The sequence below is a fragment of the Vigna umbellata genome, chromosome 8 (genome assembly GCF_029865625.1).
Source record: "Vigna umbellata cultivar VRB3 chromosome 8, Vumbellata_1.0, whole genome shotgun sequence".
Taxonomy (NCBI): Eukaryota; Viridiplantae; Streptophyta; class Magnoliopsida; order Fabales; family Fabaceae; genus Vigna; species Vigna umbellata.
The window spans coordinates 4,085,328-4,157,416 of NC_142172.1; the positions used below are offsets into that span (position 1 = coordinate 4,085,328).

The 72,089-nt window shown below is 34.6% G+C and overlaps 2 protein-coding genes and 1 pseudogene across 3 annotated transcripts; all 3 read right to left on the reverse strand.

The window, feature by feature from the left end:
* Positions 1-10,647: 10,647 nt before the first annotated feature.
* Positions 10,648-12,183, reverse strand: LOC148193880 (pre-mRNA-splicing factor SLU7-like; annotated as a pseudogene). Its single transcript, XR_015781571.1, has 4 exons — positions 12,004-12,183; positions 11,789-11,901; positions 11,036-11,296; positions 10,648-10,915 (listed from the first exon to the last, which is right to left on the reverse strand). The product of XR_015781571.1 is annotated as a pre-mRNA-splicing factor SLU7-like (transcript).
* A 19,713-nt stretch (positions 12,184-31,896) lies between these two features.
* Positions 31,897-33,552, reverse strand: LOC148193881 (uncharacterized). Its single transcript, XM_088096395.1, has 2 exons — positions 33,257-33,552; positions 31,897-33,166 (listed from the first exon to the last, which is right to left on the reverse strand). Exons 1-2 carry the CDS (start codon positions 33,550-33,552, stop codon positions 31,897-31,899), a joined length of 1,566 nt encoding a protein of 521 aa, XP_087952521.1.
* A 33,458-nt stretch (positions 33,553-67,010) lies between these two features.
* Positions 67,011-68,938, reverse strand: LOC124821609 (putative serine/threonine-protein kinase). The gene is made up of 6 exons (XM_088095960.1): positions 68,866-68,938; positions 68,655-68,782; positions 68,296-68,512; positions 67,955-68,192; positions 67,713-67,860; positions 67,011-67,534 (listed from the first exon to the last, which is right to left on the reverse strand). The coding sequence occupies exons 1-6, from the start codon at positions 68,921-68,923 to the stop codon at positions 67,208-67,210; spliced, it is 1,116 nt and encodes a 371-aa protein (XP_087952086.1). The 5' UTR covers positions 68,924-68,938; the 3' UTR covers positions 67,011-67,207.
* Between the last annotated feature and the right edge of the window lie 3,151 nt (positions 68,939-72,089).

A 72,089-nucleotide genomic window follows, 5' to 3' on the forward strand; every position in this document is an offset into this window, starting at 1 on the left:
AGCTATCAAATTAATACTACTTTTCAAGGCAACTTCAGTATTGCCAAGTAGTATTCAAGAAGGTAGATAGGGCTAAAGTAACCCTGAGTCGTCTCCCAACGAACACAGAATTGCTTTTGAATATCTGGATCTTACGAATGCTATGCAATGCTTATGGATAAAAGTAATGTTTTGGAGAATGTTTAAAGAACAAATAAGAAACTTAAAAACAGTTACGATGAAATAGGCTAATTCCACTGCTTTTCCAAGATAGATTCATCATCGGTTATTCACGGATAATTGTTCAATTGATTATTGTTTAAGTTTCAAATTAATTAAAGTACATTCTTAATTAATTCGAGGGCGACCATGCATTTAACCAAAGTAAATTCTCAATCAAATGCAAAACCTTCCTAGATTATTCACAATAAATTCAACCAAAGTACATTCTCAATCAAATTCTATTATGTTTAATCATGTCTATTCTTAAATCTCCTAACCAAATTAAAAGCTAATCAATCAAAGTAAATTCTCAATTGATTATAGTTGAAATTATTACTAATCACTCAAAGTACATTCTCAATTAATAGTAAAAACCATTTAATCATATGAAAGTTCCTAAATTAAATCAAAGTAGATTCTCAATTTAAACCTAGAAACCCTAAAACTCATATAATCAATATGCATGTAGATTCAAACACATTATGATGCAAAAATATTTGCTTTTAACAAGATAGAGAGATGAAAGACATAGAGAGAACAACTTAAATCAATAATCAAAGTAAACAATTGCATTAACTGAACGTAACCTCAGAATCCGTCATGGAATTACAGCAGAATAGCCCTAGATGCTTATCTCTCCATGAATGGAGTTGAATACAAGAAGAAAGAAAAGTAAGAGGAGTATCAGAGAATGAATGTGATGGAATCCTGCCTGATGTGTTTCTCAGTGTCCTCTTTTTGTAGTTTTTCACATTTTATTGTGCATGTATTTTAGCTTGTAAAGAGCATGAGTTACTATAAATACTCAATTATTTGGAGTAATAATCAATTATTTGGAGTAATAATCAATTATTCCAGAACAAAAAGGTTTTTCAAGAAGGCTCGTGATAATTGATTATTCTACCATATAATCGATTATATACATAACTAACTTAAAGATACGAGATTTCTAAGTTTTTACAATTTGAAATCTTTCCTAATACATTTGCAAACTACGAAAGTGCTTTTAAAACAATTATAACTTGATTCTTCGAGTTTTATCACTTGCAGCATCATCAAAATCTTTTATCTTCAAAGTACCAATGCTCCTCATTGGTAACAATAATCACAGTAGTATGCAGAAACAACAATATGTTCAACATATGCATTAATCAGCAATAAGCATTTATATATCCACATATGCATTAAATACAGAAAACACATTTTTGTTGTGTCATGACAATATATGTGTTGTTACAGTCAATGTGTTATCATAAAAAATAAACACAAGATTTAGGTTCAGCACTCACATGGCTTCCCCTATCAACACAAGGGATTGAAGTTTAATAGGGAAAACTTGGGCTCTTTCACCTAAGGGATTAGGGCTAGAGTGTTTTTGTGGATTGACTTTAGTAAATTAATGGAGAGGAGATGAAATTGGGTAAGCACAAGAGTGAAATAGGTGAAAACTAACCTTAACAATGTCATTTCTTATCATTTATAGTCTATGCCATATCTATGTGCCTTCAATACCAAAGTCCAACCATGTATATTTGTAATTGTATCTTGTTCCACATGTTTGTAAATGAATGTTGTTCTGTTGAGTTTAGATGGGTTGTTAATCGCACAATTCTCTAGTATTACGAGTCTCTTGGAAAAACGATTCCTGGTCTTACCATGGTTTATTACTTAAAACGATTTGGTGCACTTGCCGAACCACCCAATAATGACAAGAACGTTTATCAATGGTTAACTTCGTAAGTAACTGTAGTGTTTTCAAATAAGATGCTTTTTAAAGCTAAAACAATAAACATACAATTATTTTATATTGGTTCACTCAACTAAGCTACGTTCAGTTCTCCTTTAAGACCTCTTAGAGGGTTCCACTATAATCTCAACAAGATTACAACTGAGTATTAGCATCACCTCTAGTTACATTAGTCAATTTTGGTAACACCTGTTACGCTGACTAGAATTGAGTATTAAAACCACTCCTGGTTACACTAGTCAATTTTGGTAACACTTGTTACGCTGACTAGAAGTGAGTATTAACATCACTTTTAGTTCTCCTAGTCAATCTTGGTAACACTTGTTACACTGACTAGTTGAGTTTACCCATTCCTAGTTTCCCCTAAACAATTGTCTAATAAGTGTTTAACTCAACTAAGCTAACCACTAAGTGTTTGAATTCTCTTCAGAATGCACAATCAATCAAATTTTAGATGATAACTCTCATAGAGAGGATGTGTTTACAATACAACTCAATCTAATATATACCTTGTAGGATTTTTTGTCTTCTTACAAATGTAAGCTTATGACTCTGTGAAGCTTGGGAGTGTATTCTCAGAGTTTTTGTTCTTCCACAAGTATGAGTTTTGACCTTTTCATTATTCGTGTACTTATCCTTCTTGATCTTCTTTCCAAGGGATTTTCTATTTATAGGCTTCATGGTGTTTACTCATCGGCAAGCGTATCAAATCGCTCGAGTAATATAAAATGGTAAGACCGAGTATCGTTTCTCACGAGACTCGTGCAAGAGACTCGTGTAATACTAGATAATTGTATGATTAATAACTCATCTAGACTAAAGAATGGAAATTTATAAGCAAGTAAATAGATACATAAAGAATAAGGGGTAGATTTCACCGGGTTCACTCTCTTGCACACACAAAATCATCTCCTCTCCATCAAACACTAATGTCAACTCACTAAAACACTCTAGTCCTAATTCCTTAGGTGAAAGAGCCTAGGTTTCCTAAACAAGCGTCAATTCCTTGAACACTTAACAAGAAAACTAGCCTTAAGAACTAAGGTTTAAGACAACTAATGGGTCATGTTCCATTCCTAGACACAAGCCCCACTAGATTTCTTGTTTCAAGCCTAGGATTCACTAGATTCTTCCTAAAACCTAACGAAACCACCTATCAAGCTATCCATGTCCCTATTTCAAGCAAGCATTAAAAGTAGAAATAAGAAATTGGCATTTAATGAAAGAGACATATATATAATCAAAGCATTCATAAGATACAAGAGAGTTCAATAACTACATTTATCCCCAACAAGATGGGTTTGGATAATGGTACTTGTGGATGGGCTAGTAACTTCTGGCGCAACTCTATATTTTTCTCCAATTTCCTACAAAATTAACCAAAAATAGATAATTATGTCTATCTCTAAAAATTATACACAAATCTTACATCTTTTCATAGAATTCAACACAAAACATATGATATAAAGACAAATAAAGGGTTATAATAAGTGTGAATAATAGGTAATTATCACACTTATCACATGGGAAAAGATCCATTAGACGATGCTTGTCTTCAATCTTCAGATCTTCGTAGCCTTTTTGTAGGTAACAACCATATGTTGAAGTCAATGTGTCAGAGTAGACATGCTTTTGGCAATACTTTAACCAAAGTTGGTTATGTGAAATCTTCAGCACGACTTTTTATGGAGAGAGAATTTCATGAATGTCTTCTCTGTTTGTAACATTCACTTTTGTCTTGTTCATGATGGAGCAAGTGTATACTTCTAATAGGCATCTGCACAAAGTATACTAGAAATGTATGTTGACAAATATTGTCCTTTTTCGTATTACTTTTGTGGTTTGAAAAGTTGTGCATTTAATGTTTTGCATTGCGTGCTCAAAACAACTTTGTCAATTTTTCTATGCATGTAAATTGTTTAAGCACTTTTGAAAGATAAGTATTGATTCATAAGGGTTTCATCGTTGGATGAAAACGTCATTTAGTATAAAGGTATCGTTTAGCCTTTAAAACCCATTTAGCACATCATTTAGTGATCCTTGTTTAGTACGAGAGTGTGTTATAGGAAGGTGTTGTTCAACATATTGTTTTTAGAGTGTTGTTTATAGTTTTAGCATGTTTACAAAAAACATCATGTAGCACATTGTTCCATTGTTTAGTAAGATACATAATGAGCGCGTTTAGAAAAAATATCATGTAGCACATTGATTCGTTTACTAAAATATTGTTTAGTCTAGTTGTCCTTTCATTAAGCATCGTTTAGTAATAGTGCGTCTACTGACAATAGGATTGTTTGGTCCTAGAACCTTTACAGAAACTTTTCTTTGTACATTCATATGTCATAACGCTTGTTTCATAAGATGTCTTTCTTCCAACAATGTTACTTTCGCACAGATAATACTTTGTCAAATAATCATTTTGTTTATCGTTGTTTTTTAAACTTCAAACATGAAGGTATTAGATAATCCTATCATATAGACGATCTTGTCTTAACAAAACTTTTTCACAAATCTGCACAGAGACCATATCTCCCTTTATACAAGGAGAATGTAATTGGGACAAAGAAATATCACACGCATTATTAAGGACTTGTGCAAATTTATGTTTTTGTGCCCACACATTTAAAGATTTAGAGGATTTAGAGAAAGATTATTTTTTGTAATATTGATCTTGTAAACAACCCCAAAGAATTTAAAACTCTAAAGAAGAAATTCATACCTATGCCCACCAAATGGTATACCCAACTACCTCCAACATATAATCATGAATGAGGACTTCAAATGATGAACTCCTTATTTTTCAATAGTTAAAGTATATATGAAAAAATTTTATCTAAACTATGCTTTCACATGTTTCACTTTGTTAAGACAAGATCGTTTAATAAGATAAGAATGTCTAATAAGACAAGACTATCTAGCAACTCATGTTTTGAAGTTTACAAATAGTGTTTAACGAAATAACAATTGATAAAAGTGAATTGTTTAGGATATACATGCTAAACGCTAAAATCATAATAATTTTATCCTAAACACTCAACGTTACTTTGAAAACAAAAACCGTTTAAACACTAAGAATCAAAAACAGATTTTGAAAGATTTTATTAAAAAGTTATAATTTTATAAATAATTTAAAATCAAATTTCACCCTTCAAAACAACTTGTTTTTTTATTAGAGATTAAGCCGTTCATCTACCAATGAAAGATACCCTAATTTTTCTCTTGAAATTTAAGTAATTTTAATTTTAAAAAATATATATTTTATTGATAACAATAATTATACACATTGTAAATAGTATAGAGAGAATACTTAACTTTTTTATGCAATGAAATCCTAGGATTATGAGTTTCTTTTTTATGCCCTTCTATACAGTATCATTATTTAAAGTTAATATAATATCTTTTCAGTCCATTCTTATTCGATGTTCTTAATTTTAAGTATTAGAATAAAAAAATTCAAATAATTTCACATAAAAAAAATGGTTCAAATTACTTTCAACTAAAAATGCAAATTAATTTGATATGTGTACAAAATTATCACAGAAATATTAATGATTCATTAATATCATTTTAACCAAAATATGCTCTTATAAATCAATCATAATTCATTCATTAAATTTAAAGTCTATGACAATTTCTAATTTTCTCTTTTAAAATAAGAAATATACTTAATTAAAGATGAAAATACATAAAAAAAATTACTAAAAACATTAACATGGACTCCATATCAATGTCATCAATGTCGTTTGAGCAACATGATTGATGCACAAGCCAAGTTTCAAATATTAAATATATTTTTATTCCTTAATGTTTAGATAAATTGAAGTTAATTTCTTTTTCAAATTTTGAATTAGTTTAGTTTTTCATTTTTAGAAGTCATTTGAACTTGTCTTGTTAATCTGTCTAGACAAATCAAATTATATTCTAAAATGAATTTGAAACGTTAAATAAACTTAACAAAATTTAATTAAAATAATTAAATTTATATATTTCTAAAATTAAGAGGTTAAATTAGATCAAAACTTTAAAAATAAACTAATTTCAATTTTTTCAACTGAAAATTAAGACAAGCATTCAAAAATATCATTCAAAGATAACTCATTCATTTCTTCCATCCATTTAAAACAAATAGCTTCATCAAAGAGGACAATCTCTTAGGTGACTCTGACAACACTTGAAGGACAATGCTGGATGCAAACAATGATGGTACACAATTTAAGTGTCAGCTTAGCACTTAAGCAGAAATTATCAAAAACTAGCAAAATAAAAATATTCCTACAAGTTAAAATTGCTCATCAAAATTTTGCAAGTTCTAATGAGTTTAAAACATTAAAATACTACTAATATAAGCCAAAACTTAATTAAAGAATATTTCCAATTGAATTTGACTACTCCAGATAAACCCAAATATGGTACACAATTAAAATCATATCTCCATCCAATTTCAATTCAAAATAAACTCAACATCAATCCAAAATAGCACTACATTCCAATATATCTAATTCAAAACTCTAGTAAATAGATGCACGAAAATCATCTAGAGTTACTAAAGCTTTCCGAGAGGTTGATTAAACTTCCAAAATATCAACTTTAATCAGAATTTTAATTGATATATCTTAATTAAGGAAAATAAAACTCGGTCAAGTGATTGTGTACTGCACCCTATCATTTCCTTTCTGCACCCTATCACTTCCAGAATTTATTTTCCAGAATACTATAAATAATTTAGAATTTTTTTTCCAGAAATCAATCATCCTTCGTTTTCTGGAAAACATTTTTGGGAAGCTTTCTGATGGGTGCAGGAAGCAATTGCATTACTATCCACCATGTTACTTCAACTTTACATGTCTTAACTACGAATGAACGTGCTAATCCAAAAGGATATTGGGCTAGACTGAAAAAGGCCGTGAATATTTGAGGCTGAATATTTTTTATCGATTGAATCTAAAATAAAAGTTTTCTTATCGCACCCCATTATTACTATCTACATATCATAGTAACAAAAAAAAGTATAAAATATATTTCCCCGTGCCTCTGTCATTTGTTGTCATTGTCGTCTTATGCCGCCATAAACATCATTCCGTTTGCACCTTTATTCTCCATTTCACCGACAGAAAAAAAAATCATTTTATAAATTATCGTATATGTTTTAAAAAGTTTGTTCCAGAAATTTTACTCTAAGAAATTCATCTAGAAATATATTTTATATGTTCAGTAAAATATGTTCTGAAAATTTTATTTCGAATTTCTATTATAAAAATTCTGTTGTTAAAATCATGTTTTAAATAGTTTAACAAATTTGTTGCGAAGAATTTTGGAAGGGAATAATCTGAAAGTCACTTTTAGGAAGGATAAAATAATTATTTTAAAACTTATGGGTTTAGAGAGAAAAAAACCTAATAAAATTACACTACATGTAAAGGCTGAACCAACACGTAAACTATTTTACTTACTTTCTTTTATAATTAATACAGTCAATAAATGATAAATTTAACGTTATGTGTTGTTACTTGATTTTAAGGTCAATAATGTATACATATTGAGTTTTTTTTTTGTTTTTTTTAACTCTATCACTTGTTTATCGTAACATTTTATTTTATTTATATTAGCATGAATTATAATCTTAGTTTATAGTAAAATTCATAAGTTATATTTTAGTTTACCTTGATGAATGTCCTTGAAATTCAAAAAAAAAAAATTTATTTTTTGGAATTTCAAATTTACTTTTGGAAGCTTTATTTGAAATTAGTCTCCTTCGCGGAGAAAGTGGTTTTGTTGTTGTGGAAGTTAGAGAGTGTAGAAGTTATATTGAGATATGAAATGTTTTTTCACTGGAAAATGGAATTTGGACATACACCTCCAGAAAATTGCATTTTTGGAAAAGAAGATCATTCTGAAAGTAGTTACTCATGACAACAAAACCTCAATAACACACATACCAACAAATTTTGTACTCATTGACCTCACTGTTGATATCGCTTACAAAAATCATCCATTCTTTAATACCAAACAATCTTAAATTCACAATATTTCTACTCAAGAAGAAAATAAAATAAAAGAGATAAGAAGCCCATTCATCCAACAGAAATTTGCCTCACTCCATGATAATTTCAACATGTGTTTCTCTAAATCAATTTTCATCTTATAACAATATCAAACCTTTCTTAATATTCTGGTACTATGCATTTTGATCATAGATTTTGTCTTACTAATTTTCTATATATTTCACAATTTTCAGAAGATTGGTTTATTTAAACAAAAAGATGGTATTTATGTCTTTGACTATGCTAAATTGGTGACCAACACTGCTTCTATTCTTTCAAATAGTATCGTAAAAGATACTAGTTTATGACACTTAAGATTAGGTCACCTTTCTGATAATCGGTTGAATATTCTAAAAACCAAATACATCTTTCCAATTATATTGTTTTTATTTTGGTGATACTAGTCGAGTGGGCTGTTTTTTTTTTAATAATTGTTTTCATTCTATGTATAAAAATAATAAAGTAATGAAATTATTATGTAATGAGATAGGATAAAAATTAAGTTGTATTGTTGTAATTATTATTATTAAAATAATTATATTATATATTCGTTAGTTGAATTTTTCTAGCTACTACAGAGTTTTCTAGACCGAGTTCTTACAAGTCGAGGCCCACCAGCCTAACCTCTTTTAAGTTGAGTTCTCGTGCCAGATTCTTTTAAGCGAAACTCTTTGTTCACTTGTATGGATTTGGGGGAGAGTGATTAAATGAATTTGAGAGGATTTGAAAATATATTTTTTTTATTTATTTGAATGGATTTGGAGGTAGCTGAGAATGAATTTGGAAGTAAATTTTTTTAATTTGTCACATCAATCAAATCCTACACTAATTCTCACAAACGTTTTCAACAAAAAAAATTATCTTCAAATCCTCTCAAATCCACTCAATTATTCTCCCCCAAATCCCATTCAAGTGAACAAAGGATTAGAGACCGACCTCCTCCAAGCCGAGATCTTTAAGGCTTTGTTCACTTGAATGGATCTGGAAGAGAGTGATTGAGGGAATTTGAAGGTAAATTTTTTAGTGTCACATCAATCAAATCCTACTCACTTACCTCCAAATCCACTCAAATAAACAACAAAAAAATTTACCTTCAAATTCTCTCAAATCCCCTCAATCACAAGCCTAAGTCTCTAAATCAAGTTCTTACAGGATGACGAGTTAAATGAGTAGGTATTCACGAAATTGAAGTATCGTATTTTTAAAAGCAGTGAACTGTCAAATCAATATAGATGCAAATGACCAAAAAAGCCATGGGATAGGTGTTAATACTCAAGTGTAACGTTATTGAAAATATAGTGAAATCCTCTAAAAGATTTTTGGAAGAGAAATGAACATAACTTAGTTGAGTGATATATAAAAGTCTAGCTCTCCATCCAAGTTGAACTCTCCGTCGAGGTTGAGCTCTTCCTTCAAGTTGAGCTTCCATTCAAGGCCAAGCTCTCCTCTAGGGCGAACTCTCCCTCAAGGTAGAGCTCGCTCGAGCTCTCCATTTTGGACTAAGCACTCTCTTTTGGACTAAGCTCTCTCGAGACCAAGTTTTTCCTTAAAATTGAATTCCCTCTCTTGATTAATTCGTTCTTCCATGTTGAGTTCTCCTTTCAGATTAACTCTTACCCAATTAGTGGTCAAATATATTTAGTTCTTTTATAATATATTTAATTGGTGATCAAATTATAAAACTAAATCATTGTTTATTCTAAACTCAAATTGCTAACCAAACTTATAAGCTAAATCATTTAAAAGATTGATATTTTTCATCATCAATATTCGTGAAAAACTCTCAAAATTTATATAAAATATTACTTTTTCCATCGATTTTATACAACTGAAACTTTGTGGATAAAAAAGTGAATTGTATTCCAGAACATTTTTATGCAGTCAGAAACTGTTCATAAATTTATTTAGTGGGAATTTACTCACATTAAATTTGGTAACATCCCTCGAATATTTCGTAATGCATTTCACTTAATAAATTGCTATAATTGTTTCCAAAAAAATTTGAGAAAAACACAGGAATATTTATCGACAAAAAAAGTATTGACATAAGGAACTTTCATAATAATGTTTTTAGATTATGAAATTAAAAATGTATATTTTTTTAATTTAAATTATAAATTTTAAAATAAATTAAAGATTATGCAATATATAATATTTTTAATCCATGAACAACTTCAACTTTTCATAGCTATATACAAAAAATTGAAGACATTATAAAGATACTAAAATTAATTCTGAAGAAGTTGGGGCCATCACAATTGGACTGAAACATGGAATTACAGTGGGCCATTTTGAAATTTCCTCAAGGGTTTGCCGCGTTCGAAAGCATTGGTCAAAGCAGTGCTGTTGCATTGACCCAAAAACCCCTGTTTTGAAACAGGTGTCAATCAGTGGTTACTTTCGGAATTTCATGAGGGTTTGTTTTCTTATTGATTTGTCACCGTACCAAACAAGGGAAACTTTTATTTAAGCAACACCACTAAATTTTTCTAGGTTTAAATGCTTACTTCGTTCTTATGTTAAGAAGTGAATTTTTGTTTAGTACACAATTTTAAAAGTGAGGATGAATTCCAAAATTGCAAAAGTTATATCAATAAAGTCTTATCCGTTAAATTGATAATAATAACGTTAATTTTACTGTACTTTTTTTTTCTCTCTTATGTTCTTCCTGTCACCTTTTTCTCTCTCTATTATATTTCTCTCATCATTGACCCTACAGTACAAAAGCATGTTCAGTCTAAGTAGAAACAAGTTAAAGTGTTACAAATTTTCATTCAAGAGACAAGTTACCCCATAAAACATTTCATTTGGATCAGCATGTAGAAGTGGATCCTCTCCCATGGATCTGGTCTTGGGATCATAATGTGTTGAATTAACATCAAGATTAAGAAGATATTTTACAGTATCCTCTCGAATACGTAAATTCCTGTGGGAAAAAATATTTCAGCTCCAATTCATCTAAAATAAATAATGAAATAGATAACCTTAAATATAAGACAAATTAAACTGACCAGATGTATTAAAATGACGGTAACATAAAAATTACCTCACAGTTCCTGTGCTCCCACCACCTGTTGTACGCACACGCTTCTCAACCTTTGCAAAGTCCATTTGCTTGCTCTCATCAACCTTTGCTTCATCTACCCTTAAATCATCTTCATCTTCATCCTCATCACTTGCAGCATCCTCACCATTTTGGTTGCTCTTCTCCTCATCAGGGGCAATGTGAGTGTTTGTCCATTTTGCTCCCACTTTTCGTGGTCTTTCCATACATCATGACTTCACATCACGTGTCATAGCTCCACAACTGTAACAAGAAGATTGGAGTGGTCCATAAATAAATTCAGAGACAAGCCTGGTTGTCAAATAGTTTACGGGATTTGAAAGATAATATTTAAAAAACATGTCTTAATAACAAAACATATCAAATAACATATTCACTTACTCATAAGTAATGAAATTATAAGGTAAAAACATAAATAATTAAGTCATTTGTTATGCTATATATAGTCCAACTTGCAGCCATTATCATGTAGTTTAAAGAACACTACAAAAACTAAATAAAGGATTCAGACTTCGAAAACCTAAAATACACATTGACTGATTATGTGAGTGTCTACCTAAACACATTACTTTCAGGAAAAAAATTGACAAGCAAGTAAACATCATATTTATTTATTGTCTTATAACCAATAACTAGTAAATGTTTAATCAAGAGTTTACAAGTTGTTTCTCATACAAGAAGTATACATTAAACACAAACAAATGCTCAGATATTTGACAGATAAAGATCACTTACTTTTCGCATGGGCCTTTTCTATACTTGTTTGCCTGATGAATTTTAGCACCTCTATCGTACCATGATTTGGTGTAATTGGGATCAGATTTCCATTTTCTTTGATGTTTCAAATTCTACAAGCATAACAATAAGACGAAAGAAAATGTTAATTTTTATACATTAAACACCCCAAATTCCTACCGATCTCAATAACTCTAAAAGGTGGAAACACTTACAGGTCTCTCGGCATTAAGATACCAAGGCGCAAATGACATATACTAGGGAATATGAAGCTTGATTTCCTTCCCATCCTCATCAAGTTCAGCTGGCACAAGCCCTGCTTTTTGTGTCTCCTCCAACTCAATCTATTTCCAATGGTCCTCCCTGGATTTAAATGCCACTGAAATCCATGCCAAAAAAGTTTAAAAAAACATTGATGGTGAGAGAAATAGAAGAGAGAGAAAAAGGTGACAGGAAGAGTAGAGGAGAGAGAAAAAAAGTGCAGCCAAGTTAACCACCTTCCTACCAACTTAACATATAAAACTTTATTCATACAATTTTGGGACTCAATATCTTCACTTTTAAAACTGGTACTAAAAGAAATTCACCTCTTAACATGGAGACGAAGTAAGCATTTAAACCATTCTTTTATCTCATATATATATATATATATATATATATATATATATGGGGTTTGCTAACGCGCGTACGCCTATTTTTCAGTTGGTACATTTTAGCAATGTGTACCGGGTTTTAGTAGACAAAAATATCCTTATATATCATGGATTCTAAGTTTTAAGGTTAAGGGTATTTTAATAATTTTCATTCTCAAAACTAAAAAAAAAAAAAAAAAAACCCCAAACCCTTACTCACCTCTCTCATTCCTCTCAATCCTTTCTCTTTCCTCTTTCTCACTCCAATCTTTTCTCTGTCATTCCTACTGTAGCCTCAATTGAAAAAATCAGAAACACTTGCTGTTAAACAATCTTACAAAAAAATGATTTTATAATGAGTTTTCATCTTATAATTTTTGTCTTATCTAATTTTATCCAATTTTCACAAGCATAAAGGAATTGGTAATTGACCTGGAAAAAATTTAGAAACACTCGCTGTTAGACAATTTCTTACAAAAAATGATTTTATAATGAGTTTTTATTTTATTATTTTTGTCTTATCTAATTTTATTTAATTTTCACAAGCATAATGACATCAAAGGAATTGGTAATTGGCCTGGAAAAAAATCAGAAACACTCAGTTGTTAAACAATTTCTTACAAAAAAATGACTTTATAATGAGTTTTCATTTTATAATTTTTGTCGTATATAATTTTATCTAATTTTCACAAGCATAATGACATCAGAAAGAATTGGTAATTGGCCTGGAGGGTTTTTTTAGAGATGATGATTCAACAAATACAGATGATGAAATTAGAGAGGTTAGTGAAGATGGTGAAATTGAAGAGATCTTGAATGAACCTTTGCCTTGAAGGTGAATATGTCAATGACTCAATTCTTTACAAAGGAAAATTTTTTAAAGGCATGTGTTTCTGATTTTTTTCAATTGGGGCTACAGTAGGGATGACAGAGAAAAGGTTGGAGTGAGAGAGATGAAAGAGAAAGGATTGAGAGGAATGAGAGAGGTGAGTAAGGGTTTGGGGGGTTTCTTTTTTTTTTTTTAAGTTTTGAAAATGAAAATTATTAAAATACCCTTAACCTTAAAACTTGGAATCCATAATATATAAGGATATTTTTGTCTACTAAAATCCGGTACACATTGCTAAAATGTACCAACTGAAAAACAGGCGTACGCGCGTTAGCAAACCCCTATATATATATATATATATATATATATATATATATAATATACTTTCACGTACATAAATTTTTTATATTCATTTATACTATTTTTTTTATTTTTTACTTTCTTTTCTTAAAAATTACAAAAATTTACTTCTTTATAATCAATTTATTGTTGTATTATATTTTAAATAAATGTAAAAATTTGTTATGATATTATTACTTTATATATATATATATATATATATATATATATATATATATATATATATATATCAACATATATATTCGTATAGTATTTTATCCATGTGATATCTTTGTTTTATGTGTTTTCTTTCTGTCTATTCTATTATAATACTATCATATAAAAAAAACTTGATGCTAAGGTTGTTATTGGTATTTTTATGTTTCTTAATCTTTAGAATAAAAGTTTATTTCCATATCATGTTTTATGAAAATCATTTTTCATATAATTCTTCTACTACTAATAATGTAAATCGTAGCAATTTATCTATTCTAATTCCTCATAATTATAATTATAGTACACATTATGATGATATTATATTTTTCAATAATTCTTTTATTTTACATCTTAATACAGATATAAAATATACAACTGACACTCATTTTGCGAATACTAATTATTTTAATATTGTTTCTGCTAATACAAATCATTCTCCTGTCTGTTAATAAGAATACCGAAGCTTTGGATGAAAATATTAATCAACCTCGCGTCATTACATCTATCTTAGAAAAACTCCTACTTATCTTGCTGATTTTCATACTCACATTCTTGTTGGATTCCCTATGACTAATTTCATCTCATATAAGTTGTTTGCTACTTTTAAACACAATTTTTCTATATCTTCTATTACTAAGCCTCGTAGCTATAAAGACACCTTTAAGTCTTCACAATGGGTTCAAGTCATGAAGGACAAACTCAAAGCCTTAGAGGATAACCAAACAAAGATTCTTACACATCTCCTCCCAGGAAAAACTTTTATTGGATATGTAGATGGATATACTAAGATCAAACATAAATAAGATGGATCCATTGATAGATTCAAAGCATGCCAAAGATACACCCAACTTGAAGGATTGGATTACCTTGAAACTTTTACACCTGTTGACAAGCTCCCAACTTTGTGTCTCCTTTGCTGTTACTGCTCAAATAAATGACTCTTGAAACAACTGGACATCAACAGTGCATTTATTCATGGATATCTCTAAGAAGAAGTATATATAAAGGTTCTTCCTGGACTTACTACCCACAAAACAATTGAAGTCTACAAGTTTTAACGATCTATCTATGTGCCGAAGCAAGCTAGACGAAAATAGGATGCAAAGATTTCCTTTTTCTTTTATCAAACAAATTAACACGTTTATCTATTGTTCATCCCCTTTTTTCTGAAACATGATACACACATCCTACTACCACTATTTTGATTTATGTAGACGATATTATTCTCACAGGAAATGTTGCTAACGAGATACAAAAAATCATACCTCTTCTTGGTCCCAACTTCCAGATAAAACTTTTTGGGGATCTTAAATATTTTCTTGTTTTGGAGGTTACTCGCAACAACTCTGGAATTCATCTCGATTAGCAGAAATACATTCTTGATTTTTTGTAAGAAACCAGAATGATGAATTGTGATCCTTGGCCTACCCTCATGGCACATTCCTTTCTTCTAACCAATCAAAGACCTCCTAAGTGATGAAGATGTTTCTTCTTAATGAAGGTTGACCAGACGATTAGTATATCTTACCAATATTAGGCCTAACATATCCTTCCTCGTTAATAATTTGAGTCAATTCGTCTCTACTTCAATCACTCTACACTAAGAAGTCGCTAATCGTATCCTCAGGTATCTAAAAGGCACTCTTATTAGTGGGATCTTTCTTCACCTACAACAACATTAATCATCTCAAAGCCTATAAGCAATTCTTCAGAAATAAAATGTCGCACTTTATCCTCCACCACTTGTGAGCTTCAATAACTAACCTACGTTCTCCAAGAACTAATATATCTATTACTCAACCAAGTGAATGGAGATGAAAATGTAACGGGAAGAGTAAAGGAGAATAAAGCTCACACGAATGAGGTTGAAAATGGAAAGAAGGGGAAGAATAGAGCTCACACACTAGAGAAGAAAGAGAAAATTAGAGTTACATTTCCAAACCAAGATTATTTTTGTCATTTCAATGCACTTGAGATGTACAGATCAAAGTTTGAGGAAATACAGAAAGCAATTATTCAAATATTTTTATTTAGATATTAGCCTAATCCAAATTCCCCCGTTAACATGTAGAAATAAAAAATACTCATATCCCATATATCTATTTATATGTGATTATAGATTTTTTTTTATCCCTAGTGAGAAGAGAGTATATAACACATGAATTATGTTCAAAAGTTAAAACATATTTATAATATAAGACAAAAATTATCAATTTTAATATTGTCTTCATTAAAAATATTTGACCCTTCCAACTCATTATATAAATAATAAATTGTCCACAATGAACAAATTAAATAATACAAAAGGTTTATGTTTTAGGTGATCACTATGCAACCTTTGAATATCTGACTTTTGTCGTTACTCTTTTGAGCAGTGAAACCTTTGTAAGGTTAAACCTGGTCTCACATTACGCCTCTAAACCAATGTGCAAGAGAAGAATAAAATCTTCCATGGAGGGTTATTAAAGTTACCCTGGATTCACTATTGATACATTACAAATTCTCATTATGAAATGATAAAGTTTGTGAATGATATATATGTGGTTGATTATAGCCCTAGCTATATATTCCACAGTTTGTGCAAAAATGGTACAAATGTTCATTCTTACCCTTTATATTAATTTTTACTTGTTATGTGCGTGTTATTCAGCTCATTTGTGGCTTATAGGTTTGTAGCTGTTTCTCAACTTTTTGGGAGATAAAATTATATATTTGATTTCAAGGAGGGGAAGGAAAACGATTAGAGATTTGTAAGAGGAAAAAAGCTGTGAAGTGAAAAATTAACAAAGGAAACTCAACCGAAGAAGATGCAAAACACGAAGTGAAGGCGTAACGAAGGAGAAATTAAAATTAAAAAAATATTTACAAACTTACCGAGCGTGTGAGTAAAAGACCACTGAAAATTTATTAAAAAAAATATAATTTATCTGCAGTTTTGATTATAAATGGCCGATTTTTTTTAAAAAAAGAAAATAAAACATAGTTGTGGTTTCCATCTAAAATCATTGAAAATTATCTGAAGTTTTTAAAATCGTTAGAAAAAAAATCCTCTTATATTATATTATTTTTGTAGTGTTAAATTTTATGCATTTATATTCTCTGATTTTTTTTTCATCACTTATAATGAATTTTTTAAGCAAAATTATAAAATCCTCCTCCAATATGCATTTTTATTAGTTCTCTTACATTTATCTGTATAATAAGTACTTTTTTACAAGATAATAAATAAATACTTTACTTTTATTGTTATTATTTAATAATTTGTTTATATAGTAGAAAGATTAGCAATCCATTTTTAGAAAAAGAAGATTTAACCTCACTCAAGTTATATTTGTCATGATTATAACTTTTAAATTTGCGGTGGTCCCAAAATAAATTGTTTATGTAAACTGTTAAAGTGGTTCTTGCTTTTAAAGTATGAGTTACTCCATAGTAAAAGATTTTAAAAATAAATAAATTATACTTTTGCTAGTGAGAGAGTTGGCCATTCTAAAGTACAACAATGGCTGCATGAAGAATTCTACTTTGCAAGCATAGAAATTTACTGATAAGTAATATGAATAATATCAGTTCTTTAGTTGAATCATATACTGTTAAAAGAATGATTTTCAGAGAAAATAGTAACTAATTGAAGCACATATGCCACTTTAATTATGTTTGTTATGATACTAATACGCATAAAAGGGCGAAAGAGACAACATTTGATATTTTTCTAAGAAGGAGTCTGAGTTGTTGAAACATGAATTATTCTGAAGTGAATTTTATGGGGTGTACGTTATCGGTATTAAAATGGTATGATATTTGGGAATTTTAAAAATTGATGAAAGGCAAAAGATATAGTATTAAGTGTTATGTAATACGTGTACCTCGTAGATTACAAAGGTGTTGTTTTTAAGCAATGAGAAGTATAAATAAAGGGAATATCTGGTGAAGAGGGAAATGATTGTTTTAAGAAAAAGTTAATTTTGATGTGTCTAGAAGTGTATATATAGCATATGAAGGTACGACATAAATTTGAAAAAGGGTGTTGAAACGAGAGGAGAGAAGGGTGAAGGAAGAGAAAGAAAGAAGAGGAACAAGTACCTAAGTTCTCTGTAATGGACCTCCCTTGATGTTTAAGACAATAATGTATTCATACATCACGTGTACCAAAAGGAGAAAGAGAGAAAGAGAGAAAAGAGAAGAAAGAAACAAAGCGTAGAAGGAAAAGGACAAGGGTAGGGAAAGATCTGGTTGTTTGAAGATGTTCGATTGTGGGAGTGATGGGAATCTAAGGTGATCCAAACACTTGCAGACAAATGTGTTGCAGAAGATGAAAAAGAAATTGCACTTTTTATGTGGAATGGAAAAAGAAATTGCATAACCTAGAGTCATCATAGCGTCCAGCAAACAGGAAAAGGGTCTCGTTGTTATCCACCTTCATCATCTCCCTCTTACCCTCTTTATTAAAGTCCTTATATATGTGACCCCTAATCTCTCCAAAGTCATATCCTAACCTTAAGAGAGTTTAAAAAGGTTGGAAAAAGACATGGTCTTCAACCTAGAGTATTTTCAAAGCTATCTACACTTCATGCCAAATTCTCAACTTTAAACCTGCTTGGTTGGTTTCCAAGTAGAAAACAGTAGCCTATGAAACTCAGAGGGGCCCTTTTTGTCCTTTTGGTTCTCATACTTTACCCTCTTTCTTCCCTCCTATTGCATATATGCTACTCCTCAAATCAATTCGCTTTCAGATCACATATCCTTCGTTCACTCTACTTCATTCAATATCAACGGTACCCTTTGCTTTTCCTTTATCATCTCTCTTGCATTTCTCATCATAACATCAACATCTTCCATCTTCTGCATGTTTCTCTAACAACTAACCCTTGTGACCTTTTTTGCCTCTTTCTTCTCTCTCTATTAGCATACTTTGTGTGCCTGGCTCCCTGTATGCCATTTGTTCACCCCATCACAATGGTCATGGCCTTACCAAATGGCGTATGAGGAGTCATGCATGCTGTAATGCCAATTTCTCTTCTATAGAATCAAGTTCGTGTTGAGATTATTAACTTTCAATCTTTTCCGGTGTCTCTTATTTGTTTGTTTCTGACTTCTGGCTTGTGAATAGGTCTCCCTGGATCAGATCTTGTTCATCATTTCGTGTGCAATTAATCACTAGTTTGTCCAATTTAGGTTGCTGGTCCAAAATGGCATTGACTTGGTTTTTCGATTGGTTGGTTGGTTTATTAGGTACACGAGACAAGGAAATTTAGGATATATAGTTGGTGAGAAATTAAAAGGATTATATCAGTTATTTTCAAAAACCATGTACCAAACTATGAAAATATCAGTGCTCTTTTTACTGTCTTAGAAAAGTATTTTATACCATATTCTGAACTAGTCTTTAAATGAGAGATGAATTAGAAAAAAAGAAAAAGAAAAAGTGACATGTTTTCAAATGAAAACGAAATAGATTCTTAAAAGTAGAAATAAACATTCTGCTTTTTGTTTTGATATTCCTTCATTAATCTCTCTTGTGTTCAGTGGCTAATTTGATTTATGCAGTCCTCCTCCATGGAGCAAGGGTCATTATTAGGTTGGAGTGGACGTAGTCACCAATCGTTTTCATTGTTGTGTTGTCATTTTTGTTGTAACTGAGTGGTTAACATCTTGGCGTCACACACATTTATTTATATTCAGCACAAATCAATTCAAAATCGCCACCAGGCCTTTTATTATATACTGTTTCATTCATTGAAAAAGAGTAGCATCATATATCTACACCATAAGAATGTTACTACCTTTACCCAACAACTACTTTCCTTTTTATATTCTTTCTTTTTTGTTCTTGCTCAGATATTTTTGATACCCCTTTGGACTCCTACACCTGAAACTCATTTAGGTTTTGAATAAATATGTCTTTTCTGCTAAAAACACTTGCTTTTTTCACCCATCTAAACTTGATTAACGGATGGAGCTATATGATGAGTATGTTAATTAATTTATTTTTTCAAAGTGAAATTTTCCTGGTTACATATTTTAAATTAAATTCCTGTATGAAAAATGAACTTTATTATCTTTGTATATATGGAGATTAAACACTGCATTGATATTAGTTTAAAAATAATTTCTTTCAAAATTTATTTAGTTGTTTGTCAAGCCCGTCAATGTTGTTTTGATACATAGACAATTTAGTCAACTAACTAACAGTATATATACCTAATATCATTAGCATTTAAAGTTTCAAATATGAAAAATAAACAAATCATAACAATTACTGATATTGTTAGTCAGTTGACAAAACTTGCACATGCCAGGAGATTAGTGTCTAAGACCACAGTTAGATAATAATTTATAGTTAATATTATCACAATGTTTTATTAAACTATTCTGTAATCAACACTGGTTTCAACCGGCCAACCAATACTGCATGTGCATACTAAATCCATCCACTTGCCAAAAGATTTTCATGGCGATATATCAATTTTAGGACTTAAAAAGACTTCATTTATATTTTTACCTTTTTCTTTCTCTGATGCATAAGTATTTCTACGAGATATAAGACATGCATCCTTAAACATGTCGTCATGTGTTTCACAATTTAAGATGGTTTTGGTTGAAGGAGACCGAATCTATCTTAGTGATATCATATTTAAAAAAAAAATAGTGAGTAGTTTTTTATTAGAAGGTACATATATATATATAGTACTTGAGGGTATATATATATATATATATATATATATATATATATATATATATATATATATATATATATTGTACTTGAGGGTATATATATATATATATATATTGTACTTGAGGGTATATATATATATATATATATATATATTGTACTTGAGGGTATATATATTTGAAGAAATTTAGGTACTTGAACCTAAAGACATATGCATAGAAAACAAACTATGAATCTAAAACTAGATCCAACTAACTAATGATGGATCAAATTTATCTAAATTCTATTTTTCAATATGCCCTTAAAAATAATTCCTGTAAATTCAATTCAAGGTTGTAATCTTTGAAAATTTCGAGGACTTTATTAGGAACATGTGTTTGGGTTTCCATATATTCTTCTTAGCTTGTATTCTTTAAGTGCAGTTATACAATATATATTTTTTAACATTTTCATGGACTCATAAAGATCTTCTAAGCTCTTATTTGTCTTTAGGACCCTTAAATGAAAGTTATACAGGAGTTTCATTGTTATGTGATTGGGTGATTGAAGAGTACTATGAATATTTGTGTTATGAGAAAAGAAAGGATAAGAATTGTATTTCTTATTCCATAATCAGGAAAGAGTACAATTTACATATATATATATATATAATTGTTTGAAACAATGTATAAACGGAATATAAATATAAAAATAGAATATAAATATAGGAACATAAATATGCACAGATATGAACGAAAAATAAATAAATTAAATCCAATATCTCCCCTCAAGATGTAGCATATATATCCTTAATGCTCAACTTGGACAACAAAGATTGAAATTGTGTTGGATGCAAAGCTTTAGAATGAATGTGTGCAAGTTGTGCTGAAGTAGGAATGGACAGGAGCTTAATTACATCAGCTTGAACTTTATCTCTTATGAGATGACAATCAATTTCAATATGCTTTGTCCTTTCATGCATGGCTGGATTCTGTGCAATTTGTATAGCAGATTGATTGTCACAAAATAGAGGAACTGGTTGTGGTAGAGGCTATTTCAAATCATGGAGCAAATACAGAAGCCATTGAATTTCACATGTTGTGGAAGTTAAAGCTCTATATTCTGCTTCGATTGATGATCTAGATATAGTACCTTGCTTCTTGGATTTCTAGCTGATTAATGATGCACCATAGAACACATTAAAACCAGTCACAAACCTTCTAGTGTCAGGGCAAGCAGCCCAATCAGAATCACTAAAAGCCTTGAGAGCATGTTCTGTGTTGGAGGGAAAGAATAATCCTTGTCCTGGATTGTTCTTGATAAATCTCAGGATTCTTATTGCTGCTGCATAGTGATCTTCCAAAGGATTGGAAAGAAATTGACTGATAGTACTAACAACGAAACATAAATCTGGTCTTGTGTTGGTTAGATATAGTAACCTGCCAAGAAGTCTTCTATAGGCCTGCACATCTGAATAGGGTTTCCCTTTTGTCTTAGAAAATTTTGTGCTTGGTTGTATGAGAGTAGAAACAGGTTGACATCCCAACAATCCTGCATCTTCTAGTAACTCTGGAGCATACTTCCTTTGTGACAAATTAATGCACCGTTAAGATCTTGCAATTTCTAAGCCCAGAAAATACTTGAGTTGGCCTAAGTCTTTAATCTTAAACTTTGCATTCAATAGAGCCTTCACAGTTTGGATTTCCTGGATGTCATCACCTGCTAGTGTTGTGAGTCTCTTGGGAAACGATACTTGGTCTTACCATTTATTATTACTTGATACGATTCGGTACACTTGCCGGAGTGTTAACAAGTTTTTGGCGCCGTAGCCGGGGACTCGTGGTATAACTATTCTATTTGTGTGATTCTTAACCGATTGACTTTTAATCTTTTTATCTTTTTATCTTTTTATCTTTTTATCTTTTTATCTTTTTATCTTTTTATCTTTTTATCTTTTTATCTTTTTATCTTTTTATCTTTTTATCTTTTTATCTTTTTATCTTTTTATCTTTTTATCTTTTTATCTTTTTATCTTTTTATCTTTTTATCTTTTTATCTTTTTATCTTTTTATCTTTTTATCTTTTTATCTTTTTATCTTTTTATCTTTTTATCTTTTTATCTCTTTATCTTTTCATCTTTTCATCTTTTCATTTTTTCATCTTTTTATCTTTTCATCTTTTTATCTTTATATTTTTTCATTTTTTTATCTTTTTATCTTTTCATCTTTTTATTTATTTTTTATTTTTTATCTTTTCATTTTTTTTATCTTTTTATCTTTTTATCTTTTCATCTTTTTTATCTTTTTATCTTTTTATTTTTTTTATCTGTTTTTGCTAATTTGGTGCTCTAGTGCAGTGTTCTTGAGTGTCTACAGGATTAAATTCGAAAATCTGTACTAAGAGCACAAGATCATCAGAAAGAGAAGAAGGAGGAAGAAGGTCATAGGGCGCGCTTCGGCGCCCCATTAAGGGCGCTGAGCGCCAGACTTCAACTGCAATTAGAAACATGTTCACCAAGACTCTGTGCATGAAGTGATTAAAGATATCAAAGAGAATGGAGTTATTGAGATTGAGACTCTTTATTCAAGGAGGGTAAAGATGGTGAACAGGAAGATGCTGCAGATAAGTTGGTGTGATGAAAGCAAAAGGAACACCAACATAATAGATGTAGATTGTGCTTAATGGTGTCAGGCTCGTGACGTTAAACAAACGCTTATTGCGAGGCAACCCAATTAATGATTTTTCTTTTTAAATTGATTATTTGTGTGGTTTGGATTTGATTTTGCTTTGCAGGAATGACAACATCTACTGATGGGTGCTGGACAGCATCTACTGAGGGATGCTAGAAGGACTCAGATGACAACATCTACTGATGGATGCTGCTATGAGGGTGATGAATGGTAGCGTCTACTAATGGAGGCTATGTGATTAAGCATCTACTGATGGATGCTACTGAAGGCGTCTACTGATGGATGCCGATGAAGATGAGAAAGATTAGCATCTACTGATGGATGCTGATGAGAAGGATTCGAATCTACTGATGGATGCTAGAAGATTCAGATGAGAGCATCTACTAATGGATGCTACTAAGAGCATTTACTGATGGATGCTATGCTACTAGACATTTGCTTGTGGATGCTGCTGGATCAGGATTTTTATGTTTTTGTTTATTTTGTTTTATTGCTTATGTACTTGGTTTAATGAATTGTGCTGCAATGGTTTGGTATGATGTGATAAACTATTGTTTGTGATGAGTAATATTCTTGTGTTTGCTCTATTGTTTTATGATGCATGTTGAGTTAATGATTGGTGAGGCTTTTAAGCATAGATGGTGGTTGCTCATAGTTTTGTTAAAAACAGATGCATGATTTTAATTGGTGATTAATATGCTAGGCATGATGTTTATCAAATTGTGGAACTTGAGAGTTAAATTGTGAGAGATTGGACTCTACAGTTTTTATAGATTAAATGTTATTACTTTGGAAGCATGATTGATTTTGCTTAATTTTCTATGATTGAACCACTTGCTTGCTTGTTACACATGATCAAGACCATGGTTTCTTCTCCCTTAGAGCCATTTTCAATAGGTAAACCCATCAAAGAACAATGTGTCGCAACCGGAATCGCGACGGGACGACGATCCAAAAAGGAAACGGGTTTTAAAAGAGATTTGGAGTCGCCACCATAGTTTATTATGGAAAACTATGGAAAAACCTCAAAACGATAAAGCACGGTTCACGAAAACCAAAGATTGGGTTCGGGAGTCGGTTACGCGTGGGGAAGGTGTTAGCACCCCACAACGCCTGCCCTAAGGCAGTACCTTTAACTAAATGCACGAATATGATGTGGTTTTTCAAAATGTTTAAATATCCCCTAAAATAAAATTCTAAATAAACAAAACATATTTTTTAGTTTTTTAGGGCCCGACAAGGATTGACCTTGCTCCTACGTATTCTCATTCAAAATGAGAAATCAGGGTTACGTAGTTCTAGCTGAAAGACTGTTTGTTTGTTTGAAAAAGCAGATGTTTTTAATTTTTGGAGATTTTTATGTTTTTAATATTTTCGAGAAAAAGAAGGTAATGAGTACTAGGCCAACGCGAACGGTCGCACGAGTACTCATACCTTTAAAATGATATTTAAATATTTTTAATCATCTTTTTTTTTTAAAAAAAAAAAAAGAGAAATAACGATATTAAGCACTAGGACTATGCGGACGATCACACGAGCACTCATACCGTTATTTACTTATTTAGGAAGACTTGAGAGTAATGAGTGCTAGGCTGATGCAGACGATCGCACGAGCACTCATACTCTCGTGTAATATTACGGAAATAAGAGAGAAAAGTATTGAACACTAGGACGATGCGAACGATCACACGAGTGTTCAACCTTTAAACGTATTTTTGAAATTTTATTTAAGAAAAGAAGAAAAAGGTTTTTAGCACAAGGACGACGCGAGCGGTCACACGTGTACTTAACCTTCAAAACGTATTTTTTATGTAAATTTATTTAAGGAAGAAGAAAAAGGTTTTTAGCAAAAGGACGACGCGAGCGGTCACACGTGTGCTTAAACCTTTAAAACATATTTTTGTAAATTTATTTAAGGAAGAAGAAGAGGTTTTTAGCACAAGGACGACGCGAGCGGTCACACGTGTGCTTAAACCTTTAAAACATATTTTTGTAAATTTATTTAAGGAAGAAGAAGAGGTTTTTAGCACAAGGACGACGCGAGCGGTCACACGTGTGCTTAAACCTTTAAAACGTATTTTTGAAATTTTATTTAAGAAAAGAAGAAGAGGTTTTTAGCACAAGGACGACACGAGCGGTCACACGTGTGCTTAAACCTTTAAAACGTATTTTTGAAATTTTATTTAAGAAAAGAAGAAAAGGTTTTTAGCAGAAGGACGACGCGAGCGGTCACACGTGCGCTTTAAACCTTTAAAACTTTTCTTGTAAATTCTTTTTATTTAAACTATCAATATTGTATTATTAAATATATATTTTAGGATAAGTGAATGTCTAAAATAAATAAATAGAACAAAATAAAATAAGACAATAAAGAAAAATAAATAAACAAAAGAAATTGGAGAGACTGAACGGACGTTAGGGACAATATTAAGGATAGCGAGCGTTCGTTGGGGAGAGGACGAACGTCCGTTGGGGACAATATTAAGGATAGCGAGCGTTCGTTGGGGAGAGGACGAACGTACATTGGGGGGAGGACGAACGTTGGGAACGAAGGCTGAATAACGAACGCTCGTTGAAGAAATGACGAACGGACGTTGAGAAATTGAGGCTGTGACGAACGCTCGTTATTGAAATGACGAACGAACGTTCAACAATGGAAGCTTAAAGACGAACGCTCATTGTTTGAAACAACGAACGGACGTTCAAAAACGGAAGCTTAAGGACGAACGTTCGTTATTGACATGACGAACGGTCATTCAAAAATGGAAGCTTAAGGACGAACGTTCGTTATTGACATGACGAACGGACGTTCAGATATGGAAGCTTAAGGACGAACGCTCATTGGGAAAATGAGGTTGGATGACGAACACTCGTTATGGACGAGCGTTCGTTGGGAAGATGTGGCTGGATGACGAACGCTCGTTATGGACGAGCATTCGTTGGGGAGATGTGGCTGGATGACGAACGCTCGTTATGGACGAGCGTTCGTTGGGAAGATGTGGGAAGCTGAGACCGAATGACGAGCTCTCGTTTGGGACGAGCGTTCGTTGGGAAGATGAGGCTGGATGACGAACGTTCGATATGGACGAGCGTTCGTTGGGAAGATGTGGGAAGTTGAGACCGAATGACGAGGGCTCGTTTGGGACGAGCGTTCGTTGTGAAGATGAGGCTGGATGACGAACGCTCGTTATGGACGAACGTTCGTTGGGAAGATGTGGGAAGTGGAGACCGAATGACGAGCGCTCGTTTGGGACGAGCGTTCGCTGGGAAGATGAGGTTGGATGACGAACGTTCGTTATGGACGAGCGTTCGTTGGGAAGATGTGGCTGGATGACGAACGCTCGTTATGGACGAGCGTTCGTTGGGAAGATGTGGCTGGATGACGAACGTTCAAAAAAAGCCAAAGGTTCCTGGACGTACGCTCGATTTTGGGCCTGGCCCAATTGAATGGTTTCTAACCTAGAATTTCCTAGGGGTTCTACCTTCCCACTCTCATTCACTCCTCATGCTGCTCCTCTCAAATGAGGCCAATGCTTCCTTCTCTCTGATCAAAAGGGTTCAGAGACACTCACTTCTGTCACTCAACGACCACGTCTTCTTCCGATTGACCACCGCGGACCAGACTAGCCACCGCAACGAAGGTGGCCACCGTATCACTGCCTCTACGGACCAGCTACCATGCCGTCGTCTCTCTCGATCTATCCACCGCGCCACTGCTTCCTTGCTCTTGTCTGCACTCTCCGATACCGGCAACCTAGGGAGGGGTTCGTCTCCGCCAGTTCAAACACACGGGCTGCCTCTTCTTCGTCGAGCTCTCCGCCTTTCACCGCCGAGACCATCGTCGGCCATCGCTCCAGCTCATCCCTTCATTCTTGGATTGTGCGATGGGTTTTGGATTTGGTTTGTTGAGATTGGCCGTGAGCGTGAGAGTTAGGAAGGAGAGAGGGAACGTGGTGAAACAGAGAATGAATGGAAGGGGAGGTTGGTGATGAGGGAACTCATGATGTTCAGAGGAAAAGCATTCATGATGGAATAAGCATAAGAAGCAGTTATGCAGTAAGCGGTCATGATGAGTCTGGATGTACAGATGAAACAGAGACTTACCTGTTGCTACGGCTGCTGCTATCGTTCGCTGCGTAGCCAGTGATCTCTTCTCGCCGGTGCCGGTGCCAATGCTGACTCTGGATGATGATTCCAGATGATGGTTCCTCGTGTGCACTCCTTTCCCCTTTTCCTCTCTCTGATCCAAAAAAAAAAACTCTCCCCAAAATCTTTGGAATTATCCTCGTAACCACCTGGTCCCCCCCTTTTTTTTCCAAAAAAAATCTTAGAAAAATCCTTTCTAACAACCTTGTCTCCCTCCTTCAGACACGTCCCCCATATCCCCTTTTCCACGTTTTCTATTTTTCTATTTTTTTTATCTCAATTTTATTTTATTTTTCAATCAATTATTTTTAATATTATTTTTCAATTTTTTTTAATTAATTAATTTTTTTTTAATTATTTTGATTAATTAACTCTATTAAAACACATTGAAAATAAGAACTAAAATAGAAATTGAATTAAAAGCATAAAAATAGAATAAAACAAAAAGGTAAAATAAAATAAAAGGAAAATAATAAATAACCAATAGAATTTTTACAACCCGGACAAAATTGAGTGTTGACAGCTGCCCCTCTTTACTTAGATATTACTAAATAATATGAAAATTTAATCTTTTCGTATTATTTAAGTAAAGCTAAGTAAAGATAAAAACACTAATTTTGTCTAGGTTTCAATCATGAAAACAAAACGAACAAAATGATTCAAGTCACGATGCCAAACGACCAATGTCAAGTAAAGTAACAGTAACAAAAACTAAAATCTGGATTTGACCATTGCCTCGCAAAGGGCCAAACTCGCAGAACATAAATTTAAATTCGACCATTGCCATGCAGAGGGCCAATAACAGAAAATTAAAACTTGGATTTGACCATTGCCTCGCAGAGGGCCAAACTCACAGAACAGAAATTTAAATCTGACCATTGCCATGCAGAGGGTCAATAACAGAAAATTAAAACCTGGATTTGACCATTGCCTCGCAGAGGGCCAAACTCACAGAACAGAAATTTAAATCCGACCATTGCCATGCAGAGGGTCAATAACAGAAAATTAAAACCTGGATTTGACCATTGCCTCGCAGAGGGCCAAACTCACAGAACAGAAATTTAAATCCGACCATTGCCATGCAGAGGGCCGATAACAGAAAACTAAAACCTGGATTTGACCATTGCCTCGCAGAGGGCCAAACTCACAGAACAGAAATTTAAATCCGACCATTGCCATGCAGAGGGCCGATAACAGAAAACTAAAACCTGGATTTGACCATTGCCTCGCAGAGGGCCAAACTCACAGAACAGAAATTTAAATCTGACCACTGCCATGCAGAGGGCCAATATCGTAGGAGAAAAACTTGAATTCGACCATTGCCACGCAGAGGGTCAACAATACAGAGCCACGAGCTGAAATTGACCATTGCCGAGCAGATGGCCAGTATTACAACAACGAGATGGGATTAGACCATCGCTTAGCAGAGGGTCATAAAACGAAAACTGGATTCGACCAATGCCTTGCAGAGGGCCAAACTCACAGAACAGAAATTTAAATTCGACCATTGCCATGCAGAGGGTCGATAACAGAAAATTAAAACCTGGATTTGACCATTGCCTCGCAGAGGGCCAAACTCACAGAACATAAATTTAAATCTGACCACTGCCATGCAGAGGGCCAATATCGTAGGAGAAAAACTATAATTCGACCATTGCCACGCAGAGGGTCAACAATACAGAGCCACGAGCTGAAATTGACCATTGCCGAGCAGATGGCCAGTATTACAACAACGAGATGGGATTAGACCATCGCTTAGCAGAGGGTCATAAAACGAAAACTGGATTCGACCAATGCCTTGCAGAGGGCCAATATCGTAGGAGAAAAACTTGAATTCGACCATTGCGAAGAAGAGGGTCGGTATTACAGAAGAAAACTTGGATTTGAAACTTTCTGAAACGTTGGTAAACACTTAGCAAAACATCGAATAAACTTAAAAGCAAATGTTGTATTAACCTTTTCACAATTTCTCTTGTGCCTAAAGAATTTTTCAAACAAAATACCTTGCTTATTATGAAATGTATGATGTAATGTCATGAGGGTGCATGAATGAATAAACACATGAAACCTTTGCTTTGTTTGTTTGTTTTTTTTTTTTTTTTTTTTTTTTTTTTGCCACTCTCTCTTAATTAGACTGCCCATGTTTGAAACTCATTGTCAACATTGTCATCAAACCTAATGTACGTTCAAAACGTAATCATAAAATGTCAGGAGACAGTGAGCCCTCTAATGAGAAAGAGAAGGGTGTAACCATGAGTTCAAGTTCTCTTTATCGCTTCCTGCAATCCAATTTGGCCTGAACCCGAGAAGGTGAGGGAAAAATAGGGACGAGAAGTAGATAGCTGAATGATTGTATGTGGAGCTAACATTTGTGTTCTCCTCATCTGGGGAGGTATGGTTAACATAGAAACATGTAGGGCCCACAAGACTGCCCCAATTTTGTTGTGCACAGTAAGTACGATTTGGGGAGGTGAAAAGGTTTGGGTAGGAAGGATTGCCCCAGTTGAGGGTTCCTTCTTGACATGACAATTGACGGGGAGACTTTACATTGTATTTTCACTTTTCATTTTCAATGTCCTTTCTTTTCTTCTAGTGATGATATCAGTCACCACATCATTCCCTCCCAGAGTTAAGTTCGTAAGAAAGACCAGGACGAACAAACTTCAGTCGGCGTGGACTTTAATCGGCTTGTAACGTGGCTAAAAGGCAAACGGGTTATGAAAAAAATGGATAATGAAGGCCCAAATAAGTGTTTGACGGTTAAAGTTTTTAAACAAGAATCATTTGCAAGGTGCCCAGTCAACTGTCTTTAGAGATTTGAACTTCAGGCATCCCTTTATTGTTGTTTTTTTCTTTCTTTCCTTTTGGATCATTCTTTTTGTTGCCCCTGCTGTGGTCCTTTATGATACTTTCCTTTTCATTTTTGTTTTGTTTTTTTTTTTTAGAGATTTCCTCCTCAACTTTGGATGCTTATGATGTATGTTTTTGAGTTGACGTCGATATGCTAATGATTCTTGTCTAGGGTAATGAAAAATGATTACGACTTACGGCTCAAAGTGGGTGCAATTGATTAAACCTCTTTTATCATTTGGATAAAGAAAACGGCCACACGTCATCCTGAAGCTTGCCTGACTTGCTTTCCACAACCTTAACCATGAGACGAAATTCTGTAGCAGTTGATACATCGACTTCATTTTTTCAAATTTTTTATTATTTTTGCTCCCCGATCGCGAATCATTGGGCATGGGTACAATCATGACAACTGCCCCAGTGTTCTATCCACGACAATCCTTTGTTTTGAAGGGAAATGAAAAGGTTAGGGGTTCACGCAATAAGAAAGCGGATGCTTTAACGAGAAATGAACACAGGTTACCCCCGAAACTCTGAATCAGGAGAAGACTCTGCATCTTTGCCATTTCCAGTTATTGTGTTTTTTTTTTTTTTTTTTTTGAACGTACTATGCCCTAGACAACCTGATTGACAATGAATTCAACATGTGCATTTTTATTCTCTCCTTTTTTAGTCTTTCACGACATCCCTCAGGAACGAGCTGGTGCCAACCGAATATACCCGTGATGCTTTTACTCATGTGTGCTTAATTATCATTACCTTTATTTTCCTTTATTTACCTAAAAGCTCAACGCGACATGCAATATTTCAAGAAGCGTGCAAACAAAAATTATGAATGAAACCATGCAGTATTTATTGAATGAAATAACACAGAGTACAACAAACTATAAAGATCATGTCAATATCCCTTAATATTGATCCCCTATCACGGAATCATCATGTGTAAAACTTTTTGACTGCACCCGAATTAACCGGTAATGGTAACTCCTCTCCATCCTTCCTTGTGAGAATTAGTGCCCCACCAGAAAATGCCTTCTTCACTACGAATGGCCCTTCATAATTCGGGGTCCATTTTCCCCTATGATCCTTTTGTACAGGCAAGATCATCTTCAACACCAGCTCGCCTTCGTGGAATTCTCTGGGATGCACCCTTTTGTCAAATGCATTTTTCATTCTTCTTAGTTTTTCGCTTGACTGGAAGATATTCCGGTTTAAGTGGGAGCTTGTGTTGCACAATATTGGTATCCAAACTTGGCATGTCATTGTAAGACCAAGCGAACACATCCTTAAACTCCTTCAATAGGGCTTGCAACCCTTTCCTCACTTCCTTTTTCATGCCAGTACCGATTTTTACTTCCTTTCTCTTCTTCCTCTCCCAAGTTGAGTACTTCAACCTCTTCCAGATGAGGTTTTATCTCTTTAGACTCTTGTTCCACTAATCTCAAGAGCTCTGGAGAGGGTTCCAGATTATCTTCATAATCATCTTCCGTATTATCGATAGGGTGTTCAAAATTAGGAATATCGACATTGTTATTTTCAAAACTTTCATTGTCACATCTGCATTATTTAAATTTATGAAAAAAAAAGGAATAAATAAAAAAGGAAAAAAGATGACTAATGCGAAATGATGATAAAAACAAACACGATTCGATTATCACGCTGAGCACAAAACTAAACGTCAACCCGTATGTCATGAATCCTAAAGCCCCGGGTGAAGCTATAGGATTAATTAAAACTATTACATTTTATTCAAATTAAGCATCACGGGTAAACTCAGAGTTCCAATTGTTGAGTGGTGCATCTGGGGAGCCGGCCCGCACGAAACTTGAGCATTCAAAGCTATCTTCATCCTCCACGGCTGTTATATGGCCCGCGTTGATCCAACCAGCACTACGAAATTTCTCCTTGATGTCACGAATACGAATCTTTTCCACCCTGGGTTCACGCCTTTCTACACGAGCTAGACCGCGCTCTCTCCTTTCTTCCATCAGCCTTCCCGTTTTGTAAGGAAAAGGAGACGGCGCCCGGATGATGACAGACGACTTTTCTTCAGCCTCTGGCGCAGGGGTGGTTCTAGTGAAATGGATCACCAACGGCTCAGGCAGAGTTACGTCGGATTCTCCACCAATCTGTGTAAACACTTCCCCCTCCTTATCCTTGTAGCATACTTGCATCAAACCCCGATCCAGCAGGTCTTGCAGAACATACTCAAATTCACCACATTCCTCAATAGAGTGCCCATCATCCGGATGAAGCGCACATGTTACATCCTCGTCATAATCACCTTTTAAAAGGCCCACCTTTATCAGCGCCTTGAAGATAAACTTTCTGGAACTTCGGATTCCACCCGCGTCCCTTATCAACTCATGTTTTCCATCCTCGATGGCATTCGTCGAGGCACTCCCATGCCCAGAAAGTGGGTTAGTCTCAATGCTGGGTTTATCTTCTTGAAACTTTAACCACCCAGAGTCGATTAGAGTCTGTACTTTGTGTTTAAAAGCCAGACACCTCTCAGTTGAGTGACCAACACCTCCCCCATGGTAACTACATTTGGCCTCTGCATCATAACCCCTGGGATACGGAGGTTGCATGGGCTTCATTGGACAAATAGCAACCAAACCCCTTTGGACGAGTTGGGGTAACAATTCTGTGTAAGTTGTAGGGATAGGGGTGAAATTTACAAATTGGTTCCTTCTTGGGTAAGTATTTTGGCCCGCATTCTGATTTGGACCTGCAATTGCCCCAGCCCTCCCAGTATCAGTTGGGGGCAATGGCGGTTGATAATACCCTTGTTGTTGTTGAGGCCTGGCTTGATGAACAAACGCCGCATTAGCTGTAAGAGGGGGTTGCCCCAAGTATGGTCGGAAGCTATGAGCGGGAGCTTGACCTCTCCATACAGGCATTGCCGATGCCGCATGCACATCCCCTTCCTTCTTCTTTCCCGCATTGAAATTGGGTTTTTTGTAATTTGCAGTTGCGGGCGAACTGTATGCAATTTTCCCACTTTTAACCCCAATTTCTATCCTTTCGCCTATTATAATGATATCAGCGAAATTGGCAGACACGTTCCCGACCATGTGCTCGTAAAATGGCGGCTGGAGAGTGTTCACAAACATTGCCACCATTTCTCTATCATACAAAGGTGGTTCGACTTGTGCAGCTAACTCTCTCCACCGTTGGGCATATTCTTTGAAAGCTTCGTTGTCCTTCTTTGACATATTTTGCAGCTGTAAACGATCTGGTGCAACATGGGTATTGTATATGTATTGTTTCACAAAAGCATCAGCCAAGTCCGCCCAACAACGAATTCGAGTCGGCTCCAAATGAGTATACCAGTTTAATGCCACTCCAGCCAAACTATCTTGAAAAACATGGATGAGCAACTGCTCGTCATAAGCATATGCAGCCATCTTTCTGCAAAACATGGTTAGATGGCTCTTTGGGCATGTATTTCCCTTATACTTCTCAAAATCTGGCGCAGTGAACTTATGTGGTATTCTGACGCCAGGAACCAAGCTCAATCTGGCAACGTCTCCGAATCCATAACTTTCATACCCCTCAACAGCCCTCAATCTTGCCTCTAGGCTCTCAAGTTTATCCTTTGCTCCATCGACATTACTAATTACCCCCTGAAACGAGGTATGTGGTGCAGTCCCTGTAGAAAAGCCCTCTCCGGTAATCACAGGTGGCACCGGAGTTACTCGTATTCCATCAGATATGCTTGCATGCATTCCTTCATTTACCATGGGTGCGGACATTACAACAGGTCCTTGTGTACTGATTGGCGGTATGTTGACAGTGGTAGGGAAAGAGAATGAAGCCTGCTCCCCTTCTGTGTATTCTCCCACAGGTGGGGTGTAACCTAGAGGTAATCCATACATTGGGAACGGAACAGATTGGCTTCCAGAACTGAACACCGGAGGGTAATATTGAGCACTTCCCTCGACTTGCGCAGGCGTCGCCCCTCCCGTAGTCTTCAGGGCTTCGAGAGCCGCCAAAATCTGGGCCATCTGATCCTTCAACTGGCTGACATCAGCCTTAATAGATTCGTGTGACTGCTCCCAATTCTCCATGACCTTCGAGTTAGCTCTGGTCCTGTACGGATGTCGTGGAAAATTTGCCGTTGTTTTCTCACTTGTACTGCTGATTATTAATTTTTTATTAAATTAAATTAGATAAGGATGCAAAACAAAAGAAAACATGATGCATGCTAGTGATAAGTGGAAATCACAGGATAACGATGACAATACCGATGGAAAATTAACACAAGCCGATACCAAACAAACATCCCTTATCTTTCATTTAAAGAAAATTTGATCCATTACATAGTCTAAGGAACAAAACGCATAATTCTGATGTACATCAATCCCGCGCCCGGGCAATGAAAGATTTCATCTCTCCCACCAACCATTTACAATGATTAATAAACAATTCTATTTCCGCTGGTGAGTTACAAAAATGAGTGCTTGCTTCAGCATTCGACACCATCCTGGGGATGTCTTCAATTGCCCCGTTTGCCAAAGCAGCCAACTGAGAGAATCTTTCCTTCCAGTGCTTTACAGCCATTTCTTGCTCGGCGATGTGCTCTTCCATTCGCTTTATCAAGGCCTGATGCCCTTCTTCAAATTCTATCGACCTCCATCGCTCCTCCTGTTCCTCGATATATTCCTCCATTTGTTTTATCAGAGTTCGATGCTCTTCCTCTGCTTCTGTTAGCTTCCAACGCTCCCTATTCATATCCGCCTCAAACGACATGGCCATCTCTTTCATCTCATGCCCCGCTTTTTCTATCTGAATCTGCGCTTCTCTTAATCTCTTCAGGGCTTCTCGTTTATCTCTTTTGGCTTCTTCGTAGAGGTGCTTCCACTCCTTTCCCTCTTCTAAAGCCACCTTCTTCTCATTTACCCTCATGGATAATTCCTTACTCGCGGCAGCTAGATCCTGTTTCACTCGAAATGTGTAATCCCTCTCAGCCTTCTGGCTTTTGACAAGGTTTTCATAAGCCCGCGACTTTTCTTCATTATCATTTTTCATATCAAAAAGATCATTACGCGCCCTTTGTAATTCGTTTTCCAACCTAGCATTCCTAATTTTCAATTTCTCCATCTCAGCTTTTAGTTGTTGCACCTCTTCACTTTCTGGAGCTTGGGATGGTCCTTCACTAGCTGATTGATCCTTGATCGGTTTAAAAGGCAGCTTGACTACTTTCACTCTCTCCAGAATCCAGGTGTGATAACTAACACTGCTATCCACTACTCCATCCCTCAAGTCCTTCTCTGCTCGAACAACATTTTCCCAGGCGCTTTTAACCTTTCTTAATAGTTCGATGAAATGCCCGTCTTCGTAATAAATGAGTAGGGTAGCAAGGTAATCTGATGAAGGTGCCCCTTTCATGGGATGCCCAAATTGTCTTTGCACCAAAAGAGGGTTGTAATTGATACAGTACCGGGCACCTATGAGAGGCACATTAGGAAAACCACCACAATGTTGTATAGCCAGTTTATTTCCGAGCCAAGGAAGGCGCCATTTTATACTTCTTTCGCTCAAGCCGGCAAGGAATCGGGCCCAATCGTTTCCTCCTTTACCTTTAAGCCCTTGGTGTGACAAAGTCTCCGATAGACTCTTAACGTCGACCATCTCCTTAAACACGCGCGTTGTCATCCATGTATACAACGCCGGTAAGCAACAAAGAATCTTCTTTCCCTTTCTCTCATGGCAAAAACTCAAAGTCCCATAAACATCCGCAAGAACTGCTGTTACAGGATTCTCTGACCTGGTTTTACTCGCCACGAAGACGTCTATCGCGGTGTAATCCACAAATTCTTCTATTTTGGGAAACAAGACAATGCCATATATGGTGAGGGCTAATACATCCATGAAAGTTTCCCAATCCTCTTTATCAGCCAGATGATGTAAATACTGCTCTAGATATCCCTGTGATAACCCATGCACTTGATTCCTCATCATCATCCTGTCTTCAAGCTCCTTGGGATGTAATTTCATGATGGCAGCAATGGTGGGTATAGAGGCATGATGCTCTAAATGTTGATAGGGAGTGGTGCCCTCCAATGGCAAACCCAAGATATGCTCGAACTCCTCTATGGTTGGCGCCAACTGAAAGTCTTGAAATGTGAAACATCGAAGTGGAGAATCATAATATTGTGCCAAGGCTGTGATAGCGGGTATTTGTACTTCAACCTCCATTAAATTCAACAAATTTCCATATCTTCTCTGAAAGGTTTCTCTCCTTATAGTCTTAAGCCTTTTGCCCAAGTTTATCAGCCCGGTCAAATTTCCAACATGGGTCCTTAGACTATACTTCTTTCTTAAATCGGAAGAGTCGGTGTGCCGTGTGGCATCAGATCTTGTGTTAACATCCATCTCGTATGAAATCAAGTAGGTACCTGTGATTTCCCTTAAAATTAACATGTTACTAAATGATGTATGAATATGATGCATGATAATAAAATAACATGACAAAACAAAGCACATGCATGGTATGAAATGTAATATCATAAAAAAAACATGAACAGTGTGAGGGTTACAGAAGCATATATTCCTCCCATCGTGCCCTACCAAAGGTTCATTGCTTTGAGTTCAAGGTCAAGTATATGCAATCTCACAAGGATGATTTCCTGAACCTAAAGGTCAAAGGTCACTAGAGCTATGGCCCCCTTCATAGCATTTCCACAACAGTCGAGTAATCAACTAGGTGTGAAAACACATATGAAGAGAACAGACTCTAGTTGGAGTTCTCACGATAGCCAAACAGAAAGTACATCCCAGAGTGACACCGCTACACAACTCCTCTAATTCTAAGCTACGCTCAGACCCGGGTATAGGGCCCCACTCATGATATGCCGAAAGTGTGTGTGTGAAGGGAGGAAATTATGCACACCCAAACCCTCACCTGCAAAACAACCAGAAAAATTCCCAGGCAGATATAAACATATTGTCTACCCTAGGGTTCAATATTCCACAGTTATTGCAGTTATTCTAAATATCAAGCATAGATAGAGAAAAGGGAAAGAAAAACACAAAGCAAAACCACACCAAATTTGCGCATCTAATTAAATGGCTCGACTCTCTAAAAACTCCCCAGCGAAGTCGCCATCTGTCGCAACCGGAATCGCGACGGGATGACGATCCAAAAAGGAAACGGGTTTTAAAAGAGATTTGGAGTCGCCACCATAGTTTATTATGGAAAACTATGGAAAAACCTCAAAACGATAAAGCACGGTCCACGAAAACCAAAGATTGGGTTCGGGAGTCGGTTACGCGTGGGGAAGGTGTTAGCACCCCACAACGCCTGCCCTAAGGCAGTACCTTTAACTAAATGCACGAATATGATGTGGTTTTTCAAAATGTTTAAATATCCCCTAAAATAAAATTCTAAATAAACAAAACATATTTTTTAGTTTTTTAGGGCCCGACAAGGATTGACCTTGCTCCTACGTATTCTCATTCAAAATCAAAAATCAGGGTTACGTAGTTCTAGCTGAAAGACTGTTTGTTTGTTTGAAAAAGCAGATGTTTTTAATTTTTGGAGATTTTTATGTTTTTAATATTTTCGAGAAAAAGAAGGTAATGAGTACTAGGCCAACGCGAACGGTCGCACGAGTACTCATACCTTTAAAATGATATTTAAATATGTAAATTTATTTAAGGAAGAAGAAAAAGGTTTTTAGCACAAGGACGACGCGAGCGGTCACACGTGTGCTTAAACCTTTAAAACATATTTTTGTAAATTTATTTAAGGAAGAAGAAGAGGTTTTTAGCACAAGGACGACGCGAGCGGTCACACGTGTGCTTAAACCTTTAAAACATATTTTTGTAAATTTATTTAAGGAAGAAGAAGAGGTTTTTAGCACAAGGACGACGCGAGCGGTCACACGTGTGCTTAAACCTTTAAAACGTATTTTTGAAATTTTATTTAAGAAAAGAAGAAGAGGTTTTTAGCACAAGGACGACGCGAGCGGTCACACGTGTGCTTAAACCTTTAAAACGTATTTTTGAAATTTTATTTAAGAAAAGAAGAAAAGGTTTTTAGCACAAGGACGACGCGAGCGGTCACACGTGCGCTTTAAACCTTTAAAACTTTTCTTGTAAATTCTTTTTATTTAAACTATCAATATTGTATTATTAAATATATATTTTAGGATAAGTGAATGTCTAAAATAAATAAATAGAACAAAATAAAATAAGACAATAAAGAAAAATAAATAAACAAAAGAAATTGGAGAGACTGAACGGACGTTAGGGACAATATTAAGGATAGCGAGCGTTCGTTGGGGAGAGGACGAACGTCCGTTGGGGACAATATTAAGGATAGCGAGCGTTCGTTGGGGAGAGGACGAACGTACATTGGGGGGAGGACGAACGTTGGGAACGAAGGCTGAATAACGAACGCTCGTTGAAGAAATGACGAACGGACGTTGAGAAATTGAGGCTGTGACGAACGCTCGTTATTGAAATGACGAACGAACGTTCAACAATGGAAGCTTAAAGACGAACGCTCATTGTTTGAAACAACAAACGGACGTTCAAAAACGGAAGCTTAAGGACGAACGTTCGTTATTGACATGACGAACGGTCATTCAAAAATGGAAGCTTAAGGACGAACGTTCGTTATTGATATGACGAACGGACGTTCAGATATGGAAGCTTAAGGACGAACGCTCGTTGGGAAAATGAGGTTGGATGACGAACACTCGTTATGGACGAGCGTTCGTTGGGAAGATGTGGCTGGATGACGAACGCTCGTTATGGACGAGCATTCGTTGGGGAGATGTGGCTGGATGACGAACGCTCGTTATGGACGAGCGTTCGTTGGGAAGATGTGGGAAGCTGAGACCGAATGACGAGCGCTCGTTTGGGACGAGCGTTCGTTGGGAAGATGAGGCTGGATGACGAACGTTCGATATGGACGAGCGTTCGTTGGGAAGATGTGGGAAGCTGAGACCGAATGACGAGGGCTCGTTTAGGACGAGCGTTCGTTGTGAAGATGAGGCTGGATGACGAACGCTCGTTATGGACGAACGTTCTTTGGGAAGATGTGGGAAGTGGAGACCGAATGACGAGCGCTCGTTTGGGACGAGCGTTCGCTGGGAAGATGAGGTTGGATGATGAAAGTTCGTTATGGACGAGCGTTCGTTGGGAAGATGTGGCTGGATGACGAACGCTCGTTATGGACGAGCGTTCGTTGGGAAGATGTGGCTGGATGACGAACGTTCAAAAAAAGCCAAAGGTTCCTGGACGTACGCTCGATTTTGGGCCTGGCCCAATTGAATGGTTTCTAACCTAGAATTTCCTAGGGGTTCTACCTTCCCACTCTCATTCACTCCTCATGCTGCTCCTCTCAAATGAGGCCAATGCTTCCTTCTCTCTGATCAAAAGGGTTCAGAGACACTCACTTCTGTCACTCAACGACCACGTCTTCTTCCGATTGACCACCGCGGACCAGACTAGCCACCGCAACGAAGGTGGCCACCGTATCACTGCCTCTACGGACCAGCTACCATGCCGTCGTCTCTCTCGATCTATCCACCGCGCCACTGCTTCCTTGCTCTTGTCTGCACTCTCCGATACCGGCAACCCAGGGAGGGGTTCGTCTCCGCCAGTTCAAACAAACGGGCTGCCTCTTCTTCGTCGAGCTCTCCGCCTTTCACCGCCGAGACCATCGTCGGCCATCGCTCCAGCTCATCCCTTCATTCTTGGATTGTGCGATGGGTTTTGGATTTGGTTTGTTGAGATTGGCCGTGAGCGTGAGAGTTAGGAAGGAGAGAGGGAACGTGGTGAAACAGAGAATGAATGGAAGGGGAGGTTGGTGATGAGGGAACTCATGATGTTCAGAGGAAAAGCATTCATGATGGAATAAGCATAAGAAGCAGTTATGCAGTAAGCGGTCATGATGAGTCTGGATGTACAGATGAAACAGAGACTTACCTGTTGCTACGGCTGCTGCTATCATTCGCTGCATAGCCGGTGATCTCTTCTCGCTGGTGCCGGTGCCAATGCTGACTCTGGATGATGATTCCAGATGATGGTTCCTCGTGTGCACTCCTTTCCCCTTTTCCTCTCTCTGATCCAAAAAAAAAAAACCTCTCCCCAAAATCTTTGGAATTCTCCTCGTAACCACCTGGTCCCCCCCTTTTTTTTCCAAAAAAAATCTTAGAAAAATCCTTTCTAACAACCTTGTCCCCCTCCTTCAGACACGTCCCCCATATCCCCTTTTCCACGTTTTCTATTTTTCTATTTTTTTTTATCTCAATTTTATTTTATTTTTCAATCAATTATTTTTAATATTATTTTTCAATTTTTTTTAATTAATTAATTTTTTTTTAATTATTTTGATTAATTAACTCTATTAAAACACATTGAAAATAAGAACTAAAATAGAAATTGAATTAAAAGCATAAAAATAGAATAAAACAAAAAGGTAAAATAAAATAAAAGGAAAATAATAAATAACCAATAGAATTTTTACAACCCGGACAAAATTGAGTGTTGACACAATGTTTCTCTTTACCCTTTGAACCTTAAGCCTAATTTAAAAAGTTGAAAAACCCTTTTTGAAATCTTTACCTTGAGTTAAGTAGAGTATGTTTTTGTGGTAATGGAGAATTGTTCAAGTTTGGGGTGGTGAGAAACCGAAAAGAACTTTGTGAAATTCATTAAAGAGCATTGGGCAAAAGAAAAAGCAAAAGAAAAAGCAAAAGAGAAGAAAAGAAAGAAAATAAAAGGTTATGTTCAATCCAAGTAAAGTTGGGAATGAGTTGAAGATTAGTTTCTCACCTAAAAAAAGTAAAAGAGAGATTAATTGTCAATGTGAATGAATGAATTGTGCACTCTCTTAACTCAAGGAACTTTGTTGTCCAGAAAAACCAAATTTTCTTCTTAGCCCGGCCTCAATACAAGCCTTGAAATGCCCTTGTAATGATAACTTGCTTGTGAGTGTGTTTGGTATCTGGTTAAATGAAAGGCAAAGTTGATTCATGCGACATTGTGATGGTAGAGAGTAAGAGTGTCATCTCATTATACACCTTGGAGTGAAACATTTTTGAGTGCTTGAGTGAAACACTTTTGAATGCTTGAGTGAAACACTTTTGAATGCTTGAGTGAAACACTGTCTTTGGTGAGGAATAGTTCCATGCACTTTATGATAACATTCTTACTTGGTTGTTGATTATTTATGAGGTTTGCATCTGTTGTGTATGTCTTGATTATGTGAGCACCATAGTTGAAGCTTGATTGGCTAAAGCATCATTATATCTTGACTAATCTTTCTATGATGAGCAAACATGAGTGATTTACTTGTCCTAGAGGAAAATGCTTTTTGGTGTGTTAGATCATTATAGTATAATTATTTTGTTTAAGCCAAGTTACGTTTTGCTTGAGGACAAGCAAAGTTTCAAGTTTGGGGTTGTGATAACGGTTGAAAATATTGTTATCTGTTATATAATTTTGATACTAAATACACCCTCTTTGACTTAGAAACTTGCTTTAACTCATGTTTTTGCTTTAGTTTTGTGAATAAGAGAGTTGAGGTTATACTTGATGATTTTATCACTAAATTCCCTTGATTTTGTAGGCTATTGGAATGATTTGAAAGAAGAGTTAAAATACCAAATAGTTGGAATGCAGAAAAGTCAACAAGAGTGCCAAAAAGTCAACCAGAGTGCAGAAATGTCAACCAGAGTACAGAAAAGTCAACCAGAGTGCAGAAGAGTCAACCAGAGTGTAGAAAAGTCAACCAGAGTGTAGAAAAGTCAACCAGTGTGCAAAAAAAGTAGCGCTGAGCGCCAGTTAAGTGCCGCAAAACTCGCCATGGGTGTCCTTTGAGGGGCCCTGAGCGCCAGTACTCGTTGTTTCACGCCTGGGCGCCCTAAGTGGGGTGATGAGCGCCAGTTTCGTGGGCTTGGACTCGTTTTCTATTATTTTTATGTTTTATTTAAGGACTTGCACGTCCTAGGTATTGTATCTTTTGATGGCTTGAGCACAGAAACACACTTTTCACCCCTTGGGGGTAGATTTGGCGATGTGACAGCTCTCCTCTTCTCTTTCTAGGGTTTTTTTATCTCTTTCATTCTTTCATTCCATTGTTCATATAGGTTCTCCATGATAATGGGAACTAAACCTTATTTGTTGTTGGGAAAGATGTAACCTCTTAAACTCTCATGTATTGAATTGATTTATATTATAAATGTTTTACTTCATTAATTGTTAGGGTTTTTCCTCTACGCTCTATGCATGCTTTGTTTAATTCATTCAATTGCATGATTATTGATTTTGTCGATATGGACACTGTCGCAACCGAAATCGCGACGGGACGACGATCCAAAAAAGGAAACGGATTTTGAAAAGAGATTTGGAGTCGCCACCATAGTTTATTATGGAAAACTACGAAAAAACCATAATATGATAAGACACAATCCACGAAAACCAGATTCTGGGTTCAGGAGTCGGTTACGTGTAGTGAAGGCGTTAGCACCCTACAACGCCTGCCCTAAGGCAGTACCTTTAACTAAATGCGCGAATATGATGTGGTTTTCAAAATCTTTAACTATCCCCTAAAATAAAATTCTAAATAAACAAAATATATTTTTTTGTTTTTTAGCCCCGACAAGGATTGACCTTGCTCCTACGTATTCTCATTCAAAATGAGAAATCAGGGTTACGTAGTTCTTTTGGAAACTGCTTGAAAAGTTTGTTTAAGAAATTATTTAGAAAATTTGTTTGGAAAATGATTAAGGATAAATTTGGACTTTTGGGGAAGTGAACCTGACAAGGACTAGCCTTGCTCCTACGTATCTCCACTCTTGATGGAGAATCAAGGATCACGTAGTTCTGGCTAAAAGAATATTTGTTTGGTTGAAAGTGTTGATGTTTTTGGCTTTTGAAGATTTTATATCTTTTTTTTTATATATTTTTGAGAAAAAGAAGGTAATGAGTACTAGGCCGACGTGGACGGTCACACGAGTACTCATACCTTTAGAATGATATTTAAATATTTTTAATTATTTTTTTAAAAGAGAAATAACGATATTAAGCACTAGGACAATGCGAACGATCACACGAGCACTCATACCGTTATCTACTTATTTAGGAAGACTTGAGAGTATTGAGTGTTAGGCTGATGCGGACGATCGCACGAGCACTCATACCATCATTTAATTTTTAAGGTTGAGGATATTAAGTAATAGGCTGATGCGGACGATCGCACGAGTACCCATATCATTATTTAAATTTCTAGAAAGACTTAGGAGAATTGAATGCTAGGCCGATGCGGACGATCGCACGAGCACTCATACCATTATTTAATTTTTAGATGGAAGATATTAAGTACTAGGCTGATGCGAACGATCGCACGAGTACTTATACCCTTTTTGAAATACGCGAAAACCATAATTAAAATTTTTTAATTTTTTATATTTTATAAATTTTTTATTTTTAGGTAATCTTTATCATATAAAAATAATTGCTTAAAATGAAATAAGAGCTTATTTAGTTATTAAATAAAAGAAGAATTTTAAACACTAAAAACTATTAAATCTATTTTTTTGTAGTTTTTTTTAATTTTTATCCTTTTTATATTTTATGAACAAATAATAGTTACATAAGTATAGAAAATAAGTATAAAAAATAAATGAATGTGAAAACATACTAATATAATAGTAAAATAAAGGCTTAATTACCTACTTAGTCCCCATGTTATGAGGTAATTTTCTGTTTAGTACTCGGTTTTAAAAATGTAGGCATTTGGTACCTATGTTTCGAAATTTGTATCAATTCAATCCTATCCAGTTAACGGCGTTATAATTGATGCGAGAAATTAAGGACGTTAATGAAGATGCATTCAAACATTTGATAGCTATTCCACCCAGGCTATTATTAACGTCCTTAATTTCTCGCATCAATTATAACGTCGTTAACTGGATAGGATTGAATTGATACAAATTTCAAAACATAGGTACCAAATGTCTACATTTTTAAAACTGGGTACTAAACAGAAAATTATCTCCTAACATGGGGACTAAGTAGGTAATTAAGCCTAAAATAAACTGTGCAAGAAAAGTGTACGTGTGACAAATAATTACGGTGAGAGAAAAAAGAAAAAAAAATCAAAGCAAAAACAATCACAAAAATACATATACGGTTGCATAAAGTAAAATAAAAACATACAAAAACAAATCTAATAAAACCAAAGATATATAGATTAGAACCGATATTGAGGAAAAGCTTGGCCTAGGTCCAATTTCTTTTAAAGCAGAAACCCTGGTTTCTTTTTCTCTCTTCATTTGTAGAAATCTTCTTCTCTCATGAGTCAGAGGCATCCTCTTCCTCAGCCTTCATACCGTCACACCAAATCACTAGCCTCCGTGAACAAAGTGTAGGCCATCCTCAGATCCATACACCTGCATAAATAAAATAAAAAGAACCCCAAAAACAAATGCTAACAATTAGGACGGACCAGACAATGAGCCATTAGCGTTCAAACCTTATGTCAGCCTACTTCTTCTCCTCGCACAGATTGTTCACGTTGCCAACCAGCCCCAAAACGAAACACTTGCACGTCTCTTCATCTTCGTAGCTGCGTGGGCAGAGCCTAGGAAAATGAGTGAGCTTTTCTCTGTTCTTCGGGTGTTGAACAAGATAGAGAGGGAGAATAAAAGATGAATTGTTGTTCAGGTGTTGAACAAGATAGGGGGAGAATGGAAAATAAATGGATGATGAAGAAGGTGTTTCTCTGTGCCAGTGGAAATGGATGTCATGAAGACAAAGAGGAATCAATTTGTGTGCGAGAGATGACTATCGAATGTTCTTCCCTCTCTGTATGAAAATGGTTTTGGGGTTCTTGATAGTTGGAAGATGAAGTTGAAGTTGGGTGGGAGAATGAGATTCTGTGATGTGCATGCTGGAGGAATAGTTTCTGTTGAGCGAATCCAGAGAGGAATTGAGAGTTGTGTGTGTGCCCGTGATGGCGAGTGGGAGTTGCAGCAGGGGATGGATGATGATGGGTGTTGGAGGCAATGGAGAATGAGGGAATGAGGATGAAGGTTGGGGGAACGGTCGTTTTTCTTTTAGCACTGAGGCGTGGTGTCGGTGATGTTATTGGGGTGGTTTCGGATGAGAGGAGCAAACGGGAGCGTGTGTCAGTGTGCGTGGTGCTGCCTCTGCCCCGCTCTGTAATCCTTACCTGCAGAAACCGTTTTCTGCTCCCTCCCGTCCAACACACGCGTTGTCCTTTTCTCCACCAAACCTTTTCTTTCTTTTTTTTTTACTGAAGACAAAAATGAGACCTTCCAAACCTTTTCCTTTTCATTTTTTTTTAGAAACTATGATATTAATTATATTAGAACAAAACTAAAAATAAAAATAAAAAATAAAAAATAAAAACAAAGTTTAAAAATGACAATTATGAAAGGAGAAGTAAAATAAAATAAAAATAGAATACTAAAAAGAAAATAAGAATAAAATAAAAGAAAAGAAATGAAAATGACAATGTAAATGAAAATGAGTAAATAATAGAATATAAGACAATAGAATACGATAAAGCCAAAAACCAATCCGGACGAAATTTGGTATTGACAGCTGCCCCTCTTTACTTAGATTTTACTAGATAATATGACAAACAACGTTTTTATATTATCAGAGTAAAAGATAAGTAAAGATAGAAATACTAATTTCGTCTGAATTTCAAAGGGAATGAGAGAGAATAACAACCAATTCAAGCATATAATGACCGAATTCAGGAAGGAGATTACAACGCAACAAAAAAACTTGGCCAATGCCCAAAGAGAGGCGATTCACCAAACAAAAACTTGGATTCAACCATTGCCAAGCAGAGGGCCGTTTAAAAAACTAAAACCTGGACTTGACCATTGCCTTGTAGAGGGCCAATATCGCAGAAGAAAACTTAAATTCGACCATTGCCAAGCAGAGGGCCGTTAGAAAAACTAAAATCTGGACTTGACCATTGCCTTGCAGAGGGCCAATATCGCAGAACAACAACCTGGATTTGACCATTGCCTTGTAGAGGGCCAATATTGCAGAACAAACTTAAATTCGACCATTGCCAAGCAGAGGGTCGTTAGAAAAACTAAAATCTGGACTTGACCATTGCCTTGCAGAGGGCCAATATCGCAGAACAACAATCTGGATTTGACCATTGCCTTGCAGAGGGCCAATATCGCAGAAGAAAACTTAAATTCGACCATTGCCAAGTAGAGGGCCGTTAGAAAAACAAAAATCTAGACTTGACCATTGCCTTGCAGAGGGCCAATATCGTAGAACAACAACCTGGATTTGACCATTGCCGAGCAGATGGTCGATATCGCAAAACAACAAACCGAAATTTGACCATTGCCTTGCAGAGGGCCAATATCGAAGAAGAAAACTGAGGGTGCCAGATAAAACTAGGCTTAGGGTGCCACGCAAAACTGGGGTTTGGGGCCAGTATGGAAACTGGGCTTTGGGGGCCAGTGTGAAAACTGGACTTTGGGGCCAGTATGAAAACTGGGCTTTGGGACCAATGTGAAAATTGGGCTTTGTGGGCCAGTGGAAACTAGGCTTTCAAATTTTGAAATTCTAGTTTTGTGAAAAGTTTTTTTTTTTGTAATTTTTTAGAGAAATTTGATATTTGAAAGGCATCAGTGACCATTCCCAAAGAGAAGGTCCTGATATGAGGATAGGAGAAACAAGGTGTAAAGACCATGGTAGAATGTTGAAACTCAAACTTAAAAGCGGTGAATAGGGTGTAGATGTGGGTGTCAAAACCCCAAATGAGAGAAAAAAACATGATCAACAAGAAACAACATGACTTGAAGAGAAGACCATAATGTTATTCTTTTTGTATTTTTGAAGAAGGATTCGACAACCATTCATATGAATGAAGAGGGTTTCGATCTGAAAGAATTTCTTTTGATGGATGGATGCACACATATGGAAAACATTTGCTTTGTTTTGTGTTTTTTTTTACTTGAGTCATTCATCTTACTTGCAATTATCATCAAACTGATCTTTATTTTCAATGTTTTGTGAAAGTGAGAAATGTCATACATTCGAGGTCTAATGTTTGGTATGATTACCTTTTAACTTTTTCTTTCGTGACATCAATGCACACATGCTTGAATTTACTGGCAAGTGAAGAATAAGAGCTGTTTAGGATGGTTTGGAGAAGTCTGGGACAACCACATAAGCACATCATTCCTTATAAATTTCTTAAAGGAAACGAGACACCCAAAAGCTGCCCCAGTTTGGGGTTAGGGAAAATGAGCATTGGGTTTGGATCCATGATAGTTCAGGTGAAAAATTCAGGTGAGACCCGCACAGCTGTTCCAGTCTTGGGATTATGGGTCAATGAGTTGCAAGGCGAAGAATTCGTGTGAGATTCACAAATCTGCCCCAGTTTTTTTCTTTATTTATCGTGGTATAGGTTGATGGAAAACTCATATGAGACTCACAAAGTTGCCCTAGTTTTTGGCACGGGGTTATGTTTGGAAGAGGTAGTGGGCATGAAAAGGATTGGTTAAAAGGATGACCCCAATTGGTTTGATTTTCTTTTGTATGCTGTTGGCTGGTTGGCAAAGAGATCCCTTCTTCCTGAGACATTACTTTTTCTTTTTTTTTTCTTTTTTTCAATTTTTTTTTTGTTTTTTTTTTGTTTTTTTTTTGACACATTGCAAGTCATTTCGTCTTATCGCAAAATTAAGCTTTATGAAAATTTGAGCAATCATTATTCAATCTGCGTGGACTTTATTAGGCTTGTAATGTGGTTAGGGCTAGAAGGTATCGAAAGAAATGGTTAAAGGCCCAAATGAATGCTTGTCGGTTATTTTTTGAAACAAAGGTTGTCATTTGGCATTGTGTCAACTATTTGACCTTTTGAGCACTTTTTTTTTCTTGAACTCCATTTTTTCATTTTTTCATTTTTTCATCATCACTTTGAGATTTTTTGTTCTTTTTGTTTTTCCTTTGTTCACTCTTCTTGATGAAATTTCTTCGTTTGATCATTGAGTGCTCTTCATTTGCATCATGTGTTGACTTCTACCTGGTGACAACCCTTGCTTGGGGATAATTTGAAAAGGAATTTATTTTTGGCTCAAACGGGGTAACAATGGTTATAGTTTTTGCTCTCTTTTTTTGTTTTTTTTTGGATAAAGAAAGGAGGCCACACATCATTTTGAAATTTGAATGCCTTATTTTCAAAAGATTAACTCTACGATTAAATGACCTCAACGTGAGTTGTTTTTTTTTCTTTTTTTTACCGTCATTTCGGATTTTCAATCTAGTGGATGTATTCGCTTTTTGAAAGTTCTTTTCTTTGTCTCAATGAATTCAGGGATCACCCAACTAGCACAAGCGAGAGTAATTTTGGTTCGGCCAATCTGCCCCAGTGTAAAGGTTTTGTTACTGAGGACAGTGATAATGTTTGTTGGGGAAAATGCTTTATTTTAGAGAAAGTGAAGGGTGAAGGCTTTCAAGCAACACGTGCACAAACATCTTGAAAGAAAACATCAAATTGTTATTTTTAAACATTTGACCTCAGAAAAACTTGACATCCCAATTTTCTTTTTGATTATTCATCATTTTTCCTTTTTCTATTTTCAAAAAACAAGAGTTTGACGATTCACAAGAAAGACAAGTGACTCAAGATTGATTTCGTCTTATTTCTTTCTTTTTTTTCGCCTTTTTTTTTACCCTTTTAGGACTCAATTTCCAGTAGTACTTGGAGAAACTCCGTAGTGAATGTTCACATTGAAAGTCATGGATGAAGACGTGATACCGATGAGCATACTTCTCTATAGCAAGACACTTCACAACATCAAATTCATTTGTTCAATGACTTATGCTTTCTTATGTGGTCTTAAAGCCCACTTCATTTCTTCATGGCATTTGTGGAGGCATTCTCAAGCCTTGCCTCAGTGTTGGGTTGACTTTCTTCACACTTTAATCATCTTGAATGAATCAAAGTTTGCCTTTGCGCTTGAACCACCAGCACTTTTGGTGGAATGACCGATAGCCACTCCATGGTAATCACCTTTTGTGTATGATGTATCACGAGTCTTGAGGTATTGAGGCTTTAAAGGCTTCATGTAACAAGTAGAGACCAAGCCTTTTATGCAGGAGACTTGGAAGAAACGTTGCATAAGTCAGAAGGTTAGGAGTGAAACTCATATACCTTTCGTCTTGATCAATATTTTTTGACTGGCGGCTTGGTAGGAAGTTGAGTTTGGGTCTAGTCTCATATTTTCCTCAGAACGGTTTCAAAGGGTAGGCCAACGGTATTTGAGCGGTGGGATGTGATTGAGCTCTTTCTTCTCTCCTTATCCCAAGCTTAAACCAGACTTGTTCACATTTACTACCATGGTAGGACCTTGAGCGATCTTTTCAGTCTTCACACAAATTTTAATTCTTTATCTGATTATCACCAAGTTTGTAAAGTTTAGGGAAACACTGCTCACCATGGTCTCACAGAAGGGTGATTACAGAGTATTGAGGAATATGGGAACCATTTCCCTGTCACTCTCATGAAACTTCATTTGAGCAACAGTCTCTTTCCACCTTTGGCATATTCTTTGAACAATTTGGACTCCTTCATTAAGGTCTGCAGTTGTAATCTATCAAGTGCCCCATCCCTGATATATTTGTACTGCCTCAAGAAAGCATCCACCAAATCCTCCCAAGACCGGATGCACGACTGTTCAAGGTGAGTGCCCCAGTTTGGTGTCATGTCAGCCAATCTACCTTAGAAGAAATGAATTAGCAACTTTTCATCACATGCGTGAACAATTTTCTTCACATACGTCATGAGATGGCTCTGAAGACAAGTGGTCCCTCCAGGTAATTTAAACTTTAGGAGGTATCACCACCTCTGAGACTAAGCATAGCCCTTCGACATTTTCAAAGTTAAGGCGTCCTCCAACTTCTATGACTCTTGCCCTTTTCCAACATCTCCAATTTACGTCTGCCAGCCTCAACATCCATTGGCGTAACGACATGAGGAGAAGATTTCAACTTAGGTTGCTTTGTCATTGTCTTGCTCACTACAATGGGCTGAATCATTTTTGTAGGGACCATGAAAGTGGTTGCCCTAAGCTTGTTGCCTCTTTCACTGTATTATTTTGGCCTTTTGCATGCAAAGTTGTCCCAAGTCCACTCCCAAGGGTGTAATGTAATTCTAGGGGAGACCATAAGGAGGGAAAGTTTGTGCTCCTAGAACTCTTTGTTGCGCTCGTGATGCGCGCGCATCTACAAGGCTTTGTAAGACATTTAGAAGCTCTAGGATTCAGCTCATTTGTTCTTTCAATCGTTGGATATCAACTTTCATCCCTTCTTGAACTTCTCCTTGGTTCTCCAAGATTCTGTAACTGGCTCAAGTCCTTTAGGGTATCTTGGTTGTTTAGCCGTATTTTTAAGTTTTTTTTAATTAGATGAAACAAATTAAGAAAAAGAAAATAAAAATGAAAAGAAAAAGAAAAGACAATGTAGTTCAAATACTCTAGTCGAAAATTATAAAGCTGTGGAAACATTGCCCGATATAGTTTGGAAATTAACACGAAATAGAGTCAACAGGGTGGTTCATACAATGAAACATCCACCACATCCAGAAGTTCACAAAATGTGAAGCATAGAGAGTCTTGGTCAACCATCTCGGGCCTTATCCATCACATTCTTTATTTCTTTAGTCAGCTCTTGCAGCAATTGAGGAAAGTTTCAATCCCCTCAGGCGGGTTAAAGATTGACACTACATACTCAAGATCAGTTAATAACTTCGGAACACCTTCAATGGCTTCATTGGCGAGGGAAGCTAGATGTGATAGACTTATCATCTAATTCGCCCTTGATCAACAATATGCCCCTTCAACTGAATTACCAATTCTTGATGTCTCTTTTTTCTTAGCTCGATGACATTTCTTCTCCAGTTTTGCCACTACTGCTTTCACATTGTTCATCACTGTGAAATTTCTTTTCACACTTTGGGTCAGGGGAGATTAACTCGAATGGCAACTGGATTGTCTTAACTCTTTCTATGATCCATTGGCTAAATGAATCTTTCATTAACAGTCCATGATCTTGGGCCTCTTTCGCAGTGAAGAACATTGCCCCAAGCGTCCCTAACTTGATGAAGCATTTCAGCAAAGGTTCATTCCTCATAAGATCTGCAATGTGGCAAGAGATGCAGGCGTTGGCAATCCTCTCACAGGATACCCAAATTGTTTTTGTGTTGACACACGGATGTAATTAATACACAATATTGGATACCCATGAGGGGGCATCAGGATAACTCCTGCAATGGTGTATGATACACGATCTTTGCTCCCAAGAAAACACGTCATTTAAACTTTTCCTCCTCTAAGCCTACACAGAGTTGCGCTCATACATTTCCCTTTTTCATCTTTGGTTTACACTACAATAGCTCACCCAAGGGACAGGTAGCATTCAATGTGTCTTACTCATGCGAGAGATCTTCTTTCTGCATCGCTCATAACCTTGACTAAGGGTCTTGGAAACTTCAGTTAGGACAATACTGACTAGATTCTTTAGAGCGAACTTTGTATCCCACAAATGCATTCATGACGACGTAGCCGACAAAATCCATGATATTAGAAAAGAATATGACACCATAGAGGATAAGAGATAGTACACTCGTAGTTGTTTCCCACCTTTCCTCCTTAGTCGAACGATACATGTACCACTCTAAGTAACCCCGAGGAAGGCTCCTCGCTTTACCCTTAAGCATGAACTCTCTCTCTCCAACTTCACATGGTGTACTTTTATAATTCTCATTAGCTGCAAGACATGGGTAAACTGCCCAAGGTAAATTGTATGGAGCTTTGCCCTCGAGAAGTAATTCTAAGATTTGCTCAAATTCTTCCATCATAGGCACCAATTGGAAATCCCAGAAAGTGAAACATCTAAGTGGTGGTTCATAGTACTGGACTAAAACAATAATGGTCAATGTTTGAACATCCACCTTCAACAGGCTCAACAAATTCTCATACTCCTTCCTGAATGCATCCTTTTGGGTTGTCTTCATTTTCTTCAGCAACTCTTTCAGGCCATCCATATTACCCTCCTTTACTTCAATGGCTAACATTTCCTTTAAAATGTCTGAACTTGAACCCCCCTTGACTTCAGATCTCATGTTAATTTCCATTTTATCTTAAAGGCTTAGTCACAAATTTATAATTTCTCGACTAGAATCCACAAAATGTGACAAGACCATAAAAAGCATGAGCTAAAAAAGAAAGAAGGAAAAAAGAAGAAAGAAAAAAAATGTATAAAGAGATATGATGATATGTACAAGGTGCGTGGTTTTGTTAAGTGAAAATGAGGGTTACAAGACTGCACAAATCTCCCTTCGTGCCCTAGAGAAGGTTCAACACTTAAGATTCAAGGTTAAGTATATGCAATCTCACAAGGATAGTTCCCTGAACCTAAAGATCGATGGTCACTAGAGCTATGGCCCCCTTCACAACATCTCCACAACAGTCGAGTAATCAACTAGATGCGGAGACACAAGTGAAGAGAACAAACTCTAGCTGGGGTTCTCACGATAGCCAAACAGGAAGTATGTCCAGAATGGCACCGCTGCACAACCCCTCTAATTCTAAGTTGCACTCGAACCTGAGTATAGGGTCCCACTCATGATATGCATAATGTGTGTGTGTGTGTGAAGGGAGAATGCAATGCATACCCAAACCCCCACCTGCAAAACAACCAGAAAAATTCCCAGCCAAATATAAACATGGTTTCTACCCTGGGGTTCAACATACAACGATTTTTCAAAGAACAAGCAAAACAACTCACATGAAATTATTATAAATATCAAACATAGATAAAGAAAAAGGAAAGGAAAACATAAAGAAAAACCACATCGAGTTCGTGCATATAATTAAATGGCTTGACTCTCTACAGTCCCCAGTGGAGTCGCCATCTGTCGCAACCGAAATCGCGACGGGACGACGATCCAAAAAAGGAAACGAATTTTGAAAAGAGATTTGGAGTCGCCACCATAGTTTATTATGGAAAACTACGGAAAAACCATAATATGATAAGACACAATCCACGAAAACCAGATTCTGGGTTCAGGAGTCGGTTACGTGTAGTGAAGGCGTTAGCACCCTACAACGCCTGCCCTAAGGCAGTACCTTTAACTAAATGCGCGAATATGATGTGGTTTTCAAAATCTTTAACTATCCCCTAAAATAAAATTCTAAATAAACAAAATATATTTTTTTGTTTTTTGGGCCCGACAAGGATTGACCTTGCTCCTACGTATTCTCATTCAAAATGAGAAATCAGGGTTACGTAGTTCTTTTGGAAACTGCTTGAAAAGTTTGTTTTAGAAATTATTTAGAAAATTTGTTTGGAAAATGATTAAGGATAAATTTGGACTTTTGGGGAAGTGAACCTGACAAGGACTAGCCTTGCTCCTACGTATCTCCACTCTTGATGGAGAATCAAGGATCACGTAGTTCTGGCTAAAAGAATATTTGTTTGGTTGAAAGTGTTGATGTTTTTGGCTTTTGAAGATTTTATATCTTTTTTTTTATATATTTTTGAGAAAAAGAAGGTAATGAGTACTAGGCCGACGCGGACGGTCACACGAGTACTCATACCTTTAGAATGATATTTAAATATTTTTAATTATTTTTTTAAAAGAGAAATAACGATATTAAGCACTAGGGCAATGCGAACGATCACACGAGCACTCATACCGTTATCTACTTATTTAGGAAGACTTGAGAGTATTGAGTGCTAGGCTGATGCGGACGATCGCACGAGCACTCATACCATCATTTAATTTTTAAGGTTGAGGATATTAAGTAATAGGCTGATGCGGACGATCGCACGAATACTCATATCATTATTTAAATTTCTAGAAAGACTTAGGAGAATTGAATGCTAGGCCGATGCGGACGATCGCACGAGCACTCATACCATTATTTAATTTTTAGATGGAAGATATTAAGTACTAGGCTGATGCGAACGATCGCACGAGTACTTATACCCTTTTTGAAATACGCGAAAACCATAATTAAAATTTTTTAATTTTTTATATTTTATAAATTTTTTATTTTTAGGTAATCTTTATCATATAAAAATAATTGCTTAAAATGAAATAAGAGCTTATTTAGTTATTAAATAAAAGAAGAATTTTAAACACTAAAAACTATTAAATCTATTTTTTTATAGTTTTTTTTAATTTTTATCCTTTTTATATTTTATGAACAAATAATAGTTACATAAGTATAGAAAATAAGTATAAAAAATAAATGAATGTGAAAACATACTAATATAATAGTAAAATAAACTGTGCAAGAAAAGTGTACGTGTGACAAATAATTACGGTGAGAGAAAAAAGAAAAAAAAATCAAAGCAAAAACAATCACAAAAATACATATACGGTTGCATAAAGTAAAATAAACACATAAAAAAACAAATCTAATAAAACCAAAGATATATAGATTAGAACCGATATTGAGGAAAAGCTTGGCCCAGGTCCAATTTCTTTTAAAGCAGAAACCTTGGTTTCTTTTTCTCTCTTCATTTGTAGAAATCTTCTTCTTCTCTCATGAGTCAGAGGCATCCTCTTCCTCAGCCTTCATACCGTCACACCAAATCACTAGCCTCCGTGAACAAAGTGTAGGCCATCCTCAGATCCATACACCTGCATAAATAAAATAAAAAGAACCCCAAAAACAAATGCTAACAATTAGGACGGACCAGACAGTGAGCCATTAGCGTTCAAACCTTATGTCAGCCTGCTTCTTCTCCTCGCACAGATTGTTCACGTTGCCAACCAGCCCCAAAACGAAACACTTGCACGTCTCTTCATCTTCGCAGCTGCGTGGGAAGAGCCTAGGAAAATGAGTGAGCTTTTCTCTGTTCTTCGGGTGTTGAACAAGATAGAGAGGGAGAATAAAAGATGAATTGTTGTTCAGGTGTTGAACAAGATAGGGGGAGAATGGAAAATAAATGGATGATGAAGAAGGTGTTTCTCTGTGCCAGTGGAAATGGCTGTCATGAAGACAAAGAGGAATCAATTTGTGTGCGAGAGATGACTATCGAATGTTCTTCCCTCTCTGTATGAAAATGGTTTTGGGGTTCTTGATAGTTGGAAGATGAAGTTGAAGTTGGGTGGGAGAATGAGATTTTGTGATGTGTGTGCTGGAGGAATAGTTTCTGTTGAGCGAATCCAGAGAGGAATTGAGAGTTGTGTGTGTGTCCGTGATGGCGAGTGGGAGTTGCAGCAGGGGATGGATGATGATGGGTGTTGGAGGCAATGGAGAATGAAGGAATGAGGATGAAGGTTGGGGAACGGTCGTTTTTCTTTTAGCACTGAGGCGTGGTGTCGGTGATGTTATTGGGGTGGTTTCGGATGAGAGGAGCAAACGGGAGCGTGTGTCAGTGTGTGTGGTGCTGCCTCTGCCCCGCTCTGTAATCCTTACCTGCAGAAACCGTTTTCTGCTCCCTCCCGTCCAACACACGCGTTGTCCTTTTCTCCACCAAACCTTTTCTTTCTTTTTTTTTTACTGAAGACAAAAATGAGACCTTCCAAACCTTTTTCTTTTCATTTTTTTTTTAAAAACTATGATATTAATTATATTAGAACAAAACTAAAAATAAAAATAAAAAATAAAAACAAAGTTTAAAAATGAAAATTATGAAAGGAGAAGTAAAATAAAATGAAAATTATGAAAGGAGAAGTAAAATAAAATAAAAATAGAATACTAAAAAGAAAATAAGAATAAAATAAAAGAAAAGAAATGAAAATGACAATGTAAATGAAAATGAGTAAATAATAGAATATAAGACAATAGAATATGATAAAGCCAAAAACCAATCCGGACGAAATTTGGTATTGACAGACACATATGGGAAAATCTAGAACTGGGGAAATTCTCCCAAAAGCAATATTACCTAGACATAGGGATAGGAGGGTTGGTTGCCTTTAAGCTTCTGTGCGAATGTAATGCATAATTAATTGTTGGGGATACAAGACATTGTGATCTAGTAATTAAGAGTAGGCTTTCTTCACCGAGACATCGAGTTTAAGGTAAATTAGAAAGTGACATTAACATTAATGAAGAAGATGAATTCTTATATGCATGAGAGTGATTAGGTGAAATCTAAACCCCAACAACATATTCATCTCATATTTTCAATATCATCCATTCACCTTTGTGTTTAGCCTCAGTTGATTAAATTTGCATTCATGTTTACTTTTATTGCATTTGCATTCAAAAACCCCAAAAATTGTTCTTAAGTCTTAATTGGTTAAGCGATTACATAACTCTTTCGTGTCGTGAGTCTCTTGGGAAACGATACTTGATCTTACCATTTATTATTACTTGATACGATTCGATTCACTTGTCGAAGTGTTAACACCTGTGCAATTTCTCTCTTCCTTACTCTTTAATTTGTTTAAATTGTTTTAAGGAATTTTTATATTTACTTGAGAAAATTATTAAAATAACAATTTGAGATAAAAAATCAATTCACCTCCCTCTTGGTTTGTTGAACGCGTTAACCATTCCATTGCGCTGCTCTAACAATTGGCATCAGAGCTTGTTTTGATAGTTATTCAAATTTATTTTTTCAAAAGTGTCTGGGCAACATCAAACCTTTGTTGAGGGTGCCTCTATCAATAGACCTCCATTGTTTACTTGAGAAAACTATGCCTTTTGGAAAGTGAAAATGCAAATTTTCATGGAATCTATTGATAGTGAGATTTGGGAAATTGTCACAAATGGTCCTTTTGTTCATATTGTATTTATTAACAATTTGCAGGAATCCAAACCGCGAAAACAATGGAATGCTGATGATAGAAGAAGATCCCAACAGGATGTAAGGGCTCGTAACATAACATCATCTACTTTAACTGTTGATAAATTTGATAGGATCTCAACCATGAAGGAATTGATGATGTTAGAAGAGCCAGAAGAAATACTCTAGTCCAAGAGTATGAGATGTTCTGAATGAAGCAGGGAGAAACAATTATATATGTCTAAAAATGCTTCACTCACATAGTGAATCATCTCATTGGGTTAGGTAAGTCCTTTGATAATGATGAATTAAATATAAAAGTTCTTAAATCTTTGGACAGGTCTTGACAACCAAAGGTGACTGCAATCAGTGAGTCACAAAATCTCAACACCATGTCAATGGCTGTATTGTTTGGTAAGGTGAGAGAACATGAACTGGATCTCAAGATATTAAACGAGGATGAAGAGAAAGGAAAGAAAAAGACTATGGCGTTCAAATCTGACATTGATAAAAGCAAATATCTCAATGAAGAAGATGACTCTGAAGAAGATGAAGAAAATATGGATCTCTTTATTAAGAAATTTAACAAGTTCATGAAGTCCAAGGGAAAAAGAAGATTTAAAAATGGAAACAAGGAAAACAAGGAATCATCATCAAACTATCGTTGCTACGATTGCGGAGAGAAAGGAAACATGAAGGCAGATTGTCCAAATCCAAAGAAGGGTGAAGAAAGAGGCCATAAGAAATTCTTTAAGAAAAAGAAGGAATATATTGTTTGGGAGGAAGACAATGATTCTACAACAAGCTCAAACGACTCTGATTAGCAAGCCAACATATGTCGGATGGTTGATGATGACATCTCTGAAAGTCAAGTAAGTATCTCTAGCGATTCTTAAAATTCAGATTATAGTGAAAGGGAATTACTTGATACGTATAAAGAATTATTATGTGAATCAGAAAACTAAATAATGCTCATAAAAAATTAAAGAAGAATTTTAAAGAATTAAAATCAAATCATGAAAAAGTTCTTGAAGAAAATAAAGAATTGAAAAGCAAGATTTTATATTATGAAAAAGGAAAATATACCAAATTGAAGAATGTATTTCTTGTTTAAATAAAAAGAAGCCTCTTGATAAAACAACAAATGTTGAAAGTAGTAATAATTCAAAAATTAAAAAGGTTGTAAAATATGTTCCTAAAAATAATTATAATTACTACAATTATAATTATGGTAATAAAATTAAAAGTGTTCCTAAATATAATTATAATTATCATGATTATAATTATAATTATAAAAATAAAATCAAGTATGTTTCTCGTTATAATCAAAATTATTATTATGATTATAATTATAAAAATAGAAATTATAGGAACCGAAATGTTGTTACTTGTTTTTATTGCATGAAAAATGGTCATACATCAAATAAATGTAGAATAAAACATTATGATGTTCCAAATGGAATATATGCATGGATTCCTATTATAAAATAACCTGTCTCTAACTTTAAAGGACCCAAATAAGTATTTTTGGGTACCAAAATATTATTTTTCTATTTTGCAAGTTATTTCAAATTGAAGGAAGAAGTTTTTAGGTGTGCACCAAAACTTGGTAAAGTATGGTTTGTCAAATTAAGGGGGAGTTTTTAACTTGAAAAGAAAATTTTGATAATTGTTTTGAACCTACTTCTCTTTCTTTCTTAAGGTATCAAATGCATTTTAATTTTGTTTAAGTTACTCAATAAAGAGGATTATTTCCTTAATCAGTTAAATCTGGTACATATTGAAAATTGTTTTCATGTTAAGTCTTAACTGTCATAATGGTCATATGTTAAATTGTTTTGACTTACAATAAATGAATAATCAATTACATTAATTGCTTAATCAGTTAAATCTATTTTAATGTAAATATGGCATACGACTGTTAAATACTTAACCGATTACATTAATTTGGTAATCGATTAAAATGTGTTAGGATTTTAAAATCCTATAAATATTTGTTTTGCGCGCTGTTTCAATACACCGAACAGAATATATTCAATTTCATAACTAACATTTGATTGAGTTTTGATTACAGAAAGCGTCCAAGAACCATCTTGAAGAATCGAGGATCAAATATGGGTTAATACATCAAGATTCTGTCAATAACTGTGCTCAAAGGTTTTTGATCATATCTGCACTATTGGAGTGTTTGCTATGAAGATCAAGTTTATCTTTTTCAATTTGTAGATTGAGTTTCTGTGCGTTTGTGCCAGAGGAGAGAACTGTGTTTGTTCTCATTGAGAGTTGGGATTGCTCTCAAGGTTTTCTTAGAGTTAGGATTGCTTTAAGGTGACAGAAAGTTGAGATTGCTTTCTAGGGTGTGAGAGTGTGAGGGTGTTCACCTCTTGTTTGCTATAAGTGATTTAGAGTAGGGAAGGAGAGCGCATTGTGAGGTAGTCTCTGTATTCTTGCTTGTAAACTCAATCATTATAGTGGTTCCCTTCAACTAAGGTTGTTAAAAAAGACAGGATGTAAGCTTGGCTGAACCATAATAAAAATTTGTGTTGGTTTTTCTATCCCTTAACTCTTTTACTGCATTATTCTCTTTATTGTCTTGTGTGTTAAAGAATATTCTGAAGATTTTCCAAAAGATAGTAAAAGAAAGTATTTTCAATTAAAACCAATTCACCCCCCATGGGTAAGAGAAATAAGGCCAAACTATTCTTACACCGCCGATTACATGAAACGCAAGGAATCTCTAGACGAACCTATGAAATACCAAATTGAAAGTGGACAGAGAGCTTAGAACTCTAGATGAACCAAGAATGACTTAGGAGAAGCATGATTACACATGCAGGAAAAATGAGTAAAAACTTACTTGCTCTATGACAAAAATTGATCGACTAGAATTATAGTCCTTGATGTCGTGATCAATTATACATCTCCTGATCATCAAATAGATGACTCATGAGTAAAAACTCTTACAGAGAAGGTAGAGAACTCTAGAAAAGTGATTTCTAGAGAGATGATACGTTTTAAAATAATGAAACTCGCAAATATTTTATGGTGATAGTTGTTAATTTTTATTGTTTTCGATAAGCTTTCTATATTTTTTTGTTCATAATTTAAAATTACAATTTACAGAAGGTTCACTGTTTCCTCATTCATTCATAATTTAAAATTACAATTTTTAGACATTCATTCATACCCATTTTATTTGTGGATTGGTGGGAACTAGACTAACAAAGAATATTTTCCTCTAACTTTGGTCATATATGCAAGGTTGAAGGGTGAATAATAACCTTTTCAATAAGTTGCAATGGTTGACAATTGTTTACGTTAAGTGAGTGATGATGTTAGACATACAGTCATATACACTTGGAGTTCTAAATTAATTTATATTTAATATAAAAAAGTCAATCTAAAAGTTAATACATACTTTTACAAAGTTGAATTTGAGGTTTGGATAATTAAAAATAGTATAGCATTTGTCAACGATGATATAAATGTAGTTGTCATGCCATCATGCAATGATCATCATGCTGTTACCGATCAACAATGTTTCAAACTAAGACATTGTTAGCTTTTACTGACATTTTCACACTAAATGTTTATATATATATATATATATATATATATATTTAAAACTACATTTCTACGAAATTGTTTTGTTAATACTATCTTATTAATATAAAATTATGTTAGTCAAACCCATTTAATATGTTGGTAAAATAAATGTATAAATTGAACAATCACATATATGTAATTTTATAATCAGTATTTGTTTTGTTTTGTTTTGAAGAGTCGTCAAAATAAACTTAATTAATGAAATATTAAATAATTTTTAAATTATATAAAAAATTATATGCTTAATCTACTGATTAGAACAACTTCAAATTAGTTGTTCAAGAAATGAAATAAATTGTTCAAAATGTAATAAGTTAAACAATAATTACTTCGTGTATATATATACATATGAACTTAAAGTGAATCAAAGGGAAGAGATACTATGAAAGGAGATATTGCGTGAGTCGAGCCAAAAATAGTCTTGTACTAACGAGTATGATATTAATTTGTAAAATTCATATTTAGAATCAGGATAAACAATATATTTAGAATGTAAAATTCGTGGTACTCAAAAACACCGTTTTAAGAAAATATTTTAAATGTAATAAAAGAACAAAATTTAGTTAAAGTTGTCATTTGAATAATGTATTATCATGTGCGATGGGACTATTAATTTGTATAAAATTATAGTTGAATTGTTTTAATTAACTCTTTTTTTTTTCAAACAACATAATTAAAATTAGGGTTATTAGGTAAATTTGTTTTTAGTTCCTCTTTCAAAGTAAGGTACATTTTAGTCATCCTCCTTAAGAAAATCTTAATTTTTGGTTCTCCAAAACTAACACCGTTAAAAACCAGCTGATATGGCTAACGTCTTGCCACGTGTGTTCACCGTTTTCCTTCCTAACTCTTGGAACGTGACACCGATCCACCCTCTACATCATAACGTTTTAACGGTGTTAGTTTTAAAAGACCAAAAATTAAGGTTTCCTTAGGGAGAGGACTAAAATGTATCTTGTTTTGAAAGAGGTACTAAAAACAAATTTATTTGATAGTTTAGGAACTAAAAACATATTTAATCCTTTCAATTAAACTCAAATCTAAATAATAGAAAACCGAGGGTTACAAGAGGAATTTCAATTGAAGGTGTTTCTTCAAAAATAAAGTTTCTACCCCATGCTTTCCACGTCGTACGTCTATGATTTGGAGTTTATCTCAATAAATGAGAAAATCATGTTATTTCCATAGTCAAAGGATGTCATCAATAAGACAAAACAAGAGGTGGAGCTTAAAATAAAGACTATTAGTTTAAATTCTCATTTTTTAATAATTTTTCATTTCTTATTTTTTTAAATTCAAAATAATATATTTTTACAGTTTTATCATTAGTTTAGTTGATATGAAGATAGAATAATTAATTGTAATAATAAAGAAAAAATATGATAAAGAAAATTGAGATAAGAAATTTAAAAATATAATAGATAACTCCTTTAAAAAATTGTACTATAAAAAAATAATTAAAAAATATTTATTTAATAAAAGATCTTAAACTATTATTGTAGAAAACATAGAGAATATATTATAGAATTTAAACCAAACTAGAAAATCAAGAAAGAACATGAAAATGACTGCGCAGAAACGTTGTCGGTAAAACGTTGGCGGCTTGTTTTTGGAGAAATGGTTACCAAAGCACGGACTGATACAGAAAGCGACAACTTTCTAGTAATAGTTGTTTAATTTACCTAAAGTCTGGTCTCTATAGTGCTAAAGCCTTTTATACAAGATATTAAAAATAAAGTATATGAACTAAAATCAATTCTAAAATAGGAAATATGATGAAATTATAAGGTATAGATAAGGTGAGAATGTGATAATTCTCCTAAAATCATATTACTTAATCATCAGAAAGATGAAATTGAAATTCACTTTCTAAGTATATGAACTAAGTACACTAAAAGTTAAAAAGTTAAAATTTTCATCAAATTTATTTAATGTAATGATAATGTATTGTTAATGTAAATTTTTTTAGACTATGTTTAAATATTCATATTTGGTTCTAGTTTTCATCAATTTTAATTGATTCTCTAAATTTTTTTATTCTTAATTAGGTTTCAGTGTTTGAGTGTTTGAAAATTTGATGTAATTAAGTATATTCTGTTAGTAATTATCAATTATGTTAAAGATATGTATGTGTTATTTGTATTTCTTTTTCTAATTTATTAATTTTTATATTTTTAACTTTTATCTCATTTAAAAAAATGTCTTACATATCAATTCTTTTTCATACCACACCACATTACACTCTTAATGTGACGTGACATTAATGATATCATGTATAAGTGTCGGTGTCACATGTCTTATATTTATTTTATTTCGTATTTGTTATTTTGATTTAATTAAATTTTAATTTTTTTTAAATAGAACAATTTTATTCTTTTCAAATTAAGACCACATTTAATATTATTAAATGTTATATAAATACTTTTATTAGAATCAAAATTATTATTAAATTCTTTTAAATTAGTTTTAAAACAACTCTAACATTTATAGATAAAAATTATTAAGTGCTATACTGCATATTTTATTCTTATAAAGTTATAAACAATTATTTAGAATATAAATTCAAATAAAAAAACAAGATTAAAGTATGATGTTATAAAATATCAATACAAATAAATTAAAAATTTTAAAACCAAATTTAAACTAAGTTAATATAAAATATGTTTTGATTAAGTTGGGATGAGGATGTCGCCTGCGAAGTTTCTATCTCTGTCGAACGTTCTCTCCGCTTCTTGTTTTGTGTAACTGATCGGTGAAGGGGTGACCTGCATAATACATTCTGACGCTTAAGTCAGATTCTTTCTCTGAGGTCTATGATAGTTTAATTATGAGTCAAAAGTGACTTTACCTCGAAATTAAACCCCTATTTAGAGTTTATAAGGATATTACCAATTAATTTATCTCTTAATGGTCATTAATGCCAACCTTAACCACTCATCAGTAGCTGTTGTAATATTAACTGCATATTAACTCTGTTTAACTGTTGCAAAGATCGAATCGTTGCGAGACTCTTTTCTACGCTTGGATCACTCATTCCTTTAAAACCAATATGTGATCCTACCCGATCGAAGGGCCATAACCCATAGTAACAAAATATAAATTTAATATTCACATTTAAATAAAATATAAATTTATAAAATTGAATTATAACTAATTTAATAGATAGTTAATCTGTATACATTTATAGTTCAATACTAGATATCATTACTTCTTTATAACTATGTCAGTAATTCAATATTTGAATACTTTTATTACTTTTTTTTCTTATAATTAGATATGTTCATTAATAATAAGTTTGACAACAAAATAAAACCATTACGAAAAAGTATAGAATAGAAAAGCTAAACATAAATATAATAATTATATTTTAATAATATAATTAGAGTTAATTTTAAAATATTTTCAAAAATATTTAATAAAAATGTTAACTTTTGTATAACATTTATATAAAAATTAAATTAAATTTGGAGAAAAAAGTTACTCTATTAATAAAATTAAAATTAAATTAAATCAAAATAACAAATATAATGATTAAATTGAATATAAGACATATGATACTAATATTAAATTGTGACACTACTACGACCACGTTACACTAAGAGTGTCACGTGACACGATAAAATAAAAATTAAAAAAATTTAAAAAAAGTTAAAAAAAGTTATGAATTGATAGTTGTTGATACAATATTAATAGAAAAAATTAATTTAAAAAAAATAAAAATTGAAACCTCATTAAGACTAAAATATAATTGGAAACCAATTTAAAATATTGTAACGAAAATTAGAAGAAATGAATATTTAAACATTTAGACTAGCATAAACTTTACATTATCACTTAATTAACAAGGGTTAAATATGTTTTTAGTCCCTCAAGTATCACGCGATTTTGGGTTTCTCCGTCTTCCAAAAGTTTGTTCATTTTTATCATCTTCCTTAGGAAACTCGAATTTTTAGTCCTCAAAAAGCAATGACATTAAATTTTCTCTAAGGTGACTAACGATATGCCACATTACTTTTCCTTTTTCTGAAATGTGTCAATCCTTCATTCATGCATCTTCACTAGTAGCAAATTGTCTCCCTTTACACCGACCAGACCGGCACCAACATCTCTCGCTCTGTCTCCATCACTGGCGAGTACATCGACCTCCTCTACTACCACGACACCCATCTCATGTGCATATTTGCGCAGGAGGTCATCGCGACCGTCGTTCGCGCCAAACCCTTCCCGTTGATCATCATAATGGGATCTACCTGATCCTCACGGCCGAGGACATCACCATGGAGGACTTATGTTGCGCCATTTGCAGCTTCCACTATTTCACCTTCCCCTCCAAGGTCGGTTACACCCTCCCCTATGCCTGGGTTGGGAACTCCGACAGTCATGTATTTTACATTATTATTTACCTTTTGTAAAAGGGGAAAATATTAATAATAGCTAGGTCATTTAATAAGCTTTAAACCTTTAATAATATTGGGTTTCTAATTAGTTAATGGAAAATCATCACAACCAAACTAATTCTACAATAATAAGTGTGATATTAAGATCAGTAGAAAATACAGACATATAATGGTGAAGAAGAACTTTCTATTTCTAACAATTTCTTTGTTCAAACACCTCGCACGCACTTGATCTAGGTGCAGAAGTTCGGTTTCTTTTCTTTTTTGTTCTTGATGAGAAAGATTGAAATGTGGGGTATGCAAGTTCTTTGTTGACAATGTGCCAATGAGGGTGTTCAATAACAACAAGGACTTGAGAGTGAAGTTTCCATTCGACCAACCAATGAAGATATACAACAGTTTGTGGCATGCTGATGACTAGGCAACAAGGGGTGGTTTGGAGAAAATAGATTGCTCGAAAGTTCCTTTCATAGCAGTGTACAAGGGGTTCCACATCGATGGGTGTGAGGCCTTTGTGAATGCTAAGTTCTACAACACATAAGGCAAGAGATGGTGGGACCAACCAGAGTTCTGTGACCTTGACGCTTCTCAATGACAAAGACTCAAATGGATGCGTCAGAAATTCACCATCTACAACTACTGCACTGACAGAAAACGCCACCCTCAACTTCCCCCTGAATGCAGAAGAGACCATGACATTTGAATTTTTACACACTTCTGTTACCATTTACTTTTACCACATTGTTGTCACTTTCATGTACAATTTTATATCACGTCAAATCTATGCATTGACACTTTATTTATGAATTGAAACTTGCTTCAAATAAAAAAATAAATAAATAAACATTGTTTTTCTTAAAGAAAAAAGGTTTTGATGTGCATGTTTATCCTTTGAAGTGTAGCCACAGGTTTGTGGTATTATTTATTATTATTATTATTATTATTATTATTGTTGGTTCTATTGGTTCTTGGTGATAATAATGACATCCTTGTAGAACCAGTTTACTTTTTTTGTAGAATGTGAGAGGAAGAAACGAGACAGAGGAAGGAAAAGGTATTCGTCGGTGATGAAGACGGAGCGGGAGATGTTAGCGCCGATCTGGTCGGTGAGGAGGGATTTGTCACCAGTTAGAGACGGAGGGAGAGGGGATGACCCGACGATGAAAATAGTTGAAGGATGATGGAGATGAATAAGGGAGGGAGAGAAGCTTCAGCGTGAAGATGTAGGAAGAAAGGATCCACGTTTCAGAAAAAGGAATAGGGATGTAGCACATCGTTAGCCACCTAAAAGAAAATTTAACGTCGTTGCTTTTTGAGGACTAAAAATTCGAGTTTCCTAAAAAAGAAGATAAAAATAAACAAATCTTTGGAAGATGGACGAAACCCAAAATAACATAATACTTGAAGGACTAAAAACATATTTAACCCAATTAACAATTATCATTTATATAACTTTTGAATAATAATATAAAACTATTTTGCGTTCTAACTCAATATGATTGACGTGGGATCTATTTGTTACGTGTTTTTTTTTCCTTTCCTTTTCTCTTATGAATGTAATTGATTGCCTTACGTAAAGGGGAATTTTTATTTGATGTTATAAAGTCAACTTCCCTGATTATAGTTATCTTAGTGACTGCTAAACAAATTTCACCTTCTTACGTTATGATGTAATGACCTTTCCCAAATAAAAACAAAAAAACTCTCCCTTTCCCCTTTTTATTTAAAAGGGCTAAGCATACGTTTAACTTAGCTTCTACCAAAGTTTGTATGATTAAATTGACAAATATTTTTGTTTTTTGTGAGAATTTTGAAGTTAACATAGTTGAAGTCACACAGAATAGATATATAAAAAAATTAAAATAAACAAATAGTTATAATTTAGACCTTATCATCTCTTTGCTCTATTGTTTTAAGATTGATGAATTAGATTTAAAGTTGATTAATTATTATAATATAAAAGTCTATCCCAACATAAAATCCCATCCCATTTTGTGACTGTTTTCCTGTCTTGTTAATAAAGTAATAATTAACATCTTCAAAAAGTTGATGAAAAAATTGTTGAGGATCTACACTTTGTACGAACCCTATGCAGCAAGCACGCCGAATGCGACCATTTAGTGCGAGAGAAGAAGTCTCTCGGGAAGCATTCAACAAAATAAAAACTAAAAAAAATGAAACCAAAGAACAAAAAATGACTATAAACACTGTGTGAATCCGTGTCATTGGTCTTCAGAATGTGACCAATTAGCTAAGATCCTATCCTAAAACATGTTCAATAATCTAACTAACGAGCAAGATTGGCTGAACTCCAAATGGAGCTTGCGAAGGTTGCTCCAGCAGAACTTGTTTCCGGGGACGAGTTTTGGTTTCTGATTCTGATGTTCCTCAGATCAGCAACGAACCCTGGTTTCGAAATCTTAACATCTTTCATTTCAACGTTGTTGGTGAACTTCTCCACCACCTCTGACATTCGTGGCCGAAGCTTCGCTGTTTCTTGCACACAAAGTAGCCCCACCTTCAAGAACTTTATGGCCTCCTCCTCGGGAAAATTCTTGTTCAACATGGGATCCACCAGTTTTAACAGATCGTTAGATTGATAAGCTGCCCACGCCTGCAATTGTAATAATCTTCAACTTCAAACTTCAAACTTCAAACTTCAAACACACACCCACCACATTCCATTTTACCAAACCATAACAAACAAAAATCCCATTTTAATTAGTCCCTTTTCCAACGCCACAAAGCTAAAAGCAATTATGGGTTTCTTTGACTTCAATTTCATTTCATACCTTCTCCACTATGAAACGTTCAATGTCTTGATACGCATCCACCACTGCTAGGCCACTCACCATTTGCAGAAGTAACACTCCGAAGCTGTAAACATCGGATTTTCTTGAAACCTGTCCGGAATTCGCATATTCTGGAGCTAGATAACCCCTGTTCATTTATCAGAACAAACCCCTTTAGTCATGGAATCAAAAGGATTCAAATTAATGAATCAAGTCTTTTGTTTCTTAATGTTCTAACTTACAATGTCCCTGCAACACGAGTGCTGATGTAAGAAGCTTCGTCTCTCAGCAATTTTGCCAAACCGAAATCCGAAACCTTTGGGGTGAAATTCTGATCAAGAAGAATATTTTTGGCTTTGATGTCTCTGTGTACGATATGAGGCTTAAGCTCTTCGTGGAGAAAGTCAAGTCCCCGAGCCACTCCTATAGATACTTCCCTCCTTGTTTCCCAGCTGAATCTCATTCTTCTCTCCTCCGAACCTTTCAATCAAAAAGCCACAAAAACAGAACCATTATAACTTCTGCCTCCAACTGCAACCCCTAAATTGGAAACTCAGAAACACATAACAGAAATTAATCATACCTAAGAAAGTTTTGTAGAGGCTGTTGTTCTCCATATAATCATACACCAAATACCTATGAACACCTTCCACGCAACACCCTTTCAAGCTTACAAGATTTTGGTGTTTGATGTTTGCAAGTGTAGCCAATTCCGCCACAAATTCCCTCTCTCCTCGCATGGATTCCACCTCAACCGAAAGCACCTTCACAGCCACAAGAGAACCATCCAGAAGCCTCCCCTTCACAAGTCAAAACCCAAATCAGTCTCTCAGAACATAAACCTTTGGTTAATTTTTTATGAAATCACATTGCATCTCAATGCCCCAATTAAGCAAAGAACAGACTTTTCAAAAGAACGAGATCAGAGAATGTATAATTAACCTTATAGACAGAGCCAAAGCCACCTTCTCCAACCTTCTCCGAGGAATGAAAATTTCGCGTGGCCAATTTTAATTCGCCATAAGTGAACAAGCGGAAGCTCCCATCATTGATCTCTTCCTCTGGGTAGTCTGCAATGAAAGAAAAGACATCAAAGATAATAAACAAAAACCAAAGTTTTCAACTTTACGTTTGTATCAGTTGTGCTGTGTACCGCTTTCGTTTTGTTCTTTGGTGGGTGAAGAGAAGCAAGTGAAAAAAGGAATCTTCATGTCTTGTCTTGGGATAAATGTAACACTCCCTTGATATTGAGGTTTGGGGTTATATATGAAGGTTTTTGGAGGAGAGAAGAAGAAGAGCGTGTGGAGAAAAGGAGAAAGACCATGTTTGGGTAAATCGAGAATACACGGTTCATCTAAGTAATGTAGGCATTCATTATGGCTTTTGACACTTTCTTCTTTTCTTTGTTTCCCCATTTTGGATTTTTTTTTTCTCAGAGGTCTCGTGTGACGACCCATTCTTCTTGCAACTTGGAACTCTCTGAGATTAATGAGTAACCCAACAAATAATTGATTATAGTATGAACAATGGAACTTTGGGAATGTGTTTTTCTTATCTCTATTGTGAAGTGACTTTGTTTTCAATCCACTTCCATGCAAAATTAACCCAAAAACATGGTAAATATATTGTGTTTTAAACGTGGTTAATTTAGATATTTTATAAATATATTGACTAACAAATAGGTAAGTAGACTTAATTTAAAACAATTCAACTTAAACGTTTGGTAGAAGAGATATTAAGAAACATAAGTATCATTATTCAAATCAAAATAAAATAGAGATTAAGTCATTTCAACGTAATAACTCTAATTCAGTGAGCAGGTATAGAGCAGTTGATATTTAATAAACAAAAACAAAAGAGAATTTTTAACGTAACAGGAATAAATTAAAAAAAATGGGTGTGTAAAAAATTAACATTTTAGAGCAATGTTAAAACGTGATTTCTTTAAAAGAAATTGTCATTAGTTTTAGAAATTTGTACTAAAAGGTACTAAAATAGTATCACGTCACGAGTCTAAAAAAGAGAACTAGTTTCTTTCAAACGAGAGAGAACTAATATAATAAAAAGTAAAGTATCACGTTCAAAATAAAGACACTTTCGTTAATCTAATATGAATAGAGCTTTAGGTGTTCTTAATTTATTACAATTTGTAATATCAATTTGAAGGTTAAACCTATCATTTCTTTTTTTTTAAAATCAATATTTTAATTTGGTTCCTTCTACTATAAAATTTGTTAAATTGGTTAAAGTTTTGTCGTTTCTGTCATCGTTATCTCCTACATGATATTAATTTGTTTCATATGCATCACCCAATTTATAATTCGATCGCTTTGACACATTTTAATTTGGTCCACATGCATCTGACAAATTAAGAGCGCATGATGTCTTTTACAAAACACATACATATATATATATATATATATATATGGGGTTTGCTAACGCGCGTACGCCTGTTTTTCAGTTGGTACATTTTAGCAATGTGTACCGGATTTTAGTAGACAAAAATATCCTTATATATTATAGATTCCAAGTTTTAAGGTTAAGGGTATTTTAATAATTTTTATTTTCGAAACTTAAAAAAAAAAAAAGAAACCCCCCAGACCCTTACTCACCTCTCTCATTCCTGTCAATCCTTTCTCTTTCATCTCTCTCACTCCAACCTTTTCTCTGTCATCCCTACTGTAGTCCCAATTGAAAAAAAAAATCATAAACACATGCCTTTAAAAAATTTTCCTTTGTAAAGAGTTGAGTCATTGACATATTCACCTTCAAGGCAAAGGTTCATTCAAGATCTCTTCAATTTCACCATCTTCACTAACCTCTCTAATTTCATCATCTGTATTTGTTGAATCATCATCTCTAAAAAAATCCTCCAGGCCAATTACCAATTCTTTTTGATGTCATTATGCTTGTAAAAATTAGATAAAATTATATACGACAAAAATTATAAAATGAAAACTCATTATAAAGTCATTTTTTTGTAAGAAATTGTTTAACAACTGAGTGTTTCTGATTTTTTTCCAGGCCAATTACCAATTCCTTTGATGTCATTATGCTTGTGAAAATTAGATAAAATTAGATAAGACAAAAATTATAAAATAAAAACTCATTATAAAATCATTTTTTGTAAGAAATTGTTTAACAGCGAGTATTTCTGAATTTTTTTCAGGTCAATTACCAATTCTTTTATGCTTGACAAAGAAAAGATTGGAGTGAGGGAAAGAGAAAGAGTTGAGAGGAATGAGAGAGGTGAGTAAGGATTTGGGGGGTTTCTTTTTTTTTTAGTTTTGAGAATGAAAATTATTAAAATACCCTTAACCTTAAAACTTAGAATCCATGATATATAAGGATATTTTTGTCTACTAAAACCTGGTACACATTGCTAAAATGTATCAACTGAAAAACAGGCGTACGCGCGTTAGCAAACCCCTATATATATATATATATATATATATATATATATATATATATATATATATATATATAAACATTTACTTAAGGTGATCAAGTTATATGTTTAACTTAATTGACATAATTATTCTTGAGAACATAATATACTTTAAGAGTTTAAAATAAAAATTATGATATTATATAAAAAATATTATTCAATTAAAATTTCATATAATACTTTAAGAATCAATACTTTTAAATTATAGTATTCTTTTGTTTAGTGTGTTTCGATTTCAAGTTCGTGAGATTTTGTTTGTTGTTTCGATTTCAAGTTTGCGAGAGTAATATTTTTAAGGTCAATAATTATATTTTGGTATTGTATGTTTTCAAACTTGAAATTTTATCATGATTTTATTATTAAAATGTGTCTTAGAGGGTTGAAAGAGGAAGGAGTACCTTAAGTCCTAAACGATGTGAGATTATTGGATATTATCATAACATAAGCTTTCCAATCGAGGTCTAAGAGGAATGATGGTTCATCCCAACGAAGGGTTAAGGAAAATCATTTTTGTTTCTCCTAGACTATGCCAATGTTCAATCCTAGGTTCGTCGAGTGACATCGTTAGACTCAATCACTGTATCCAAGGTATTATTCGCTTTGGAGTTTAGAGCTTCATCATAGTTTTGTCTTAAAAAAATGCCTTAAGGGATTGAAGGATGAAGAACTATATAAACTTTCCCTCGACTTCTAAGTGATGTGAGACTATTGAGTGTATCAAAGCATAAGCCCCATAGTCGAGGTCTAAGGAGAATGAGGGTTTTATCCTTAAAAGGTTGAAGAGAAAGGGGTATTTAAATTGTTATTAACCTCGACTACTAAGCAATATAGGACTATTGGGTGTACCGAAACAAGCCCTCAGTCAAGGGCTAAGGGAGTTTTTGTTCCCTTAGACGATGCCAATGTCTAGTTCCCAAGTCTGATAAGAT

Excerpts from the sequence above, each read along its gene's own strand:
- LOC124821609 (XM_088095960.1), bottom strand. The coding sequence starts at position 68,923 with ATGAAGATTCCTTTTTTCACTTGCTTCTCTTCACCCACCAAAGAACAA. Across the intron at positions 68,513-68,654 it reads GCTTTGGCTCTGTCTATAAG|GGGAGGCTTCTGGATGGTTC; the intron begins GTTAATTATACA and ends TGACTTGTGAAG. Across the intron at positions 68,193-68,295 it reads CCTCTACAAAACTTTCTTAG|GTTCGGAGGAGAGAAGAATG; the intron begins GTATGATTAATT and ends TTTGATTGAAAG.
- LOC148193881 (XM_088096395.1), bottom strand. The coding sequence starts at position 33,552 with ATGGCTGCATATGCTTATGACGAGCAGTTGCTCATCCATGTTTTTCAA. Across the intron at positions 33,167-33,256 it reads GATAGAGAAATGGTGGCAAT|GATAGAAATTGGGGTTAAAA; the intron begins GTTTGTGAACAC and ends AATAGGCGAAAG.